Source organism: Fundulus heteroclitus, chromosome 9 (genome assembly GCF_011125445.2).
Source record: "Fundulus heteroclitus isolate FHET01 chromosome 9, MU-UCD_Fhet_4.1, whole genome shotgun sequence".
NCBI classification, from domain to species: Eukaryota; Metazoa; Chordata; class Actinopteri; order Cyprinodontiformes; family Fundulidae; genus Fundulus; species Fundulus heteroclitus.
The window spans coordinates 26,735,375-26,805,665 of record NC_046369.1 but is presented as its reverse complement, the minus strand read 5'-3'; the positions used below and the strand labels follow the sequence as shown (position 1 = coordinate 26,805,665).

General features: G+C 39.5%; 8 protein-coding genes and 1 long non-coding RNA gene across 10 annotated transcripts in view; 2 read left to right on the top strand and 7 right to left on the bottom strand.

Moving 5' to 3' along the window:
* Positions 1-4,957, bottom strand: part of hsd11b1la (hydroxysteroid (11-beta) dehydrogenase 1-like a) — a 7,012-nt gene extending 2,055 nt beyond the window's left edge. Inside the window, exons 1-2 of the mRNA XM_012880913.3 lie at positions 4,718-4,957; positions 1,600-1,730 (exon numbers count right to left, since the gene is read on the bottom strand). Of these exons, the coding sequence (XP_012736367.2) occupies positions 1,600-1,730; positions 4,718-4,802 (216 nt within the window). The 5' untranslated portion in view covers positions 4,803-4,957. The remainder of the gene's footprint in view (positions 1-1,599; positions 1,731-4,717) is intronic.
* A 200-nt stretch (positions 4,958-5,157) lies between these two features.
* Positions 5,158-8,034, top strand: micos13 (mitochondrial contact site and cristae organizing system subunit 13). The gene is made up of 4 exons (XM_012880921.3): positions 5,158-5,311; positions 5,691-5,847; positions 7,367-7,424; positions 7,567-8,034. Exons 1-4 carry the CDS (start codon positions 5,283-5,285, stop codon positions 7,662-7,664), a joined length of 342 nt encoding a protein of 113 aa, XP_012736375.1. The 5' UTR covers positions 5,158-5,282; the 3' UTR covers positions 7,665-8,034.
* Positions 8,035-8,122: 88 nt separating this feature from the next.
* Positions 8,123-15,398, bottom strand: zmp:0000000521 (spindlin-1). Its single transcript, XM_012880920.3, has 5 exons — positions 15,242-15,398; positions 14,643-14,684; positions 12,026-12,273; positions 11,701-11,934; positions 8,123-9,908 (listed from the first exon to the last, which is right to left on the bottom strand). Exons 2-5 carry the CDS (start codon positions 14,660-14,662, stop codon positions 9,703-9,705), a joined length of 708 nt encoding a protein of 235 aa, XP_012736374.1. The 5' UTR covers positions 14,663-14,684; positions 15,242-15,398; the 3' UTR covers positions 8,123-9,702.
* A 4,257-nt stretch (positions 15,399-19,655) lies between these two features.
* On the bottom strand, positions 19,656-21,994 carry LOC105938943 (mast cell protease 3). Its single transcript, XM_012880898.3, has 5 exons — positions 21,918-21,994; positions 21,653-21,806; positions 20,573-20,702; positions 20,199-20,453; positions 19,656-20,089 (listed from the first exon to the last, which is right to left on the bottom strand). The coding sequence occupies exons 1-5, from the start codon at positions 21,958-21,960 to the stop codon at positions 19,937-19,939; spliced, it is 735 nt and encodes a 244-aa protein (XP_012736352.2). The 5' UTR covers positions 21,961-21,994; the 3' UTR covers positions 19,656-19,936.
* A 6,797-nt stretch (positions 21,995-28,791) lies between these two features.
* Positions 28,792-29,968, bottom strand: LOC118564248 (mast cell protease 8-like). Its single transcript, XM_036141675.1, has 5 exons — positions 29,911-29,968; positions 29,691-29,838; positions 29,473-29,602; positions 29,066-29,320; positions 28,792-28,983 (listed from the first exon to the last, which is right to left on the bottom strand). Exons 1-5 carry the CDS (start codon positions 29,966-29,968, stop codon positions 28,792-28,794), a joined length of 783 nt encoding a protein of 260 aa, XP_035997568.1.
* Positions 29,969-33,732: 3,764 nt separating this feature from the next.
* On the top strand, positions 33,733-42,520 carry LOC118564180. The gene is made up of 3 exons (XR_004931697.1): positions 33,733-33,804; positions 33,908-34,057; positions 42,479-42,520. It is a non-coding gene; the product is annotated as an uncharacterized LOC118564180 (long non-coding RNA).
* Position 42,521: 1 nt separating this feature from the next.
* LOC118564247 (mast cell protease 1A-like) lies at positions 42,522-43,743 on the bottom strand (the record flags this gene model as incomplete). The annotated part of the gene is made up of 5 exons (XM_036141674.1): positions 43,690-43,743; positions 43,474-43,613; positions 43,253-43,385; positions 42,807-43,061; positions 42,522-42,722 (listed from the first exon to the last, which is right to left on the bottom strand). Coding segments are annotated over exons 1-5 (783 nt in total), but the record flags the coding sequence as incomplete, so codon positions are not given.
* Positions 43,744-64,033: 20,290 nt separating this feature from the next.
* Positions 64,034-67,125, bottom strand: LOC105938946 (mast cell protease 1). Of its 2 annotated transcripts, none has more exons than XM_036141357.1 (5): positions 66,945-67,125; positions 64,983-65,130; positions 64,764-64,896; positions 64,358-64,612; positions 64,034-64,273 (listed from the first exon to the last, which is right to left on the bottom strand). In XM_036141357.1, exons 2-5 carry the CDS (start codon positions 65,081-65,083, stop codon positions 64,109-64,111), a joined length of 654 nt encoding a protein of 217 aa, XP_035997250.1. In that variant the 5' UTR covers positions 65,084-65,130; positions 66,945-67,125; the 3' UTR covers positions 64,034-64,108. The 2 variants fall into 2 exon arrangements, with proteins under 2 accessions (XP_035997250.1, XP_035997249.1); XM_036141356.1 differs by lacking the exon at positions 66,945-67,125 and adding an exon at positions 65,203-65,337.
* A 2,926-nt stretch (positions 67,126-70,051) lies between these two features.
* Positions 70,052-70,291, bottom strand: part of LOC105938945 (duodenase-1-like) — a 1,261-nt gene continuing 1,021 nt past the window's right edge. Inside the window, exon 5 of the mRNA XM_036141358.1 lies at positions 70,052-70,219. Within this exon, the coding sequence (XP_035997251.1) occupies positions 70,052-70,219 (168 nt within the window). The remainder of the gene's footprint in view (positions 70,220-70,291) is intronic.

Sequence of the window (70,291 nt, the reverse complement as noted above, 5' to 3'; positions counted from 1 at the left end):
TGTAAAGATACGGGCTACAACAGAGTGAGAACGAGTAGGAGGAGAAGGGGTGGGAATGATCTCAACGAATAAGGCGCAAAGAGAGGGAGAAAAGGCTTAAGAGCAAGAGCTAATCTGCGCTGAATAAGCAAGCTATGCTGGAAAGAGAGACTTGCTTACTGATTAGATTTGTAGTTTTAGAGTGTAGACGTGGCCCTGTTCTTGAATCTATGTTAGGTCGATACGGTCACGGTGTGGCAACAGTGTGATTTGGCTCTTTGCCTTTACACCCAGTCCAAATTAAGCCTGCAACCTGTACATGCCAGCTGGCACTATACACTCACCGGCCACTTTATTAGGTACACCTGTCCAACTGCTCGTTAACACTTAATTTCTAAGCAGCCACTCACATGGCGGCAACTCAGTGCATTTAGGCATGTAGACATGGTCAAGAGAATCTCCTGCAGTTCAAACCGAGCATCAGTATGGGGAATTGAGTGACTTTGAACGTGGCATGATTGTTGGTGCCAGAAGGGCTGGTCTGAGTATTTCAGAAACTGCTAATCTACTGGGATTTTCACGCACAACCATCTCTAGGGTTTACAGAGAATGGTCCGAAAAATAAAAAACATCCAGTGAGCGGCGGTTCTGTGGGGGAAATGCCTTGTTGATGCCAGAGGTCAGAGGAGAATGGCCAGAGTGGTTCGAGCTGATAGAAGGGCAACAGTGACTCAGATAACCACCCGTTACAACCAAGGTCTGCAGAAGAGCATCTCTGAATGCACAGTACGTCGAACTTTGAGGCAGATGGGCTACAGCAGCAGAAGACCACATCGGGTGCTACTCCTTTCAGCTAAGAACAGGAAACTGAGGCTACAATTTGCACAAGCTCATCGAAATTGGACAATAGAAGATTGGAAAAACGTTGCCTGGTCTGATGAGTCTCGATTTCTGCTGCGACAGTCGGATGGTAGGGTCAGAATTTGGCGTCTACAACATGAAAGCATGGATCCATCCTGCCTTGTATCAACGGTTCAGGCTGGTGGTGGTGGTGTCATGGTGTGGGGAATATTTTCTTGGCACTCTTTGGGCCCCTTGGTACCAATTGAGCATCGTTGCAACGCCACAGCCTACCTGAGTATTGTTGCTGACCATGTCCATCCCTTTATGACCACAATGTACCCAACTTCTGATGGCTGCTTCCAGCAGGATAATGCGCCATGTCATAAAGCTGGAATCATCTCAGACTGGTTTCTTGAACATGACAATGAGTTTGCTGTACTCAAATGGCCTCCACAGTCACCAGGTCTCAATCCAATAGAGCATCTTTGGGATGTGGTGGAACGGGAGATTCGCATCATGGATGTGCAGCCGACAAATCTGCGGCAACTGTGTGATGCCATCATGTCAATATGGACCAAACTCCCTGAGGAATGCTTCCAGCACCTTGTTGAATCTATGCCACGAAGAATTGAGGCAGTTCTGAAGGCAAAAGGGGGTCCAACCAGTTACTAGCATGGGGTACCTAATAAAGTGGCCGGTGAGTGTATATTACAACCTGTTTGACACAACCGACACAGTTCCAAAAGACTGAATGAAAAAAAGTTGAGTAAAACTGACCTGCTGTAAAACCTTCTCCCTCCTTGCCGTGATAACAATCTGGGCTCCAAAGCGGGCATAATGATATGCCATTTGTTCACCAATGCCTGTACTGGCTCCTGTGACCAGCACCCTGGCACCTTTTAGAGATTCTAAGACAAAGTCAGCACATTTAATACAGCATATAATACAAATTAGAAATATGCAAACAAATGGTCATAATTTCTATTTGTTGTAAACATATAGGTCCCAACACAGATTTCCTGCAACAATGTACAGCTCACAGGGAAGGTAGTTCACTTGAGTGCATATTTCTGCCATTCATGTAAAGTTATCTGACTCTGCAACAGTATTTCGCTTGGAATACTCCGCTTATCTTTTATGGCACTCGCCATAAACGTGAACCCAATCAAAGTTCCCTCACAGGTTGTTTCACGCCGAAGGAAATCGGTGCTGCTCAAAGGACTCAGTGTACAAAAACCTCTGTCTTGACCTCGGGATTATCCGTTGCTTAAAACATTACAAACTACACCCAAAGATATGGACACTGTGCTGTTAACTGCTGATAAATCAAGTGAATCTTTGTGTGTAATCTAGAGCACAGTTTGTCCTTGTGGGCTGGATGAATGCTGTATTATCTCTCTTGTAAAGCTGTTTAGTCACTTGTGGAAAACGGATTTTCTGCAGTCATTTGCTCAGTTTGGGATTCCACTCCAGGATATCCCAAAGCAATCATGAAAAGCTAATAATAATCATTATTTTTACTCTGATTATTTTTGTTCGGGGACAAAATGGAAGGCATTTTCAGTATCTGAACATCAAAACAGTTGAATGATTGGGTTTGCGCAGTTCATATGCAAGTAGTTAAATGGAACAAATGTTGCTTTTTTTAAAACACTCATTATGTGACTGATGCTCAACATCATACAGAAGGTATCCCAACAATGACAAAGGTTTTGTGATCGAAAACCGGGTACTTGCATCCTCATCTGAGTGCAAGCGCCCTGCTCTAACCACTCGGCCACGAACCCCCCATTATCTTAAGTAACAAAAACACAGTTTAAAGATATCCCTGTAATTTGAAACAAATGTGATCTAATTCTTTTAACTCAATAAAAAAAACGCATATTTGAATTTTTATAGCAAAAATAAAGAATAAACACCTTTAGTGGTAGGTTTTAATGTGCTTCTTGTGTAGAATGTTGCTCACTTTTGCCATTCTGCCCATTATAGAATAACACAAGTAATAGTAGCCAGATTATTAGTTAGGGTATCTGCATAGGTAACCGGCCTGGAGAAGACTGCTTTACAGACACGGCAATCATTGCATGCCAAATCTACACTTTGACTTTGTAATTTGTAATTTGTAATTTCTACACTTTAAACTTTTTGACCAGATATATTACTAAAGAGCCAGAAATGTCCTTCTTGTAAGCTGGGGAAAGTAGTAGCTTTGTTTCAGCAAGCTGACTGGCAGTGCATGGAAACAAGTGGAGAAATGGTGGCGCTGAAGGGCAGAACACCCCAGAGCTTAGGCATTTCATTTATGGACTATAAATTAAAGAAACCACAAGATAGGATTTGTTGTGCAGTTCCAAAAACCTTGAAAAACCATGGTGCTGCAAACTGGACCATAAATGACTAATCTTTAAAGATTCAAACAGGATGTGTCGGATGCTTTACATCGGGGGTCTCAGACTCTAGTCTTCAAGGGCTAGTATCCAGCAGCTCTGCTTGACCTACTAATTATGAAAAAGGATGTTTTGCTAGAATATAATTTTCTGCATGACACTGTGCCCTTATAATGATACATGCTGTTATTGCTTCCACTGAAACCCTTTCTTTGTTGCTCAGCAGAGCAAAAACATCATGACAGCTGACCAAAGGCTTTATTTTTTTATTTTTTTTAAGGGCACTGTCTTATGCACTGCCCTAACTGTTCAGCGGGAACTCTCAGTTTCAACTTAACGCTTGACATTATGTAGACATGCAAAATAAAATCTGGGCAAATTTATTTGAGCACACTATTGACCTAAGTTTTGCACATATGATGCATTAAAAACTGGGTTGTAAGTACTTGAAGGTTAATTAAAATCTCAAATCCTGAAAAATATAACTACACTGACACCATGCATAAATTAGTACACAAATAGACAATGTGCCTTAAAAATGAAATCTCCAGTTTTATTGTACTAAATCCGATTAATCACCCTTCCATTCACAAAAAGAAATTACATAAAATAATTTATTTATAACTTGATCTGAATTTCAAGTGCAACTAAATATAAGCTGTGAAACATACTTATAAATCAAGATAGTAGGCGCTGCCATTGTGAATGAATGAATGAAAAATTACAGAAAATGATATTACAGTGGTATTAGACAATGAGCTTGTTATGAGTATAAATCTAAGGACATGCTTCACTGCACTTGTGTAACTTCAAACTAACTTAAAAAAAAAAAAAAAAATGTCTCAACTTAGGGTAAAAAAAAAAGTTTCATGGAGGCCCAGAGCATTGCCAAATAATAATAATAATTAAAAACTAAAATCTAGATTTAACAAAAATGTATTCTTCATAAAAAATACATGAAAAAAATACATTAATCTGGCAGCCCTATGGACATGTAATCTTCTAAAAATGGATCAATACAATATTAGTATGTAGACCTAATACTTTTTAATATTGACCTAATAACGTTTACATTTTTGTCACTCAATATCCTTTGTTACTGTTTTTTAAAGAAGGATATCCATATCTTGATCACTTGCATATAAACGCAGCATGGCACATATGAAAAATCCCTGTAGATTCTGAGACTTGCGCAATGCTTCCTTAAACACCAAAACAGCATGGTTTGCATTTTCATAGATATAGTGGGGGGGGGGGGGGAAATCTGATTTGTCATACTGCAGTTCCCAGTGTTCTATTGATATCAGTTATCAGCATATCAGTTTATTTACTTCAATATCATAAACAACAGCTAACGTGATTGGAAAACCTAATTATTAGAAGCGAGGATGTAATGCGGTCTAGGTCTAACGACTTCCATCATCAACCCTGGCAACGTCATAATACAGCTGCAGCTCAAGCTTTAATATTGCGGACATCTAGAAAAGAAGCCATAAAGTTTAACATACCTGGGTCAAAACTGGGTCCAGTCCACTTCATAGCAAAATATGCAACTAAAACACTCGCAATCAAAATTTTAACAAATGTGCCCATTTTGTCAACTTGGTGCAAGCTCAAGGCAAGTCCTTTCACCAGAGTTTATATAAACATGGCGAGACTTTCACAATATCAGTTATAGGAGGTGCAAGTTATGTAATAGTCTCCCCACACACCCCTCCGCCTTTCTCTTTCTCTCTCCATCTCGCATTAGAGTAGTTTTTTTTTCCTTTTATTCAAACCACACCCTTTCTCGTCTGGCCAAAATATTAAAAACATTTGTAACGTAATATTATTATTATTTTTTAAATGGATAATGTTGAAGTCGTGAATTTTCAAATTTGAACCAGCTAAACGAATAGTAATAAAAAAAACTGACGAATCTGCCGCTCTGAAATAGCGCTGCAACTTTATTGACAAAGCACCTAAAGACAGAGAGCAGGCAGCGCTTGCCCTTCACTGCTCCTGACTAGCTAGTGTTCTCCCGGCATTGTTTACGGAAACAGCTCGTAAAGGGAAACCATAAAGCTGTGGACGATGGCCGCAAGGATCTGGCCCCTAGTGAAGTTAGTATTTTTCTTATAACTCGAGGTTTTTCATTCAAAGCTCGGTGGTTTGATATGCTAAGTGCCCAATTAGCCAGCTAGCTCGCCGAAGCTAACAGTGAGAGTGTCAATGAGCGTTCCAGTGCTCCCTTTCCAACTCTTCGCCGTTTGAAATTGCTCATTATTTTACTGTTCTAGCAGTTTTATTCGGATATTTATATATTGGGACGTTTGATAAAACGAATACGGACTGCTAAGGTACTGCCATAGAGATAACCTTAACTGGTGCAATGTGTCAAGCATTATGTCTTGTGTTTTTTTTATTTTTTAAAGTTTGTTTCAATGTGGAAAGTTCCCATTTTTGCTCACAGTATGGCTGCCTTCATCCCTTCGTTCGCAGACTTGCCACCAAGGTGACCATTGCAGGGGGAGCGGTTTACGTCGCCTGTGACTCTGGTCTGCTGGGGAGCAGTGAGCAGGGCTCTGAGGCCCTGGAGAAGGCCAAAGCAGCTGTGCCACCCGCCTTACAAGACTGGATGAAGTACTTTGGTCTGGAGGTACTGATGCTTAAATTGCTTATTTGGCCAATGACTCTTAGTAGAGACTTGACACTGCTGGTTGTTGGTGTCAAGGTATAAAATGAAGGTTTAAAAATTCCTCCTTTTCATCAAACCTTTTCTACAGCTTAAAGTCCTTATTATTTTAATAATAATTATAATAATAAGCCAGATTTGGTGCCAGAGTGACTAAAGTTGTCTCTGACTGTATGGAGTATTGAGCAATGCAGAGCTGGCTTTCCCCAATTTGTTGCTGTACATTGCTGGTCGGCTAGCTAACTGAAGAGAGGCACGTACAGTCCAAAGAAAACCCACACCCATTATCCTAATTAAGGTAACACTTTGTCGAAGCTACATTTGGCAAGCTTAGAGTGGCATGTTAAGCACCCGACTGCATGCTTTATCTCAGTAGATTATCCTGCTAAAATCAGCTTCTTATACTCCCAGTGTTGCTCTGAAGAGCTTAATGGCAACGAGGGACACTGTTCTGTACATGAAAACTGCTGCTACTACTGCAGCTGTTTATTTTCTGAATTTGTTCTATCAAAACCAAGACAATCAGATCTACTGGTTTGTTTATATATATATATATATATATATATATATATATATATATATATATATATAAACAAGTAGTATTGAGTAATATTGTTATAAGTTCAAGTATTCAAGCAGGAGACGAGATATATGTTGGTTAAAAAAAATGCCATGAAACTAGTAATTTGATTCTATACTTCAGAATTTCATACTGTCCAAGTACGGGTGGTATATTAGTAATGTTAATGCAAAGATTTTTAGCAACTTGATCCATGTTGAATAGAGAGAGAGAGAGAGTTTTTTAAACAAATTTCATAGACTGAGAGAGAGAGGAACAAAGTATGACGACAGCCGTTTTCCTTTTTAATCAGATGGCTATTTTAGGCCTTCGTGAGAAGGATTTACCAATCATCTGCTTTTAGCTGAAGACGTATAAAAAGTAAAGGATTCAACTCTATTTCAGTGGCAAGTAGGTAGTGAATGTCAGCCACAGCAGCAGATCGTTTTAAAGGATGTACTGAACTTATTTCTAAATTTTAAAAGGTACAGAGCAAAATTTCAGAGTGTTGTAGAAAGAACAAAAACATAAGAAAATAAACCTCTTAGTAAATTTAGTAGCAGTTCTAAGTAAATCCGCTTTTGGGCAAGGTTGTCTTTTTTGAGTAGAACAGACTAATATTATCTAGATTATTTGTCAAGCTATCTGCTCAGGTCAGGTAGCTGCATTAAAGTCTTTTCTGCCTCCATAGGGCCAAAAAAAACAGCCAGGTTCCTTGCTGAAAGTTGCCTATATGTGTTTAACACAGTTGAGATCTCAGGGCAGTGCATTTATTTTTTTGTCTTGGTAACCCTAATGTTATCTTCTGAAAGATTTCTGGCAGATTTCATAATTGGGATAAATTGATTGATACACTAAAACCCACTATTTAGTGGAGCATGAAATCTGGGATCTAACATCTTTCCCCCTCTCCTCTGTCCTTAGGCTCAGCTACCAACCATGCCTAAGATTGAGTTCTCCCCGGTTAATTCATGGAACGCTGGTAAGAACTGAGCAGGATGCCACAAAGGTCACGAGTTTGAGCTTATGAGAGTGCTTGTATTATTGATGGAGTTTATTATATAGCGTTGAGTGATGTCAGTGTGATTGGTTAAAACCTTGTACCCGTTTCCCGTCTATTACAGGAGTGCGGTGGACAATTTCTAGCCTTTCAGAGGCCCCGACGAGAGCATCTGAATATACAAATCAGGGACTGCAGTACGTGAAAGACCTCATCAAGTGAACAGAACCTCCCTGCTTCACTTCACCTTGTTAATGTTTGACTTTTGCACTTGAGAACCGACAGTACTCCTCCAGAAGTAATGCCCCCACCCACCCCCACTCCCCTCCAGAAAAGAAGACATGAAAGGAAAGCGCTGACTGAAGAAGTGCTGAATTTAATTTAAAGTGGCATTTTGTGGAAGTTGTAAATAAAGCAGGGAAGTAAAAAAAAATGTTTTTAAATTGAAAATTGCACGTTAAACCGCCACTGATGCTCAGTACAGTTGTGTACCCCCTTCAATCAACCTGTTCCAAATAATGTATCAAAGAGAGTATATGATGTATATATCCAGTTTCACTATATTCTGGCAATAACACCAAATCTAAAACAATCTGCAGCTTCAGTTTCATTTGTTGAGTCCAGTCTTATTTGCAGCAGTCAGATTCCAGCGCTGTGGGGGGTAAAAGAAGAACACAACAGATGTGCAAAACTCTTTATTACAACAGAACGATGACATGAACCGTCGTTTGGATTCTGCTACAACTTCAGAACCAGAGGAGAAAACTTAAAGCAGTTATTTATGACTTGAGGTTGCACAACAAACACTACAGCACAGCCAACAGTGATGCATAGTGTGTGTTTTTTTTTTTTTTTAGTCAAATGCAACAACAGAATTGAACCTAGCAATACATGGTCATTCCCAGCCTATATGGAGACGTTTCAAAAACTCGCAGGCACTGTTCAGGGGATGCAACCAGAGTTTTGACCCAAACGCAAAGTTATCGAAAGGATACATAAAGCTCAGTTTCAAGAATTAAAAGTGGATGAAAACCTGCTCTGCAAGCATGTCTTTGAAGACTATAAGCCCCTTTTAAAAAAAAAACTAAAATCAGAGATAGATACTTATACATTGTTTTAGCCGATTACCTCAAAGAAAAAAATATAGGGAATTATACACAAATATTACAGATTAAATACTGTCATCTGAACGTATTGCAGCGTTATAGATTTTTTTCTTTCCTTCATGCGTACTGTTTCTTCAGAACATTTAGCGGAAAGTATAATACCATACTACAACCTAACCACGTAAACTTTATATGGTAAAGTGCTGCACACAACATCAACGGTGAGCTCACAACAGCAACGATAAAGCAGGTTACATTTGAAGAATACGTTTTTTACGACCAAAGAGCTAAATGTCAGGATTGCAAACTGATCCAGAGCTTTCCTCAAGCCGTTTGTCCTTTAAGCTTAACAAAATAGCATTTAGCAGTTCAGAGAGATGGTAAGTATAGTATTGCCAAATTGTGACCTGTATGAAGGCACTTTATCACTGTGCGTTTTAAATTAGACTATTTTAGCATCTCCCTTGCAACATCAAAAGTGCTTTATTAGGATTTAAAGCATATTTAAAACCTTCCTGCACAACATCAACGAAAAAAAAAAGCCTGGCTGTACTCACATAATGTAGTCTGCAGCCAGTGAATACAGCACAACTAGAAACGTTGCGATGCTAGATAAGAGTGCAATGGAGCAAGGGAATATTGGCATTTAGCAGTATATGGGACAAATAAAGGTGCCTCTGCAAGGCTGTTTCCCACTGATGTCTTCTGGTACGAACAGCAAATTAAAGCTTTGACTACAGACACTTTTTGTGTAACAAGTTTAAAAGAACGACCTGAAAAAAGTGCAACTATAAGACATCTTGCTCAGCTTTCAAAGTCAGAACCACTTGACAGAGTGATCGATGGCACCGACGTAAAGATACCTGCACAGGCGACGACAGCCCAATCCTGTACTGTCCATGGGTAAATTTATACAATAAGACAGTCACCCCTTTGAAAAAAAAAAAAAAATCGAAACAAAAAAACAACCATAGCAGCGCTACTGTTCTGCTACGCATAGAAATGAATATTGCACAGGCTTGTTAACAAATAAAGCAGGTCAGCTCTCCTCCACGCTTCATGGCTTTGAATAACTTAATGAGCAGAACAAAAGCAGATGGAAAAAAAAAAAAAAAAGAGGGGGCTTAAGACAAAAATAAAAGCGTCCACTATGTCTAGGGGGTTTTGACCAGGTCATAGACATGAATATGAAAGTCATCGTCATATTTGATATAGTACACTGAGGGCTTGGCTGGGACCTGGTAGATGACCAGGCCTGTTCTCTTCACTCCCTTGTCGGTAACGTACTCCACTTGTTTCCCCACCAGACTTTCCGTCTCTTCTCCCGGCTTTCTGTCCGCGGGCAACAGGTGCTTGTTCTCTGGAGGAGCAGAGTGAAATATTACAACGCGTGCAGTAAATGTACAGATAAGACCACAAACTTCACCTTTATAGTATTGTGACAACGTTACAAAGGTTTTCGACATACTGTTCAAAGGTGGCATTTTGTCATATCAACCCGGTCGGGTCAAAAGGCACGAGTGTCAAATGTTTTACCTCCTCCATTAATACTAAGGATTTCAAGTACCAACACACTGAGACAATTTAAGTTATCTGCATCAAACTAACAGTAAAATAACTTAGTTTTCAGTTATCCCACGGGACTTGAACTTTTTTGGTTCATAGGTTTTTATGTGGTTTAACTGTATGTTTTGATCAGGGATTCAGTTTGGTCGCATCTGATTTTTACTCAGAAGTCGTAATTTTTGGAAACTGAAACAGAAAGGTCCCCTGGACTCAGATATCCAGGAAGATGGTTTCTCATCCACCTCAAAATCCAGTTTAGCAGCCATGTGTTTAAACCTTAGGTACAGCTGCAACGGCGAGGGTCTCCAACCCAATACTATATTTAGAGGTAGCCCTCCGTTTTAACTAGATTTTTACAAAGCACATCATTAAACAATGATTGTGTCTGTGGCACAATAAAAACAAGTCCGTTCCTAGGAGAGCAAATAATAGTAATCCTGGTCATTTCTGTTTCTTAAATAAGTTTGTTTTTGTTTGTAAATCTACTGAATAAAATATGCGTATAACCACGATAATGAAAATTCCAGTCTACGTGTAAAAAGGACTTGGAAAAATGTGGGGCTAATAATGTTATCCTCCCACCTGTCCCAGAGTTGTTTCATTTTTTTTAATCAACATGCCAAAGACCCTAGAAAAATGTAAGGACTTAGGGGTTAATTCTAATACCCATGATCTTTGCAGGCTTTAATGTTATTATTGGAATTTCATGTTTTCTGTAGAATAAGCATCTGGATCCTGACTTTTCTACAGGTTAGAGTTACATATGAAATTCATGTGGTAGTCGATTGCTCCCAGGAAGAAGTGCAAAAATGTAACTGGGTGTAGGGCATCACAAGCAGGACATGATGGAATATCCAGTGGAAACACAGTTTGGAAAGGGAATAGAGCAAAAAGTCCAAGTTTTGGAATCTCCATCTATTTTTGTATTTAGATTGACACTCTTAATACAAAAATCTTTGGACCTGGACGGATGGACAGAATCCAAAAGAGAAGGGACACGCGGGTTGAATGTGAAGCAGGAGCGCGCACACAAGCTTAACCCACAGTGAATACCCTGAATGATTTCCTGCTGTATTCAGACAGTCTCATGCTATCATTTTTAAAAAAAATGTTTATCTGTATAACATGGTGGAAAGCTGGGTAAGCTCTCAGACATCCAAAGTAATATTTCTGTTATCACATGCAACCCTGTCAGGACCTTAGGGATGTAGTAAATGGGTGTAATCAGCTTTAGCGCAATAAAAAGATGAAATATCTTTCTGCATTTGATAGGGACAAACTGATAAGGTTAGCACTACATAAAAATGACCAATTCATCATTAAAGCATACAAACTCAAACTGCAAACTCATATGCTGGAAATCAACCAGGTACTCCATCAGTCTTGTTGGTTTCATCCCTTTAAACCACAAAATCTAAGAGACGTCTTCTTCTTTACTCTGCTAATGAACACTGAGACAAACTAAAGTATCTGTGACATTTGCTGAACTTGTTCCTTCTTCCCATTTCTAAAACCCTCAAGGAAAACACTTAATAAAGCTTTATCCGAGCATAAACCGGCATATTCTAGTCGCAAATTAGCAGTACCTGCTTCAGGCAGAATCCTGAGGTCTCCGTCTGCGTAGTCATCCCACAGCTGGTACATATAGAGAACTGGGTCCTTTTCATAAGTTATATAATACCAGTTTGTCATGACTGGAGCTCGGGAGAGGACCATGCCTCTCCACTCATTCTTCTCTCCATCTTCCTTTTCAAACAAATGCTCCACTGCTTTGCCGACGAGTTCCTCCGCCCCTGCTGGGATCTTCACTTTGTTGTTCACTGCAGAGGCACAAGCAGACGGGTTGCAGGAAATCAATGAAAATGCCCGAGTGGACCTCGCAAACACCAGTGGGCGTGGACGCCGACTCACCGATGTTCTCGGACAGGACTTGCAGGTTGGACACTCTCTCGTCCCTGAACAGCTCGATGCCATAGACGCAGTCGAAGCCGTCGTACTTCACCATGAAGAGGGAGGGATTCACGCTGAGCCTGTCCAGCACCGTTCCCTTCCACTTGCTTTGGTTCCCCTTCTCCCGCCAGTTATGCTGGATGCGCAGGCCCAGGATGGAGTTGGGGTCCGGGGTTACCGCGTCACTCAGCTCCCCACTGCTCCGCTTTCTGATAAACAACACGGACAGGGACAGGCAGTTTTTGACGTGCTGATCACGGTTCACAGAGGAACACGCAAGAAAAACGGGACGATCATGATCTCTAGCCGATTTATTGGTGCAGTCTAGTAGCGCTAATGGTGGGGTGCTTCTCACTGCTGTTTTACTGCGTGTAAAAATAAGAAGCATACCTCAGGTCACCTCTTAAGATTTATGAATCTGAATCTGTGTGTTACGATACACTCTCTACAGCAGGACACAACTCTTGTCAATTCCAACATCTTATCAGGCATACCATAAAAAAATCGTAAAGAGAGTAAGCAGGAAATTGCAGAATTGCTGCAAAACCATGGACAATGCAGACGCCCGTAACCGTGGCTCTACGCTCTTTCAAGACGATTGAAGGCTGCTTGTCAAGACTCGATGGGTTTCCTAAGATTGGTCAAAAAGTGTCCTATCTGTATGATTTGACTGAAGTTCCCTTTGTGCTATATGATGATGATGATGAACTTTATCATCCCAAAGGAAATTTGTCTTGGGTACAGACTCTGGCTGCTACATAGTCCAAACTATGTGTCACACTACATTCACACATAAAAACACAACTATAGAAATTCCATTATAGGAAAAAAATAATAAATAAATAAAGAAGCATCTTACATTACATTCACAATAAAAAAATGTATAAAGAGCCTTCTATAAAGAATCTGTTATAAGATAAAGGAAAACATAAAAGAAACATGTCAGTTTGGTTTAAAATTTTGGATACCATTGCCTATACCACTATTTACTGTTTGATAATGTTTATTGCTTCAAAGGAAAGCAGAAAAAATTAGTTCGTATAGCGGTTCAGTCTACAGGCAGGGACTCTAAGACGTCGACCTGAAGGAAGGAACCGATACTCTGAATAAAGAATATGAGTGGGGTCTGAGACAATTTTCTTGGCCTGTCTGGTTATTGTTTCATTGAAGATGGTCTGAAGTGAGGGGTGCTGCTTGACTCCCATCAAGTTCATAGCTCTTTGAGTAAGACAAGTAAGTTTGGCCTTCATTTGGACAGACAGGTTACCAAACCAGGCAGAAATGCCGTACCTAATGACGGTCTTAATGGAGCCCAAAGGTTAATGCCGTTGTCTCCACTGGAAATAACTGTACACCCCTGAATTGGGACAGACATTTTGAAAGATTTGTGAATTGGGCCAGCCTTCGTTGCACTGTGACGTAATCGGTCAACAAATACGTCTTGCAGCCCCTCAATTGAGACAAACCCACAGAAAACATAAACATAACATAAAAAGTAATCAACCCATCTGTTCTCTTAATAAAATCAGACTTTTGATGAGCCAGCTTTTTTATTCCATTTTGGGTTTTTTATTTTTATTTAGTTTTTGTGTAGGCCTCCTTTATGTTAATGTTTCAATGCAGAGGGACACCAGACAAATGAGTGTCTATGTATTGCTGTAACCTTTCGGTTCCATGTGACTTCATGCTGGTCTCTAATTGGGTACTTAAAAATTCCCCTCTGGGCTATGCTCACTGCGCCCATAGCAAATCAGCCCTTTCTGTCGTTCTTCATCCAATCAGATTAATTTATCATACCTGTCGATCAAAGTCACACCCTGGCAGACTAGATGCACTTGTGAAAAAAAAAAAAAAAATCACAAGGCTTTCATTGGAGGGAAAAAAAACTGATAAAAAGGTACTTAAATGGGACTGGTCAGACTTAAAAAAAAAACAAAAAAAAACCAGCGGCAAGTGATTGATTGAGTATGGATTTATGTTCAAGTGGAGTTTTATTGCTGTCTGACCCCTAATCCACCCACCCATAACTTCAGAACACAACTTCACACACAGTGTTCTTATATTGCTTTATAGATTGATTTTGAACTTTCTTCCTCTATTAGGTTCTTCATAAATAAGTAAAAACAGAAAACAATAAGTAAAATATTAAAATAGTCACAAATTTACAAAAAAAGAGGCCAAAACATTAATTAGAACAACACACACACACTATTTATATATATATATATATATATATATCTTATATATATATATATCATATAGAGATAGAGTTAGATGATATAGAGATAGATCTATATATATATATATATCGCAGATAATATATTAGTATCTATATATATCTATAGATATATTATATATAGGATATATAATATATATTTAATTAGATCTATGATATCATATCCTATATATATATATATATATATATATATATATATATATATATATATATATATATATATATATATATATATATATATATATATATATAATGTGGTGCCAATATCGTTTTACCCTTTTTTGTAAATGTGTTACTATTACAATTTTATAGTAGTTTATTCAATGTTTCACTTTGACGTACCTGCCCCTTTTCTTGGACATGCCTCCGGAAGTTCAAAGGTTCCTATTTAAAAAGACAAAATAAAAAGACAAAAAAAAGGGGAGTTTAGTTTTATGATACCGGTGAAGAACAAACAGTCAAACACAGGTGAAGAAAAAAAAATTCCATATTAAAAACTGTGAGGTGTCGCAGCTTGCTCTACTACGCAGACTGACACCTCCACCCGCCAATGAGCAGGTAACATGGAGCAACTTCCTGAGCATGTACTCGGGCGACATAGCTATGGAGGTCACGTCTAAAGATGAGTTACATCGTACGTCAGTATTACATGCCTGCGGGTGCGATATGTTTACATCAACAGCTCACACATCGACATATAAATGTGACGGGGGACGTCAGAAAGCATATGTAAACACACTTGTAGCAGCCCTCGCTTCCCTCCTCAACTAAACGCCGCAACCTCTGTGCGGCCGCTCGTTATCAATGCAGATGTTACTGAAGGTAAGCGGAGGCGTCCAGTCAGCCATATCTACCGGTCTCACTGACAAGCTAACCAGCAGTAGCAGCGAATGGGTGTTAATTACGGCCGGTAGTCTACGTGTGGAACACAGTTTAATTACCTTTAAGCAGATTTCATGTCAGTACTGTTCGGTTGGTATGGCGGATAAATCTTGCCACACGCCAACCCGCTCGGGGAGATCTTGCGAAACCTATGGAAAAATTGGAGCTAGCTCTGGCTGGTTGATCGCGGGGGGGAGGAGACTCTAGTTCCCAGCAAGCCTGGGGTTACCATGACGGCAGGGAAGAACGTAAGCAAGCGCGTGGGGAATTGTGGGTATTGATGTTTCTTTCAACGCAGACGCGCAGACCGATAGGACAAGAAGTTTATAAGCACACTTTTGTCAGCATTGCAGCGAAATTTCGTATTTTCCCAGACTAAAAAATAAGAATGAGTCAAAACGAAATAATAATAATGTAAGCAAAAATAATTCATGTACATTAAACAACAAAAAATAAGAATAAATCAGTTTAAGAGTTGTTAAAGAATTATGGACGAGTAAGTGAGAAAGTTAACAATGTAGAAAGTTCTGAACAGAGAGCTGTTTCACAAAAGCAGAATTTATGAATCCAGACTGGGAGGGAAAGCTAGACTTGACCCAGTGTGCAACTTTGTCAAGTCAGGTTTAAGTAATTCAGGTAAATGCACCCCCGCAGCTTTCTTCAAGAGACAATGAAGTGGATCACAGATTCAATCATGCAACAGTGGATGAGCTGCGTGCACCATACTTCTTTCCAAACGAGGAACATCTTTTGATGGAGGCTTATGAGAAATTGAAGCACATCATGCTCTATATAATAATATAATATGATTGAACTTGACTTTGTAAAGTGCCTTGAGATGACATGTTTCATGATTTGGCGCTATATAAATAAAATTGAATTGAATTTAATTGAATTATAAAGAAACACTGCCATTCTTATAAAGGAAGACACATGTTTGGGGCTACTTCTATGGCAAACATCTGTTACACCACTTTCTGTGACCTATCAGATTGCGTGACTGGATACCAATATGTATCAGTGGTATTTTAATGAAGGCAGATTAAAGAAAACACCAAAACACACAGATAAGAAAACGGAATGACTGACAAAACCCACTGGTTTCTGATCAGCGTGGCCACTGAACAGATCAGGCACCATGATTGACTAAGCCTGGCTGTTGGAGCAGGCTAGCTGCACAGCATAAATCACCATGGTAACTTATGTGCTACTACTTTTGTGAAACCGAGTCAAGGCTTAATTCAGCTAACATTCCTGGAAAATTGCAGCTTAATCCGCTAAGTTGGGTTTGTGAAACAGCCCTCAGTAAAAGATGGCCGTAAACAGGCCACTGCACATGAATAAATAGCATATAAATGTGGCAGAGAGTAAAGTGTAAAGAGTATTTGGTAGAAATTAATTGCACATATTCTCATCATGTAGTATATTACAATTATAAGAGAGGGCTTTGAATGCATGTCTGGAGGCATACTGCATGTACAAGTGGGAGATAAATAATGCGTTTGTTTTTGTGTAGCATCGGAGTCTGCACAGTTTTGGGTAAAGATGAGTCTTTAAAAGAAATTTTCAATCATTCGTATTACTGGCCACCAATAGACTGAATGATTATTAGATTAATTGTGTTTATCACTTTTCTGGATCCTCAGTTTGGCCTCAAACCAAAGCATGGCACTGACTTGTGCATATATGCACTTGATGTAGTGAATTTAAAAACTCGTCTATCTCCGTGTGTGTTATTGATGCTTCTAAAGGTTTTGAATGAGTGAACCACAGGAAACCTTTTGATAAATTCAAGAGACTGGGAGTTCCTATGTTGATGTATTGTGACGCTTCTCTCTCGGGTATGCTCAGCATATTTTCGCCCCCTTTGGCATTAGCAATGGTGTTAGACAAGGTGGGATTTTATCTCCAGTTTTATTTCATTTAGGCAATGTGTTGATGATCTGTTCATACAGCTAAGAGCCTTTTATGGTGGATGTCTGCTAGGTGAAACATTGATAAATCATTTTATGTACGCAGACGACCGGGTGGTCTTCGTCCAAGTAGTGTTGGTTTGCTCAAACTCTTTTATATCTGTAGGCTACTGAATATGGTGCGGCATATCAAATAAAGTACAATGCTGTGAAAAGGGCTATGTTGATATATAGAACATGTGTTTAAAATGTCCAACAATGTTCTGGAGGTTTTATCACTGATCAAATCAATGGTGATCATGATGATGATCATGATATATACACCGTTATATACCGCCCCCTTGTGGGCATTTTACAAGCTGTGTAGCATGAAGAAGCTGCATGTTGGAATCAAGGATGAAATGGAAATCCTTTGTGGGCTGCCCAGAGGGGGGAAGTGCCAGTAAGATGTTTGTAGCGGTGGGTGCTTGCACCTTTAAAGCACTTTTAAGATCGTTAATGTTCACGTTTAGAGAACGTCTGGATGATTATGGTAACAGCATCACTTTAGCACTCACAGATTTGACATTAAGTAGTTGTCTTTACTAATCCATTCTGAGGAGGTACTGTTTGATGTGTCGGTGTATACATTGATTTCTTTTAAGTAATTCTGAATTGTATAGATATCTTTATATTTCTTGTTATGATTTGTATGTTGTTGTTTATATGCAACCATGGAAGTGATCTCTGTTACTAATATAATCCATTCAAATTCATAATTCAAAATGGTTTACGTTGAACATAGGGCGAAAAAATTTGAAATGGTTTTGAAATAAGAAATGCAACAATTAATATAATTATAGAGATGTTTCACAAAAAGAGTTCTACATTTTTTCACTTGGATCAGACCTAAATCTATGGAGGGATATTTCCAGCAGAGGACAGCAGAGGGCTGATCAATTTCTTTTTTCCTGCATGTTTTTTTTTAAATCTAGCATATGTGAGCACTTTTGATCCATCTTACCTTGCACATCTAAAACACTTCCCAGGCTTTCTTTTTTTTTTTTTTTTGCAAAACGTTTGTTTTTATAACTTTTAAGCCAATATCAGATATGAATTAGTAAAAAGCTAAATTAAATAAAATGCATAGGAAAAGGGCAGACTTACCTTCACTTAATTATGTCACATTCAAGAAATAACTTTATATCGTGAGCTACCACTGTCCAAAGCATATCACATAGATATTAGCTGTCAACTGGATTTATCGGATCTCTACAGAACTATCGATTCCCCAAAAATTTGTATTTAAGAAATTATCTTTGTATTGAAAATTAATGAACATGTTGGACTCGATCACTTCCTGCAGGTTCCTGGTTTCCTTGATCAAGTGCCATTGCTGTCAAAGAGTAAATGTTTCTGTGTAAGGATCTACATGTAGGTGCAATGCCGATTTGTACCACAATCGGTTGAATCTCTATGAATTAAAATATTATTCAAAGTTAATGTATTCCAGTAACTTTCACTAAGTGGAACAAATTATATAGATTAATTACACAGACTGGTGCTTTCAAGGCTTTACTTCAAGTAAATATTATGATTTTTTTTGCTCGTACAGCTGTTGAAAACCAAGAATTTAAGATTAGAATATTACATATTAGACCAATTGAAAAAACTGTTTTAATACAGAAAAGTGGAATTGCGTTTAATACCTGGTTACAGTTTGCTGTTTTTAAAAGGTAGTTTTAGTCTGAGAAAGTGCACTTATTGGAATTCATACTTCAATTTCCTGACATATACTTATATGTAACGATAACCATGCTCACACTATAATGGTTTAAAAGGTTCCCATATGCCATAAAACTAAATATTATTAATTCAAGACTACCACAAATCTAAGATGAATTCAAAATGAATCATTCACCAACACAAAATATGATTAACTATAACACATTTTCTTTGCACTGGTCTGTATTTAGATATATGTTTTATAGTGAAATGGTAAATGGCTTATACTTGTATAGCACTTTAATTAGTCCAACAACCCCAAAGTGCTTTATACTACAGTCAGTCATTCACCCATTCACGCACACATTCACACCCTGACGGTGGTGAGCTATGTTAGTAGCCACAGCTGTCCTGGGGCAGACTGACAGAGGCGAGGCTGCCAAACATCGGCACCACCGGGCCCTCTGACCCCTACCAGCAGGCAATTTGGCCATTTGCGAGGGCCTTGCTCAAGGACCCAGAGGGTTTGCGGGATTCAAACCTGGGGAACCAATTGCAGGATGAACTGCTTAACTCCAGCGCAACTGTGGCCCAAAATCTCCATATAATCACCATGGTTTCTTTTTTCCTAAAAAGCAACAGGTATTAAATAGTTACACTTGTATCCCAAAATATAGCAAAAGAGGACATTTTTTTTAAAGTATATATGATATATTTTCACCTCTAGCATTTCTTCAAATCTAAACACGTTTCCTTTCTTCCCTATAGTACCGTTATAATAGTGTATGTCTTAGAAAAAAAAAACACCATTTGAACATATTTAGCTAGTATTTGACCCTTTAAAAAAGCTGCACAATAGCTTTGCAAAACTTAGTTATTTAATGATGTCCACTCCTGTAATGAAATAAATTACAACCCTATCCATTATCAACCTTTGCCGTTTATTAAAACTTTATTTGTTCAAAATTGTCCCCCATTGCAATTTAAGTAACAGATATTTCAAGTAACTACCAAAGTTAGTAAAAACTTTACAGTTGAACAGCATTTTAATTCCCAACACGTCGTTTTGCTTGAAATGTAGAACAGTTGTATTTTATCTTTTGGAGGTGGAAAAAGTATCAAGTAAAGATATTAAGCCTAATTTTCTTTTAGCACTTTGTTTATCCATGATCTGAAGAAGGCAACACGCGTGTAAACATCAGGAGTTGCTGGGTCTCCACAATGACGTCCAGAGAAGGAGACGACACCTGCTGAGGCTCCATCACACACCAGCGGACCTCCTGAATCCCCCTGCCAGAGAGCAATGCAAAGAATATTAATATCTAGTGGATTATTTAAAAGTTGTACCATTGTGTCTTTTGTTTCTTCTGAATATGTCTTGTTTTTTGACTGGCCTTACCGAGCAGAAGCCCTGTAATTTCCGTACCCCTGTAGCACAAACCATCGATCTGGCTATGGGGACATTTTCCCATTCTTTCCGACATGTACGCAGTGGCAGAATTGTGACATTAACTTCCTGAAGCCTGTTTGCCAACGTCTTGTTGTCCCCAATGTCTCCCCAGCCCGCTGTAATACAGCTACTTCCATTTCTCAAGCGGCCAGACTTCAAAGAAATCAATTGGACTTCCTTTGTAAGTTTTGCCTTGCTGCTAAGCTGAGGAGACAATAATCATAAAAAGAAACAATAATAGTGTTAAAGGCTGTGCTCATTCAAGGATTTATAAAAAGAAAGAGGGATTTTCAGATATTAAAGTCAGATATATTTCACCTAACCTTTAACAGCATGATATCGTTTGCTAAGTCAATGTAGTCTGGATGGGGAAATGCTCTGAGAACATCCAAGCGCTGCTTTGCTGGCTCATTAGCCTCCAGTGTATCTGCTCCAAGCACAACAGTGTACGGTCTAGAAATCACATAATTACACATGATTCACTTATTGATGAGATCATTTCTTTCTTAAAAGTCAGTGTAAATACCACATGATTACTGATATGATTACTGAATGATGACTTTCTGTGCATAAAAGCAGCATAAAATTATTATTATTTTTTTATTTATTTGCTGCAGCACCAAATGGTGTATTTCAGGAAAAAAAGACGACACTCTGTGAAGAAAATCTGAAGAAACATCTCAAGACATCTGTCAGGTGGATAAACCTCGGCACAAATAGGTCTTTCTCGGACAATGACCCTGAGCATTTCACTTGTTTAGTTACAAAGTGGCCTGAAATAAAGGAGAGCAGAGTCAATGTTTGGAGTAGTCATCCCAAATCCTTGATCTCTCTGCCACAGAAAATGGGTGGGCAGAACTGAAAGGAATGCAAACTAAAGGTTTCCAAATAGGTTTAACCTAGATGATACAGTTTAAAGGTATTTATACCAAATTGTAATCAAATCCACAGCAACATCTTGCTTTAAAGATAGTAAAAATGAAATCTCACTATTCTTGCATCTAGGAGATACACATATGATTCTGCTTATCCTAGCTGACCTAAACATATAAAACCTTTTGATTCAATTAATGTCAGTAAGAATAAAAAATAAAAAATAAATTATTTGAATAAAAAGTATGCTATCAGTGCTAAACTGTATTGTTTGTTTTTATGTATATATTTGGAGGAAATTATTTATTTTTCAGCATGAAAGCAACAGTTGGACATCATAATTTGACATAAGATAAATTAAATGCCAACAGTAGTATATACTTCAAAAAATGGTCAACGTGGTTTGTTTATTTTCTATCCAGAATCTTTTTTCCCGAACAAATTCTTGAAAGCAATGATTATGTATATTTTCCTTCCACCTCAGAATCATTTAAAATGCCTTGAATTCATAGCTAATGAGCAAAACTCACGCTGATATGTCGCAATGTGCTGCTGTGAGCACAAAGTCCTCTCTTATGAGCACTCCGCCACAGAAATGTTGACCTTGGATTTGCAGTGAGGCCATGTATGGCCGCGAATGGGGGACAGTATCTCTGCCTCCAACAATCCGAGAGCTCTCAGCTCCTGAAATAATAATAATAAAAAAATACCATAGTTCTGCTGTAAATCAGTATTTTTCTCCCCCGCTGTTGGTTGTTTGGCTGTAAAACTAGCAGAAAAGGTATCGCAGCTTACCTTGGAAAGCACAGAGCAGTAGAAAAATGAACCTGAAGGCCATGGTTTGCTGTGAACCCACACATGCCTTTCTTGGCTTTATAACATATAAGAAATGGAAAAAAAAGAAAAGAAAACCACCTTCCTTATTTGGGTTCTTCATTGCCTAAGTCTATTTGCCAACAAGCGGGAAAGGTTAGGTTGTTCGTATGACAAAACGCATCTTACAAGATTGTGGAAGCAGATTTCAAAATAGGATTTGAAAACTGAAGTAAAGTCAAGTCAAGTTTATTTGTATAGCACATTTCAGCAAGGCAGTTAAAAGTGCTTTACATCAATAAAACATAAAACCATCATAAACACATCAGAACGGTCACTAGTTATGAGCCAGTAACAAACACTAAGTTATATCGGTGAAAACATCGATACACATCAAATATGTCGGTCAATGGTCCTGTTATTATGGATCGAAAGCAACTCTAAACAGGTGGGTTTTCAGTTTTGATATAAAGGAACTCTGTGGTTTGGCTGATTTGCAGTTTTCTGGAAGTTTGTTCCATATTTGTGGAGCATACGAACTAAATGCTGCTTCTGCGTGTTTGGTTCTGGTTCTGGGTATGCGGAGTAGACCGGAGCCAGAAGATCTGAGTGGTCTGGAGGGTTGATACAGCAACAACAGGTCTTTAGTGTATTTTGGTGCTAATTAGTTCAGTGATCTATTAACAAACAGAAGTATTTTAAAGTCTATTCTCTGAGCTACAGGGAGTCAGCGTAAGGACTTCAGACCTGGGGTGATGTACTCTACCTTCTTAGGGTCTGATCTTCAAAGTTTCCAAATAAGGACAGCTAAATTGTGTGGATATAATAAAAAACTGTACAAGGAATATAAGGATGTGGGTGTGTTGCTAGTTACTTTAGAACTGGGGTAATATGCTCTATCTCCCTGGTTTTAGTGAGAAAGTGAGCAGCAGCATTCTGGATCAGCTGCAGTTGTCTGATTTACTTTTTTTGGCAGACATGTGAAGCCACCGTTGCGGTAATCAATGTCACTAAAGATAAACGCATGCATGAGTTTCTCTAGATCTGATTGGGACATCATTCCTTTAATCGTGGAAATGTTCTTCATGTGATAGAAGACTGACTTTGTAACTGTCTTTATGTGTCCTTGAAGGTTCAGGTCTGAGTCCATCACTACACCCAGATTTCAGGGCCTGATCACTAGTTTGTAGTTGTAATAAATGGAGCCTAGGCAGAAGTTCAATTGAAGAAACTGAATTACTTACCTCCATCCAATCAGAGGCTCATCCGCCTCCATCGCAAGCCAATCAGCTTTGAACCGCTCCTCCACGATTCCCAATCAGCATCCAGAGTTCATCTTAAAAGGTCTTCAAATCCACGTCTCAGCCTTCTACCCGGCAAGCGCAAGCAGTGGTTGTGCAATGTCTGATTTGGACTCTGATGACTTGATTCAACCCACCTCCATCCCCTTCTCCACCATTGTAGCCAAGCTCCATCTGGCTTTCCCATGGTGCTCCTTCAACCTCGTCCCTATCAGAGTATAATTCCCCCCGGACTCTTAAGGAATTCCCTGTCACATCTCAATTAGTCCGGCAGAGGACCGCCATGTTGAGCCTGGTTCTGCCAGAGGTTTCTTCCCAAAGGGGAGTTTTTCCTCTCCACTGTCACTTCATGCTTGCTCATCATGGACAGGTTCATGCAAACCTGTGTTAATTCAAGCTGGACATCTATCTTTCCGGGTCCCTGAGTGAAGCACTGGTATCAGCTCTCGCCGTCTACTGGACCTCACCAATGCAGCTCAAGCAGATCGTCTCACCAACCAGCAGCCTTTGGACTGAACCAACTTCATCTATTTCCACTCCACCACCAGTTTCAGGCCTGGGGGGAAACATCCCTGTTCTCATACACCTGCTTTATGCATATTAAGTTTAATTCAGCGTTAATGTTTCCTGCCGAGGTCTGAGCGCCAAAGTCTTAAAATATTGTATCAATAAAATTATTCTAATCATCTTTTCTTTCCGTGTGAGTTTTTCAGATTGAACTGAAGTTGTGTGCTGACTGTAGTTTGTTAATTTCAGGTCCAAAGATAACTTCAGTTTTGTACTTGGAGAGAACCCACTTATGCACATGCAACATTCAAAGTCCATGCAGAAGGATAACAGGGTCACTGTGCTACTTTGCAGACCCTATTAGCTTATCTTTTGAAAATGGTTAGACAGTGGTTAGACATCTCAAAGACTTCCTGTTTTTTAGATGTTGTTGCATCACTATTTGATGAAAACAACTTTGTGGGTAAATAATGTGGCTTGATGCAATATGTGTTTTGCAGTCCACTTCTCAACTACCCAAAATAAGCATTTATCCTGCAGCAGAACCGCAAAGTGCTTTCATTAATGCAGTTGTTTTCACTGTTAAAGCAATATTTAATACTTTCAGAACACTTTGCAAAAAATGAAAAGCTCATTAGCAGAACATTTGCATTAAGCTAGGTTGAAACATTGCAAATAATGTTTTACATTATCAGACACATTTGCACCATGCATAGGGTAAATGAGGTTTTGTATTTTTTTTAGTAAGAGATGAGTGAGATAAAGCTGCATGTTCAAGTCAACATTTTAAATCTGTTTGGTGCTCTGACTGCTGTAGTTATGCCAAACATATTTGCATTTACCAAGGCAGGGTTTATACCTCTAAATCCTCCCTTGATGCTCAAAGACATCATAATTTATTGTATTCCATTAAGGCAGGGGTCACCAACATGGTACCCGTGGGCACCAAGTAGCCCCTGAGGACCATTTGTGGCACCCAAAAGCCTGATCTAAAAAACAAAAAAGCACAATCCACCAATGAGCTGCATCTACAGCTTATTTTAATCTATTACTCTTCCTGTTTATTCAAACTTGCATTTATATTGATTTCGAAATTACAATATCTATAACAAACCATAAAAAGTGTGTTTATTTTACATAACGTTTCCTGCCACCCTGGTGCTTCAAGTAAGGCCTCTGCTAGCTAATGAGTTTCCTGCCATCTCTATGCCTCAAGTAGGCCTCTGCCAGCTGCTGGATTTTCCTGCCACCCCTGTGCTTCAAGTCAGCTCACTACTTTGTTGCCTGGATCTCCTGCTTCCCCCGTACTCCAGCAGCCCTGCTCTTCCTAGATCTGTCTCGCTCTGCTTCTCGGGATTTACTACAGCCCTACATCTCCATGAGCTCTCTCGTGTCCGTCAGCTCCTGCTCTCATCAACACCCCAGTTCCTGTCCAGTCCTACCTCTCTAGTTTTCTCATCCACTACTCATCTTTCTTTCAATAAACTCTCAGTAAATAGCTCCGGGTGTGTGGTGTGCATTCTGGGTCCATCCAAAGACAAATTCCTGACAATGAATGCTTTCTCAAAGTATCCTTGCCATATTTATACTGACAAAACATTTCCTTCAAGGTGCCTGTCTGTCATGAGGTTCGTCATCAACATTGACACTGTGATCTTGATGATTCCAGAACAGCTTCAGCACCAGCGCTACATCTGCATCTACCGCTTCAGCCAGGATCACTTGGAGCTCCTGTTTAATTCAATCAGGGCGTCAGGTTCAAATTATATATATTTTTGTGGTTTGTCTTTATATGTGCTCATTATCCAGATAACTTTAAATGTAAATGTGGTTGTGTGTCTTTTAGGAGGCTAGAATAATAACTCCTCAGCCAACCAGTTCTAGACCGGTTTCTGCCATTTGGTGTGGTGTAGTGTGACTCAGAACACATTAGGAAATGTGGCTACACAGAACGAAGCTGTGTCCCCATCTGTATTCATAATGTCCTCTTCTGCAGAAGCAGAAGAAACCAAAGAGCTTCCTTCCCCTTTTGCCAACATTCCTGTTGTAGTTTGTGACTACAACTATTTACCAACCCGCTTTGGTGGTCTTGTGGACAACGCGCTAGTGTACATGTCAGGGTTTGTTGCTGGCCAAATACCTAAAAAGCTGTCCTGTGAGGTGTGCCGTGGTAGTTTGGTGGCTGATGCTAAACCTACGTCATTTGATCAGAGCTATTACTTGCTCACTCTAAAAAACAAAGGGGTACTGATGATCCCCTCTGAAGGCACTGCAAAGGTAGTGACATCAGGTGAGCGTTTTGTTCGCCAGAAAATGTCCGGACACACTGTCAAGGTGGCTTTGATCTGTCAGTATGTCGGAGGTTGGTTCCCAAGATGTTTCTTTTTGATGGTCACATTCAATAAACTCAGTTTAGCATTGACAATTACCATTTTTTGTTGATCACACTTGTTGTGTCTGCCTTCTGTAAACTAAGGCTGCAGCATGTTGCCAAACTGTACACGCTGAGTGGCAGCAGATAAAGCTGTGCAAGAGCATTCTATTTCAAGGTTTTTAGCTTGCACCTACATCTACAGACTGAACATTGATCAACATGTGTTGATCAATGTTCAATATGAGAACAAAGTTGGAACATTAGGACAATAGACATACAGTCGTTTGCAGAACCAATTTCCCAATCCTGGCAATATTTCACAACGGAGTATGAGGGCCAGGCTATAGATTCTTTTATTTTAAATTACGAGAATAAAATCATAATATTAGAATAATAAAGCCAAAAGAATACAAAAAATGAGGTTAATATTACTAATATATAGTATATTACAAGGTTAAAGTCTCTAATACTGAATAAGTGTCTATGAGTCCATCAGCAGACTCACCCCATCCAACATGGCGGAAGCTGTGCCTTATCCCAAGTATAAGGCCAGCCCATCCAATGAGACGTCTACATATGTTTCTCTATGTATGCCTCACTGGGTCTGTTCAGACATAGACATAAATCATCTGCTCTGAAACTTCAAACTGGGCCTTTGGCATCTGTAATTACACAAGAGGAACCCTGGGCAATAGAGAAAAAATAATAATGGTCAGGAGACTAAGATGACAAACCCGCTGCTGTGAAAAAAAACACAAAGGTAGATAAGCAGGAGTGTTGCAGAAGGTTGGTAGTTTAATGACGCAGTGTAACGCCTGCATGTGTCAAATGCTGCAGCAGGGGGAAAATGTCTGACCACAGAAAGGCTCGATGAAACTCAGCCATAGTGACAAATATTAATAAACAGATCAATATTAATCCAAGGTCTTGTTGTCTGAATTTTAATCTAATTATTCAGATTATTCCTTAATTGTTAGCTGTTATACTTGTTTTAATTAGTCAAAAAAAAAAGATCCTGCTGCCTTTATGTTGTAGAACTTCTGCTTGCAAACCAACCAAATTCCCCCCATTTTAAAAACTATTAACTGTTTAATAAAAGTTCTCCACAAAAAAAACGTGTTCCTGTGTGTCTGGATTCGTGATTTGATGGCTATTTCTAGGTGGCATTGTATTTAGAAATGGAAATAATGGTTTTGACAGGCTGCTGCCATTTATTGGAATGATGCAGAACTTTGTTGTGTTTGTGGCTTCAAACACATAGGTGATAGGTCCTGATTATTTTTTTCTTCTGTTAATTCAAATAACAGAGCCGATCTTCTCTCCTTCTCGGCATGTATCTTCTCCATAGTGATTAAACTTGCCATTGCTAGCCAGTGCTAGTCCCAGTTGTGCCTGCCTTTGGGACAAATAATGACTGCTATTATTTACATCTTGATGAATCACACTTCCTGTTATATAAACATATTTGCGTCCACCTTTGCTATAATTTGACAGCTTTGCACTGAAATGCCCCATTTTTTCATTGAAGCAACTATAACTGGTCAGCTGGTGCTACTTTGAGCTTTAGATCTCATTGTGCATGTTCGTAAATTGCGCTGTGCATCTTATTGCTCATGCTGTCTGGTTTTGGAGGCACAAGCATTTGATAAATCTGACCCAGAGACAGTTAGCGTGAGGGTGAGAGAGCTGATAGACAGGAGAGGAAAAAGGATTAATGCTTTGTTTGCACAATTTCATATTTTGTAAAGCTTTGTATACATGTGTTATTGTTTATAAATAAAACAGTTTCAGGTTTCTTAATGCATATTGATTTATTTCAGAAAAACAACAAAAAAAGATTGTGTTGCCTTTACGTTGTGGGACTTCTGCTTGCAAACCAATCAAATTCCCCCCATTTTAAAGACTGGTAATTATTCTGTTTAATAAAGGTTCTCCATAAAAATCCTGTTCCTGTGTGTCTGGATTGATAATTTGATGGCTATTTCCGGGTGGCATTGCATTCAGAAAAGGAAATAATGACTTCTACAGGCTGCCGCCGTTTACTGGAATTATACAGAACTTTGTCATCTTATTGGTCATAGGTCCTGATTATTTTCTTTGTTGTCTGTTAATTCAAATAACAGAGAAGATTTTCTCTCCTTCCCCTTGCCTGTATCTTCTCCATAGTGATTAAACCTGCCATTGCTAGCCAGTGCTAATCCAAGTTGTGCATGCCTTTGGGACTCTCAAAATAATGACTGCAATTATTTACAGCCTATATTTTTTCTATAATTTGACCACTTGGACAGAAATGCCCAATTAATTCAATGAAGCAACTATAATTGGTCAGCTGGTGCTACTTTGACCTTTAGATCTCATTGTACATGTTCGTAAATTGTGCTGTGCATCTTATTGCTCATGCTGTCTAGATTTGGAGGGACAAGCATTTGATAAATCTGACCCAGAGACAGCGTGAGGGTGAGAGAGCTGATGGACAGAAGGGGAAAACAGGATTAATTTTTTTGTTTGCACAACTACATATTTTGTAAAGCTTTGTGTACATGTGTTTATGTTTAAAATAAAATACAGCTTTAGGTTTTTTTAATGCATAATGATTTATTTCAAAATTCTTTTGCAGAACATAAGCTGACAGAGTGAGTGAAAGAAAATAAACATCTTCCTGATGGGGAAGAACTTATGTAACACGTTTGCACTCTACTTTCTTAGCTTTCAGAATGTTGTTGATCCATGGAACATATTTGGAGACGTCTGTGTAGATGTTGGGTACATCTGGGTAATTGCATATGGAGTTATTGTTTATCATTCTGTTGAATGACACAACACCAACAGCTATCCCGTCGCATACCAGAGGACCACCGGAATCTCCCTTTACAGAACAGAAATCTTAGTAAGTTATGTTTACATTGACCACATGATGTTTAGAAAATATACAAAGCAATACAACTTACTTGACAAAATCCTTTGTTCATAGGATATCCACCAGCACAGATCACATTGGGAGGTACCTTAATCTCCCACTTCTTCTGACAGAGTTCAGGATTTATGATTGACACATTCACCACTCTCAGATCGTTAACAAAACGGTCTTTCCCAGTTCCACCCCATCCAGCCACAGAGCAGATCTGATTTTCTCTCAGCTTTGTTTCAGGTGATGCAAGTGGAATTGTTTTCAGTCCATTGCCAAGGGGAGCTTTCCCAGACAACTGAAGATGGAAAAAAAATTACAAATGCTAATCTCTCTTTTTTTAAATTAATGGCAACACTGCCTTCAGTACAGATTAAAACAATGTAACTCAAATAAATAGACGTGCACCCAATATCAGATTACATATTACTTGTATTAATATATACTTACTTTAAGGAGCATGAGGTCATCACCATGTTCAACAGATGTATAATTTGGGAATGTGCACTTGCTTTCAATTTTCATTGTCATGTTCTCAGTCCGTAGATTTTGGGATCCCAGAAGAACACGATCAGGTTTTCTGAAGCAATACATTATGAAATAGTTAAAAGAGGATATTTTTACAGTCATTAGTCAGAATCAGATATGAAATAAGAACATGGACTAACCCTTCAGTACAATGTGCAGCTGTGACTACATAGTCCTCGCTGACCAGAAATCCTCCACACACATGACGCCAAAAGTTTTGCACTGAGACCATGTACAACATCGAGTTGTTTGGGGCTTTTTCTCCATGTATGATGTCACTTCCATGGACTGGAAATATAGTGAAAGGTAAAAATTAATATAGTCAGCCAGTTAGAAAGTAACAATCTAATAAATTCTTACCAGTTTGTCCAAGACACACCAAAACGTTGAAAAGCACAAATTGGCCTAGACCATGCATGATGCCAGGGAATCAGGCTTGTGTTCACAGGAGTGTTCATCTGGGCCTTTTATACAGCTGGTTGGTCACAGTCAGTTGTTATCTACAGCAATCTATATTTTTAAACCCACATCCGTCAAGTTAACTTGTTTTCAATCTCTATCATTATCTTTAATCCCTCACCGCTGTAATTTATAGTCATTTCTTTATCTAAGAGTTTCTCATGGCATGACGGCTGTTAACATGTTCTAAATGCTTTTTCATTCGAGTTAAGAATCAGGTAAAATTATGCATGTTTGTGGAGCACAGCTTAATGTAAAAAGATCAGATGTAAAATTTCACAATCTTATAGAGAAGATATTGAGAAATATCTGTGTAACCACTGGGTACAACTTGGCAGTTTAAAGTTGTTTAATGACACAAAACTAGCATCTATCCTGCTGCACCTTAGATGAACACCACACGGTGAAGCTAATTAATCTAGGTTGTTAGCAATAGTCGCTATGAATGAGATGTCCTCTGTTTTTGTCTGTTAATTGTTTCAGATCATCAAACAAATGTTGTTTTTGCACCAAGATCACCCGAGTAAACAAAACAAATTATTTCATTATTTCATTTATTAAGGGGAAAAAAGCTTTCAAAACCAACTGGGACCTAACTGGTTACCCCTTGTTGAATTAAATATTTTTGCTTTCAATTTCACAAGGGACCCAGAGGTCATAGATTATCTTCAACAAAACATTTGAATAGAACCTGTTTGATAGGATGAAGGTGGCTAACATTACACATAAATTAAAATATTCAAGAACAGATAAAAAAAGAAAGTTGTTAAAAATTATCCATCTGAAAAGGGTGAAAATATATTTCTTAAGGCTTTGGGACATCAGAAAATCACCGTTATCCACAAATGGAGAAAACCTGCAACAGTGATGAACAGGAGTGGCAGGTCGACCAAAATCACTCCAACTGCACATAAATCATCTTCATCTAGGATGTCACAAATAACCCAGAACAACATCTATAGCACTGCAGGCATTTACTGCCAGAGTTAGATCACTGTAATAAAAAACGAAAACAACCTTAAATGGCCTAAGCATTCTGTGACATTTAGTATAAAATTAACAACAACAGTCAAGCTCTAAAACTGATTTGTGTCATCAGGAGCCAAATATTAACTCTGCTCTCCATTATTAAAATCTTGAGGAAGGAAGTATTAGTGTCTGCAATATTTCTTATCACAACATACTTGGCAGACACTGTGCAGTAGGGACAAATGTGCAACATAAGGAACAAATATTGTAAAGTTATTAGTTGTTAAAAACAGCATGATAAAAAATTAACCAGTGTACCTGAGTGAGGACATTTTAGGAAATGTGTATGTTTATTTATATATGAAAGACATCAGAATAATTATGTAAAAATTAAAATAATGAAAAATATAGTGCAAAAAATAGAGATGAAACACATTTGAGTTTGTTGAAAGAAGACAAAGCGTCAAGAAAAACGTAGTTAATCGCCTGATTTGAATACAATTTGCCATATTGTCATGAACAGAAACAGAGGACCAAGAATTCAGCCAGACAAAATCAGGTTTCGTAAAATACAGTTTATTTTGGAAGTAAACTGCAGAATGCGGGCACAGAGCCCAAACCGGTCCAAATCAGAATTCAAATAAGGGGGGTCAAGGCACAGATACAAGTCCGGTATCAGGCAGGCCAACAGGTTCCAACAAGGACAAGGCAGGCTCAGAGAATCCAGAGACAGAAAACAGGTCAGATAACAGGTGTGTCAGGTGGTAATCAGACCAGCACTCGTGCCGAGACTATGAAAATATTTTTAAAGAACTGAAAACCACAGAACAATGAATCAATAAAGTAGTTTGATACTAGAGCATGTGTTGCTGTAAAGGAGGTCTGAGGACATCTATGTGGATGGGATGAGAATTATGACTGGAAGCAGACCCTGAATATGACATGAGCTTTATCTGCAGGATGGCTGGACCAATCATTAGACATGAGGCGAGGAGGTCTGTTACCTGTGGTGTTGTGCCTTCGGCCAAATGGAATAAAATCAACTGAAACAAGTGAAATTACTCACAAGTTATCACTTGTGAGTAATTTAACATCCTTATAAATGCAGCTGTTCGGTTTCTGGCCTCAGAGGTTTGTTAGACAACATTAGAGGACAACCAGCATCATGAAGACCAAGGAACCCAGTGTATGGGTCAGGGAGAAAGACGTGGATCAGTTTAAACCAGAGTTAGGTTCTACAACAATCTCTCGAGCTTTGAACGTCTCCCAGAGCTCTGTTCAGTCCATCACCTGAACATGGAGAGAGGATGGCCCGCCTGACATGGAGGTCTACCTTGACTGACAGGCTGGGCAAAGAGAACATTAATCAGAGAAGCAGCCAAGAGAAAACTATGGTAACTCTGGAGAAGCTGCTGAGATCCACTACTCAGGTGGGAAGATCTGTTGCCAGGGTGGCTATTAGTTGAATAACCGACAATTTTTTGCAAGTGATACACGAAAAACAAACAAACACAATGTTAAAAGAAAGTCATAAGAAATTCTGTTTGCAGTTTGTCGGTGGTTCTGAGACCAAAACTGAATATTTAGGCTTACATGCAAAATTTGTCACTACTCACAATACCCAGGGTGCAACATGCTGGTGCAATCATGCTCCATGGGGATTTTGTTCAGCTGTGATATTATGGGAGGATGGATGGAGCTAAATCCAGGACAATCCTTGGAAAGCCCTGTTAGAGGCTGCAGAAGACTTGTGCTGGAGGTTCACCTTCCAGCATTGCAGCCAACCCAGACACACAGAGCTGCAGTCAAATGGCTGAGATGAATACCTGTTCAGTGTGAGTGGCCAAGTTAAAGTCCAGACCTAAATCCACCATATATTATGTTCACAGATGGTCCTTATGGGTGGAGATGCATCCCACAAGACTGAAAAGTTGTATTGGTCTATAATATGAAATCCTAATGAAATACGAGGTTGAAATGAAACAAATGTGAAGGATTTGAGGAGGATGAAAACCTTTGCAAGGCACCGAAGAGTGATAGTCTCATTGATTTTAAAGAAGAGCTACACTTCTTTTGACTTCTGCTGTGTGACTTTCTCCCTTGGTGGTTCAGAGGCACAACAGCTGGAGGTTAGCTTTAACCTTTCACTCCATATCAGTTCTTATGTAACATAAACTGAAGCATGCAAAACAAATCTAGATTACAGCTTCCAAATGTCTTCTTGAAGATTGTCTTCCATTCAACCTTTCAATGTAAAGTCTAATGTATATAATGCATTTCTTAGCCAGCCATTCAAACAAACCCTTCTCACTGATGGATATAAAGTTACCAGCACTTACAAATCTTCTCATTGAAATGCATTCTTAGATAAAACTAAATGGACTGGTAAATGGAGCTGTTTTTATACTTAGATTTAGTAGTTAGATGACTACAGATGGCTATTCACTGACTTTGACTTTATTAAGGGCCAGCTGTGAAAATGGGTTTAATACATGTGAACACCGCACTTTTCAAATTTTTATTTGTAATAAATGTTAAAAATCATGGATCATTTTCCATCCAACTACAACAGCAGTAAAATATGCATATGTTAAAGCAAATGCTTATGCTTCTGGTACTGTGGTTTAAAAATATTATTGTATGCTTCAAAAAACGAGGTATCCCTTTTCCTTTGAGGAAGTGTTCGTCTGGTAAGTGTCAGCTGTGGCAGCCAGAATGTTTGGGCTGTGGACAGTCTAGGACTTGTTTACAACAGGGGAAGTGTATTTGTCAGAACTGGGCTGAGTGACACGATTCCTGTTGGGACAGACTGGGACCTTGTACCAGGTACTTCTTTCTCTGACTGCTCTCTGTAGCGGCCGGCTGAACATTGTCTGTCCAATGTATGTCTAGGTGTGCAAGTGGTTATATTGTGTGTGTTTGTCTACAGGGCTCGCTGTCAGTCAGATGGTCGTCAGCTGTCAGACTGTGTGGGTTCGGTGTGCTAATGGAGAACTGGCTCGGCGTTATGGCATTTCTGCTCGCAACCCTGCTGGAGATTACTGGTAGAAGATTCCTGGAAACACTAACTGGTTTACTGGTGAGGCATAGTTGATACCAATTTTCTCTTTAGAATATTGTGTTCACTCCCATTATTTGTGTAGCCTAACCTTAATAAGTCCAAACCTAACTTAAACTAATAAATCAAATATACTTAACCCAAACCCTGGACCTAACTCACTGTTTTGCCCCATAAGCTTTAGCCAAATAATTACCAAGATATAGCCTTGACAAGGTAAGTACCAGAAAAGGCCCTAAATAGAAACCAGAGTTCAGGTATGGAAATATATCTGTTAAACTTTCTTTTAACAAATGCAGTTCTATGAGTCTATCGTCTGTTGGCTGAAAGCCCCCTATATATTAAATCAAAGATTAATTTTGCATTAATGGATGTCTTAATCACACTTTTCTGTCCTGTACACCAATCTGAAATATTTGTAATGATCTGACTTCCTCATGAATACCTCGTCACACCGGTCTTCCCATGGCACCGTAAACTCACCCAAATCCACTGAAATATACACCATTCAGTTTTATTTAACCCAAGGAGCGTCGAACCTCAAGTTTTTTCGTGAGTTTGAGCCTTTATGCTATAAATTTGTGCAACAAAATACAATAACGTAACAAATATTCCTCTGTTTTTGTCAAATGTAGATGCAAGTACACATCGGTCTGTGCACCGAGGCGCATGAAATGCATGTTAGTCATCTATTGAGCTCTTTCATTTTCACTGGAAAATAAGGCGAGGTCAGATCAGCAGTTTACTTCCCAACAACACAGGTGTTTCGATTTCTAAGGAGGAGACAAACGCACACGTCTATAAATAGCTGCATAAAGTTGCTCATAATTGTGGAACGGTTGGCGCTGCTGGATGACATCCCCGATGGAAGAATGTAGAGAGAGTGTGTGTTCAGATATCCTAATAACCTGCTTGAACATGATGATGGGTGGCTGATTAACTGGTTCAGAATGCCCAGGGCAGTTATTGTTGAACTGGCCCCAGCGTTACTAGCGAACAGGGAAATTAGCAGGAACCGTGTGCTGCTGGTGCTCTTTCAAGATCTAACTCTGCTGCAGATTGTGCCATCGGAGCTACTGGGCAGAGAAATCAGACTGACGGGTTGTAGTGGAGTTACATACAATTCCACTAAACCATGGCTTTCATATACAGCGAGGAGCTGATTTCCAAATGTAATCAGAGCTTTCATGTTGCTATTGTGCTGCGTTTAGGTGCCTCAATCATAAAGATATAGAACCAGCTGGTTTCCGTCTAGCAGTGGGAGTAGGGTGTTGGATTGGGGTGAGTGGATTGTTGTATCACTTGAATTCAGGTTCCAAAAAAGTTAAAAAACAAAACCTGGATGACCTGGATGACTGAGAATCTTCACCAGCATATTGAATTCAGGTGGGCATACTCATTTTGGTCAAATGTTAATGTTGGTGGGGAGTTTTCAGGGGCATTTTTAGGATCTTGTAACATTGAGTGCTTCAGCCCAGCGCCCATATTCCTCCTCTTCCCACTTTAAAAAGAGCCCTTCACAGTATGTATTTTTGCATTTTCCTCACTGTTTATCCCTCATGCATAGTACAGCACTGAAACAAAAATGGTTTCTGCCCATCTCACTGCCTTAACCCGATATCACAAGAATACATTATGCTGGGACCAGACAATCGGTTCAAAAATGTTGCTTTTTATAAAACCATTTAGAAACCAGTGAGGCACGGAGCATAAAAAGGACCGTGCCTGTCCTCATAGAATCTGGGGTTACAATACATGAATAAAAGTGTTATTTCCTGAAGCTTTAGTGTTTATGTTGTCCTGCACATCTAAAACGCTGAAAGACATTCTCTGTAGTCCCAAACTGAGTTTGTTTAAACCTGAGAAAATGTCGGATTGTTAAGCCAGCTGGCTGAGCCACGCCTTATCTTCAAAAGTCTTGTAAGAACAGGTGGACCTCTCTGTGAAGTTCACAAAGCCTGGTGAGTACCATCCCCCTTGTAAGTGTCTTTATCTCCATGTTGAACATGTTCACTGCACATTTCATCATAGGCCTATATCAAATTTAACCAAAAGGCAGTTATCAGAGGTGCACCCAAATGATGAGGAATCAATTAGTTTGTGTGTGAATTAAATTTAGGGATTTATCTTAGTGTGGTAGTTCCAGAAAAAAAATATAAAACATGTACATTTAATTAATTTTTTAATAGGGAAATTGTGAAGTCAAGAATCAAGACTATTTTATAGTCACCGTGTGTTACCGTGGTGAAATTGTTTTGAGACAGACACCAGCTCACGATGCACACAAACAATATATACCACCATTTTTTTGTATTTACTATAGAGATGAAGTCAGTCAGTTGGCTACGCTGGCCAAACACACTTCCTGAGAAGTCCAACTGTGCAAAATAGTCTTTGGGGTCTGATAAGACTCGTGCCAAGTTCCAAAAGTCGGTCCTTTTTAAATTATATGACTTACTGTGTTGCTGTGGCATCTCTGCATTTGGGGCTAGTGGAGCCTGGCCCCACCAGATGTCGCTGTGGAGCTATATGTTCACAACGATCAGTGGGGCAGGATCGTTCTTTACAGAGTAATATTGTAAAAAAGACAAATTCCCTTACTGATAAATTTCTGTTCCAAACATTTGTGTCTATATATCTAAGTCTGCCAAAAAACTGACAAGCTCAGTAGGTTAAATCCTCTTGGGGTGCCTTGACATTGGGGCCTGCCCACTAATGTTTGTTTAAATAATGAACATCTGAAATAGCAGTGCGCATGTCCCACACGCTCTCAGTAGACAGCCGTGAGGCACAAATGCTCTGGTCCCAAGCTCAAAATCCTGAAGTTGCACACGTTACTTTATGTTCTGCCGGACAGTGTGCAGCCATATGGTGATGGTTGTTCTTACTGGCTCAGTGAAGGATCTGTCAGGGTTTAGTTTTTGATCTAGCTTTTTTTACTGTTAGTTTTCAGTTGCTCTCCTCCTCCTCTCACTCAGCTTACCCTCCACTCCCTCTGCAGTCAGTCACACCTGTTGGTCATTAATTAGTCAGACTCACTTCACCTGCCAGCCTCCTTACATTAGTCTCCCTCAGTCTTCACTTCCCTGCCTGTCCGTCATCAGACTCCACTCTCTCCTCGCCTGCCAACCTGGTTTGCTCCTGTTTTCTTCTGGATTTTCCCTGTCTCACTTCCGAGTCTCAAGTTAAGTCTCTGTCTGCTACTGGATTAATCTGCCACCTCTCTGTTCCAAGCCTCTGCTAAGCTGTTGGATTCACCTGACTCATCTGTACCGCTAGCCGCTGGGTTCCTGCCTCCTCTGTGCTCCAGTGGTCCTGTCAGTAAGAACTTTCTCCAGGCCGTCAGCTCTTGCTCACATCTACACCTCTGTTCCAGTCCAGTCCTGCCTCTCTGGTTTCATCTGTCATTACCCATCTTCCTTTAAATAACCTCTCAGTAGTGATGGTGAGATGAAGCCTCATGAGGCATTGAACCACTTGAGCCAACTGGTTCGAGAAAGGGTTCATTTCTTGATGCTTCATGTGCACACGACACCACCTACTGGCCAGATGTATAATCACAGCCAGCTGTATCTTAAAGGAGAAGTCCAGTCAAAATCAGAATTCAAACTGCTGAAAGTACTTTAAATATAAAACTACTACATACTGTGATATAAATTATACGTTTTTTTTAATTAAGAATAATTCTCATTTAATCACGCGTGTGTGTGTGTGTGTGTGTGTGTGTGTGTGTGTGTGTGTGTGTGTGTGTGTGTGTGTGTGCGCGCTCCGCCGCAGCACGGCCTTACCAGCGCTGCAGCGGAGCGCACACAACCACACACACAGTGGAGGAGAGATCGCGCTGAAGTGACTTAAGTTATATATTTGCCCTCTAGTAAACTCGGCAGGTGGTCATTATTGTATAAATATTAAAATATAAAGTTCCAGCACATGCTGGGCGGAGGGATACCACATCACATGTGGTATCCCTCCGCCCGTCTGGTCGGTAACCATCCCCGTAAATTCTAAATAAAAAATTTAAAATTTAAAAATAACTTACCGAAAATCCTCGCCCTCATGTCATGTTCAAAACATTCTTCTTCAAAATGGTCTCTGCATATGACGTGTTTTCTCTCTGGCCAGAAGTTAGATGGCAAATCCGCTCTCTTCAAGTTGGCAATCCAGCAACGAGCCCGGTGGCTCATGAATCGGAAAGTTGAAATAAGCAATGTTTTTTCGACTTTTACCAGTTGTGTTGGAACATCCGATGGCCATGCACGTGGGCATTGTTGCTTCAGCAATAGCTCTTGGGAATGTCAGTGGTGAAGTCCTCTGGAAATCCGAAAAAAATATTGATGATCGCAGCTATGTAGAACGGCTCCTATTGACTTTGCATGGAAAGCGGAGAGAAATGTTGTCGCTGCTTCCGCTTTTCCACGTAGCAGGATGTGATGTCAGACGGCCATTACTGCCCAAATATGGGCAGTAATGTCAGCCCCCATACACAGTGATCCAGATGACAATTTATGTTTTTATTTTCTTATTGATTAAAGATAAGTTCATTAAATAACCACGAACGTATTAGTTTTAGTTATAGCTAATGATACCCTGATTTTTCCTTGTTGACCGGACTTCCCCTTTAACACATGTGATGCATTGAATTTTTGTCTATTATGGCTCTTGGGAATGACTTCACGAAAGGTGTAAGACTAAATAATTTGTCTACATAAATTTTGTATACACATGTGTGTATAATAAAACATTGTTTGAATGTATTCTCTGTGTGTAATTATTCCCAAAATAGTAGTGGCGTGATGTGGCATGGTGTGTAATAATGTTTTTCTGTGACTCTAGAAAAATGGCATGGGCTTAATCAGGCAGAGGACAATGAAAGTGCTTGTGGAACTAGGGAGGAGGTGATTTCATGCATTTTTATTAAGAAACAACAATTTCTCCACAGTTTTTGGTTTCAAATGATTTCTCTTTTTTGATACTACTTCTCCAACCTTTGAAAAGACACGCTCACATGGCACAGATGATGCCAGGGTGCATAAATAAATAAGTGCAAGTATGTACAGATTGGGGTACTGTGACCGATGATTAGCCCAGTACTATACGGTCCCACATTTTCCCCTCAGCAGCAACACTGAAGCGCACAGAGGTTCCCGCTGCGTCTTTACGCACGATCCAGCTGCTGATGTGTCCTCTCTTTTCAGCTCAATGCAATTCTAGACAGTAACAGTTTATAACCTATATCACCTTTCAAAGCAACAAGTTTCTCATCTCAGTCGACCAGACAAATCTCTATTGCTCTCCTCAGTGCGCTCTGGCCGGTGAGGTGGGAGGATTTTACCCGATGGTGCGCTGCGTACGAGGGATAAACAGGGGGAAATGCATAAATAAAAACTGTAAAGGGCTCCTATACAGTGATCATAGGAGCTGACCGGTCTGAGATCAGCCTCCTGATGTTACAAGTTCTTTAAAATGAAAGCGCGCACCCAAATTACAAGTAACGTAATTTTGCGCACCTGAATTAAAGCGCAAGGCAGCAGCGCACCGAAGCGCCACGGTTCTGTTTTGTTTAAAACAAAAGATTATGAAACAGCCATAACTCTCCTAGTGACTTTAATTGGCACACTTTGCTACGGGTGTGAGGACATTAAACGTAGTGATTCACGTTTTGAATGGTGAACGGTGATAAAGGCACCTGGTTCGAGGGAAAGGAGGGGGGGAGAGGAGCAAGCGCTGAGGCACAGAAATACGGTGCATGTAGTTAAAAAAAGCAGAATTAATAAAAACAACTTATAAACAGAAGTTGCATTTTAAACTGCATCTGGGGAGCAGAACTGTCTTATGATCCAGAGTGCAGCCATCACTGGTTCTGAATGAAGGCTTTATCTGGCAGCAGCTCTCTGACCACCCCCCCTCCCCTGCTGCGTACGAAGTACAGGACCTCACCGCTGGTTAAGACTAAAATTATTCATAACTCTGATCGCTCTTCCTGCTGCTCTGTTAACACGAACTGCAGCAGGAATTACTGATGGCCACAAGCTGTGAAAGAAGCTGAAACATCTCAGCAGAAGGCGGAGTTTTTATCGTCCGCTGCCCAGATGGGCGTTGGGATTTTTATGTGTGAAAAATGCTATGTTTGCGTGTGACCGTGTGAAGTCAGTGAAAGGCGTGTGTCACACGGTCAATGCGTGATAGTTGAGAGCACTAATCTCCTATCTTTCTATCTCTCTCCTAAACTCTCCAAACACCAAACTGTCTCAAACTAAATAACCACTATCCAAACTCTGCTATCCAAACTATCAAAACTCTATCCACTCTCTCAACTGACCGCAACTCGCCTACAACAACCCACATTTTGAATGGAGCCTGTGGGGTTTCTAAAGCTGTCAACCCCCGCACCAAACTCTGAACCACTTCCCGAAGCAGTCACGTGGTACAGCCCGGCAGCGAGGCTTCAGACGTCATCGTTTTCGGGTCCTCCCCTAAACGAAGCAAGCCTCACGCGCTTCACGGAAACGCCCCCTCCATTACTCGACACACGCCTCAAAGCCTCGGCACATCACATAACATCACTACCTCTCAGTCTCAGCTCCATGTGTGTGGTGTTTTCCTGAGTTAATCGAAGACAAATCATGACAGGATCAATGTGAATCTCTTCTGGTCAAACCATGAACAATATGAGTGAACCTTAGTTTGTAATTCTATGTATAAAAATTAAATGACATGTATCTTATAAACTGGCTTTTCTACCATTGTTGGTTTATGCTAACTTTCCTGTTTAATTTAAAATTAATCAAAAACAGGTTATAAGCATCACAACAAAAGGTTGCTGCTAATAGGTGTTGTTGTTTTGCCCCACTTAACTTATTATGCAGCAGGTTTGAGATGACAAACCTGCTGCTGTAAAAGAACACAAAGGTAGAAGAGCAGGAGGGAAAACAAGTCAGTGGTTTAATGACGCAGTGTAACGCCTGCATGTGTCAAGTGCTGCAGCGGAGGGGAAAATGTCTGACCACAGAAAGGCTTGATAAAACTCAGCCATAGTGACAAATATTAATAAACAGATCAATAATAATCCGAGTTGTTGTTGCTTGGATTTGAAACTGATTATTCCTTAATTGTTAGCTGTAACACTTTTTTAATTAGTCAGAAAAACAACAAAAAAGATTGTGTTGCCTTTACGTTGTAGAACTTCTTCTTGCAAACCAACCATATTCCCCCCATTTTAAAAACTATTAATTGTCATATTCTGTTTAATAAATGTGCTCCATAAAAAAACTTGTTCCTGTGTGTCTGGATTGATGATTTGATGACTATTTCTAGGTGACATTGCATTCAAAAAAAAAAAAAAATGTCTGACAGGCTGCTGCCGTTTACTGGAATGATGCAGAACTTTGTTGTTTTTGTAGCTCCAAGTCATCTTGTAGGTGATAGGTCCTTATTATTTTTTTGTCTCTAAATTTAAATAACAGAAAATCTTCTCTTCTTCCCTCAGCTTATATGTTCTACATTAAACCTGCCATTGCTTGCCTGTGCTAATCCAAGTTGTGCCTGACTTTTGGACTCCCAAAAATAATGACAAATAATGACTGCAATTATTTACAGCTTTAGTGAATCAAACTTCCTGTTAAATAAACATATTTGCATCCACTTTTTCTATAATTTGACAACTTTGCACTGAGAGGCCCCATTTATTCATTGGAACAAATATAACTGGTCAGCTGGTGCTACTTAGAGCTTTAGATCTCATTGTACATGTTCGTAAATTGTGGTGTGCATCTTATTGCTCATGCTGTCTGGTTTTGGAGGCACAAGTATTTCATAAATCTGACCTGATGCAAGCCTAGGCAGGACCATAAAGTAGGGTGGGTTTTGGGAGGGTTGTAATAATAATGAGAAAAATGTAAAACTACTTTCACTCCTGCTGACAACAAATATTTGGTTCCAGAATCAGAAATACTTTAATAATCCCAGAGGTGCTTTCAGGTTTAATAGCCAGCTTTAAAAGAACTAGGTAGTTTCAGTCACATCCAGGGTGTTTGGTTGTTCTCCATGCCCCTACCTCATCTAAATCCATATTTAAATATGCAGATACTAAAACATGTGGAAACAGCTGTGCTTTGTGCATCCGTAATGGGCATAGATGGTCACAGTAAAAGGACCATCTTGTCATTTCTTATAAAATTATCTGTGATTAAAATTTAAATACAAGTCTAAATAACCCTGATGTCAGGTAATGAATACATAAACTGATGGCCACTCAAGTGTACTCTAGTACTAAATCACACTTATCACAATTTTTGGATTTGTAGCTGGTATGTTGAAGATTAAGGCTTTATTTTCACAACTTCAAATTTGTGGAATTTTGTGTACATGTGTTTATGTCGATAAATAAAATAGAGCTTCATGTTTTTTTCATGCATATTGATTTATTTCACAATTCTTTTGCAGAACATAAGCTGACAGAGGCAGTGCAAGAAGATGAACATCTTCTTGCACTGCCTGATGGGAAAGAACTTCTTGAACAAGTCTGCACACATCTCTTAGTTCCAGGGATCGTGTCAATCCATGGAACATATTTGGAGATGTCTGTGTAGACGTTGGGTACATCTGGGTAATTACAGTTGGAGTGTTTGTTGAATGACACAACACCAACAGCTATCCCGTCGCATACCAGAGGACAACCGGAATCACCCTTTAAAGAACAGAAATTTTACTAAGTTTTATATTTACACTCAGCACATGGCGTTAAGAAAATATACAAAGCAATGCAACTTACTTGACAAAATCCTTTGTTGGTACCATATCCACCAGCACAGATCACCTTGGAAGGAAAGTTTTCCCCCCAGATCGCCTGACAGAGTTTAGGATTTATGATTGACACATTCACCACTCTCAGATCATTAACAAAACGGTCTTTCCCAGTTCCACCCCATCCAGCCACAGAGCAGATCTGATTTTCTCTCAGCTTTGTTTTAGGTGATCGAAGTGGAATTGCTTTCAGTCTGTTGCCAAGGGGAGCTTTCCCAGACAACTGAAGATGGAAAAAAATGACAAATGCTAATCCCTCTTTTTTAAATTATTTAACTATCATTGTCTAGAAACACGTTTTATTTAAACAAAAAGCCAACACTGTCTTCAGTATAGATTAAAACACCGTAACTCCCATAAAAAGAGGTGCACCAAATATCAGATTATATATTACTTGTATTAATATATACTTACTTTAAGGAGCATGAGGTCATCACCAAGTCCAGGAGATTGATAAGCTGGGAATGTGTACATTCTTTCTATTTTCATTGTCATAATGTTCTCACTTTGTAGATTTTGGGATCCCAGAAGAACACGATAAGGTTTGCTGAAGCAATACATTATGAAATAGTTAAAAGAGGATACTTTTACAGTCATCAGTCAGAAATAGACATGAATTAAGAACATGGACTAACTCTTTATAACAGTGTGCAGCTGTGACTACAAAGTCCTCGCTGATCAGAAATCCTCCACACACATGCTGATCCCAAAAGTTTTGCACTGAGACCATGTACAACATTGAGTTGTCTGGAGCTATTTCTCCATGCATGATGGACTAGAAATATAATGATAGGTAAAAATTAGTACAGTCAGCCAGTTAGAAAGTGACAATTTTAGGACTTCTTACCAGCTTGTCCAAGACACATCAGAACATTGAAAAGCACAAATTGGCCTAGACCATGCATGATGCCAGGAAATCAAGCTTGTGTTCACAGGAGTGTTCATCTGGGCCTTTTATACAGCTGGTGTGTCACAGTCAGTTGTTGTCTACAGCAATCTATATTTTTAAACCCACATCCGTCGAGTTAACTGGTTTTCAATCTTTATCATTATCTTTAATCCCTCACACTTATTCTTCAGATAAGAGTTTCTCATGGCACGAAGGCTGTAAACATGTTCTAAATGCTTTTAATTCAAGTTTTTAAAGAGAAATAATAATCAGGTAAATTTTAGCATGTTTTTTGAGCACAGCTTAATTTGAGAAGTTCACAAGTAACATTTCTTTGGTTTCACAATCTCATAGAAGATATTGAGAAATATCTGTGTAGCCACTGGGAACAACCTGGCAGTTTAAAGCTGATTAATGACACAAAACTAGCATCTATCCTGCTGCACCTCAGATGAACGCCACACTGTGAAGCTAATTAATCAAAGTTGTTAGCAATAGTCGCTGTGAATGAGAAGTCCTCTGCCTTTGTCAGTTAAATGTTTCAGTTCATCAAATAAAAGTTATTTTTGCACAAAGATCATCTGAGTAAAAGAAAAATAGCTTAATCCAAATAAATGTTTCATTTCATAGGGGAAAAAAAGCTTTCCAAACCAACTAGGACCTATGTGATTACCCCTTGTTGAATTAAATGTAATTCACCATATTTTTGCTTTCAATTTCACAAAGGACCCAGAGGTCATAAATTATCTTCAAGAAAATATTCAAATAGAACCTGTGTGACAAGAAGGTGGCTAACATTTCTCTAAAAACAGAACATTACACACCAATTAACATTTTCAAGAACACATAAAAAAATCAAAGTTGTTAACATTTATCTATCTAAAAAGGGTGAAAATGTCATTTTTAATGCTTTGGGACATCAGAAAATCACTATTATCCACAAATGGAGAAAACCTGGAACAGTGATGAACAGGAGTGGCAGGTCGACCAAAATCACTCCAACTGCACATAAATCATCTTCATCTAGGAGGTCACAAATAACCCAGAGCAACATCTATAGCACCGCAGGCCTTATTTGCCTGAGTTGGACCACTGTAATAAAAAAGGAAACCGACCACAAATGGCCTAAGCATTCTGTGACATTTAGTATAAAATTAACATTTTAGAAAAAGATCCTCAAACCAACAGTCAAATGCTAAACCTGACTTACGTCTTCAGTACCCAAATTTCAACTCTGCTTTCTAGAGAAAAATCCTGAAGAAGGAAGTCTTATCACAGCATGCTGGCAGACACTGTGCAGTAGGGACAAATGTGCAACACAAGAAAACAATATTGTATTAGTTGTTAAAAATAGCATGATAAAAAAATTTAACCTGTGGAACTGAGTAAGGAGATTTTAGGACATTTGTATGTATATTTCTATGAATTTTTTTTGTTGTTTTTGCAAAAATTAAAAATATAGTGCAAAACATAGATTTGAAACACATTTGAGTTTCTTTAAAAAAGACAAAGCTGCAAGAAAAACTTAGTTAACCACCTGGTTTGAATTCAGTTTACCATATTTGGAAATAACTCAAGACCACAGATCAATAAATTAATAAAGCAGATTGATACTAGAGCATGTGTTGCAGTAGAGGAGGTCTGAGGACATCTATGCTGATGAGATGAGAATTATGACTGGAAGAAGGAGATCCTGGATATGACATGAGCTTAATCTGCAGGATGGCTGGATTAATCATTAAAGATGAGGCGAAGAGCTCTGCTGTCTGTGATTGATTCGGCTAATCAGTCGTAACAGTGGTGTTGTCTCTTCAGCCAAGTGGAATAAAATCTGACTGTTTCTGATGCATTAAGAGGCTGCAGGCACCAAGGGACTGACCCTCACAGCAGGGGGAGCACTGCTATGAACTCAGCCTCTCCCCCTTCATCTCTCTCTTTTCCCGTGGGCCGTGAAGACTAGCCTTCCAGTGTAAAAGCTTTTACACTGGGGAGACAAGCCACCATGGGCCCGCATGGGGTTCAGAGACCCACAAACATATGTAAGCTGGACCGAGCTATGTAAAGTCTGTTTTCTGTGAAATCAACATCAAAATCATAGCAGAAGAAAACTTTCCTCAGCTTTTGTGGGAGAAAAGATGATCTGGAAGTCACCCTTTGCAAGCTGTGCAGAGGCCCTAGCAGGAAGCCTAATGCTGCGTTCAGACCTAACAGTTTTTGAGCATCAATGGCATCAGGTTTACATGCAAAATTTAGGGTAGACGCGCCTCAACGTGCTTTGAGACATTTTGCAGCAAGAGTTGGAAAATCACAACTTTTGCAGCGTGACGCGAGGAATCAATCAATCAGAGAGAGTCCACTATGTGATGTAGTGGAGGATTTACTCAGAGGAAAAATATTTTTACTTCTTATCGGTGGTAAATTTTAACATAGATAGATGATAGATGTAGATAGATGTATACTTTATTAATTAAATACACTACAAACAATAACAATCATCTGAACAGAACAAACAAATATTTCTCGGTAAAAGCTATCCATAATAGAACATTGACACTATTCCAGCACGGGAAAAAAGCAAATCAGACCAGCAGATAAGAAAAGAGCATCAGAAGCATGACAAGATACTTTAATATGCCTGCTTTATTTAACACGCTGATTGATGAAGGAACAAATTAGTTTAAAATCTGTTAAGTCTGCAAGCAGGGATTCAAACCATTTGCCAGGTGGTAACTGCTTGTATTGTGAGTTGAGGATGTGGGCGGTGTAACGCTTTGGGTTGGGTGGAAGGGAGGAGAGGAGGCACAGGCTCCTCGAGACGGTCAGAAACTCACGACCACACTGGCACTGGAAAATCCACAATGCTGTCCTCTTCAGCCCGGTTGAACGGCTGCTATGTTATCAGTCCAAACAACCTAAAACGTCACCAAAACTGAGAGTGCTAACATGACCGTCTCCGTTTTAATGTCTACATATATCTCCCACGCTCTACAGAGAGAAACCAGTGGCGCATACATATAACGTCATTAGTGAGACTATAGTATCTTAAAGAGACACTACACAATTACGGTTGTTACATATTCCCCCCTGGTACAAAAAAAAGGCTGCCCACAGCCGAACACAGCAAAAGTACAGTCGATACTCTACAACTACGACCAGTACAACTCCCAACAAAAAAATTCTTGCTATTTCTGGTTTTATACCCACAGTTCTTTAATTTCTTTAGATATTTTTTAGGCTTTTTAGAAATAAAAAATATCGTTTTAAAAATGTTTTCAATAAGATATGATGGTGTAGTGTATAAATATTTTTGAATGTTGAAGAAATGCTAAAGAACTGTGCGTGTGATGACGTCACGAGTATGCTTCTGTTCCAATACACAGAGAAATGTGCTGCGTGCTCGCGTTCTTACCAAGTCCGATTATCAGGGTTCAGTTCTGCACCCTGGACAGTTCCAGCACCTTCCTTCCTCCAGCCAGTCCTGACTCCACTCTGCCTAATCACCTACAACTGTCTGCCAGTAATCATCCTGGACTGTTTAGCCTCCCTATATAAACTCCCTCTGTCAGTTCCTGACTGCCGATTTTTTGTCTATTATGACTCTTGGGAATGACTTCACAAAAGGTGTAGGATGAAATCATTTGTCTACTTAAATTATGCACACACACATGTGTATAATAAAATATTGTTTGAATGTATTTTCTGTGTGTAATTATTCCCAAAATAGTAGTGTCATGTGATATGGCATGCTGTGTAATAATCAGACCTCGCTACTTTGATCAAAAGTTAAGAGTGAGATTATGCTAATGTTGGGGGCAGGGGGAGGGGGGGATTATGGTCAACATTTTCCCCTCAGCAGCAACACTGAAGCACACAGAGGTTCACGCTGCGTCTTTACGCACGATCCAGCTGCTGATGTGTCCTCTCTTTTCAGCTCAATGCACTTCTAGACTGTTACAGTTTATAACATTCTCATCACCTTTCACGACAGGTTTCTCAGTCAGTCGCCGCACTGACCAGACAAATTTCTATTGCTCTCGTCGGTGCACTGTGGGCGGTGCGGTGGGCAGATTTTACCCCCGTTGGTGCGCTGCGTGCGACGGATAAACAGTGGGGAAAATGCATAACTAAATACTGTAAAGGGCTTCTATAAAGGGAACAGGGGTACTGACAGATCTAAGATGAAGCCCCTGATGTTACAAGTTCTTTAAAATTACCCTTATAAGTGCGCACCTGAATTAAAGCGTGAGGCAGCACGCCCACCGAAGCGCCACTGATTCTATGTTGTTAAAAACAAAAGAGCATGAAACACAGCTACTAACTCACCTATTGACTTTAACTGGCACACTACCGATGTGAGGACATTAAACGTAGTGATTCATGTTTTGAATGGTGAACGGTGATATAAGCACCTGCTCCGAGGGAAAGAAGGGGGGGGGGAGGAGCAAGCGTTGAGGCACAGAAATACGGTGCATGTAGTTAAAAAATGCAGAATTAATAAAAACGACACTTATAAACAGACTAAGTGCTGTTTTAAACTGCATCTGGTTAGCAGAACTGTTTTATGATCCAGCGTGCAGCCATAACTGGTTCTGAATGAACCGGTCATCTGACAAAATCTGAGCCACTTCCCGAAGCAGTCACATGGTACAGCCGGGCAGCGAGGCTTCGGACGTCATCGTTTTCGGCTCCTCCCCTAAATGAAGCAAGCTTCGATACGCGCTTTACGGAAACGCCTCCTCCATTACTGGACACACGCCTCGAAGCCTCGGCACATCACGTAACATCACTACTTCACACTTATGCTACAGTCTGGTACAGTCTCCTGGTCCACTTACCGTTATTCATCATCTTCAATAAAGACACGTTAAACGTGGCTCTGTGTGTGGCTGAATTCGGGTTCAACTCCACAAAACCCTGACACCGATCTTTCTGTGTTCTTGCCAAGACCGGATTTTACGAGAACGCGAGTCCGTACTCGAGAAACGGCCTCATATTTAACAGTGAGCATCGACACTTCCGCCTTTTTCTTCTTCTTCTTTTCTTCTACTGTTGACATTTGGCTTCCGGTTAGACCAGTCCGAGTAGCGCCATCTCTCTACGGGGCTGAGTCCGACGTGTGGTTTTTGAACGCACAGTGTGAGCAGTCAGGTCGCATCAGAGAGTCGGTCCACACAGTGTAAGAACAGATATCGTGAGGTGTGAACTTTTAAACCTGCTTCGACGTACAGTTTGAGCTGTATATGAGTAGCACGATTGAAAATATCGTACAGTGTATGCCCAGATTTAGGGTCCTTGGGAATTATAATTAATAAGTAATACCTATTAATGTATCGTATGATTATCACATCTGTATATTCAATATTTTTTTACATGTTCTATGTGTATTTTTTCTAAATACAATTTTATATGGCAGGCTCTGTATGTTTTTCTGTCACTTTAATGAAATAGCATAGGCTTAAGCAGACACTTGTGGAACTTAGAAGAGGGCACTGGATGCTTGTGCAACTTGGAAAAGGATCTGCAAAGCAAGAGATTTAATTCAGATTGAGGATATTTTGATGTTTCATGTGATCCAGAGTTCAGGGACCTTTTGAAAGGTGAATATTTTTTCATGAAATAAAACAGAAATTTAATTACTTGTTGGTTTTAGTTGACATTTTAGTGATGTTGAAGCTCAAAGGGGATTTTTTTTCATTGGAGTTTATGACTAAAAGACTCCGAACTCCATTTGGACACGGGTGGCTCATCCCTCCAATGCTGCTGTTGAGGAACAGCGTGCAAAAGAGAGCGATGAGGAGGGAGCTTAGCTTTGCTGCGGTGCCACCTGCTGTGGGGTACAGTTCCTTGATGTCTGTAAAAGTCTCACATTTCTCTGCGGCATACAATTTACTTTGTGATTTCATATTCCACTTGGCTGAAAGCACAAAACCAGGGTACTGTAATTCTAAAATGTCGCATGGTTGTTTCTGCTTTCAACACTTTATTGTGGGAGCTATATGACATTCTCCAGCAGAATGTTTGTGGTCATGTTATTTTTGTCTTTCAGGCTTTCACAGGTGGCATCACGTCAATTGATGGCAGAGAGGGTAATTTTATTTTTAAGAGCTTAAACACCACTGGGGGTCTATCTGTAAACAAGTCTAGTGCCAGCACCTCTAGGTTGCACTAGTGGGGAAGTCAGGCTGAGGTTTTTATAAAAATTTTACTTTAATTTCAACATCTAAAATCTAGATTATTTTCTTTACCACATGAGCCACAAAATTAACATAAACAACCATCTGCAAGTTTCCTACTCTTATCTGAAACTGTGAATGTCTTTTATGATTCTGAGAAAAACATTTCTGAAACCTTCAAACAGAAACTTAGATAGCTCAATCTCAATGTCCCTTAACATTTCAGAATACCTTTTAGGTATATATTAGTAATAATTTTAACTTCTTGATAGTTGTCTATTTTTTTTAAATGTGTCACAGGATGCCTTCCTATATCACTGAAACTCTGTTAAAATTACAAATTTTCCATTTTGTTTTCACTCTTGGCTGCATTGATCGTTTTCAGCAATTTGTGAGACTAATTTGTTTATTTCTGCACTTTTGTTCTTTTTGTTGTGAATTTGCAGCAGGTAAACCTGAATGACTTCTCGCCAACTATGCTCACCAATGGGTGACAGCATTGCAAGGAGAAAACAGGCCCAGCAGTCAACCTAGCAGCTTGTCATAATGAATGACAGCAGAGAAAATGTCACCTGAGTTACAGATAAAGGTTTGTGACCAGAGGGTTTTAAAGTAAACAGGACAAGCCCCCTTAGTTAACCTCTAGCTACATTTGCCTTGATAGTTGAAAATAATTCACAAAATCACCTGATTACATCTCATGTCTTTAGCTTATTTATACTGAATGACGATGAATAAATGTGTAAAACGTAACATCTACATGGTGCAATTCTGATTATTCTGGTGCAGTTATGATTGATGCAGGTGAACCCGGTATTCAGCCGAACACTGAATTACGTTTTAAGAAGGTTTATTGTGAGGATGAGTAGTGGCAGCTGAGGCAGGCAAGCAGAATCAGACTTGACAGACAAGTAATTGCTGACGGTGCAGGCAGGGAGGAGCAGGAGACCAGACGATGCAGGTACGGTGAATGGCAGAACCAAACTGAACAAACGTTGCAGGCAGTGACAGGCTAAACCAATGATGAAGGCAGGAACAGACCAGAACAGGTGATGTGGACCAAGGAACCACCAGAACAGGCAGAGTGAGTGGCTGGAACTTAGTGGGAAACAGGCAGACTTGTGCAGCACACAGGCAACTTTTATTGGATGCGTCCAGCTGACTGAGCACACAGATACTGGTAGAGATAGGACACATTACAAAAGACGAGATGAGACGTTCTGGCAGGGATCTTCTTCTTTTCTATTATGGCGGATCACAAGCAACTTTAAGGTGCATACCGCCAGGCGCCACCTACTGTACATGAGTGTGTAGTAGCGTTACTTCACATCTATTAGATTCTATTTTTTAATTTTGTATTCTTAAGATAAATAAACAATGCTTTCCTTAATTTGTGAATATCTGTTATGTTTCCTTCATTTCCTAATTTCTGGCAGGGAGGAGTTGGCTGAGGCAGGTTTATGCAGGTGAACAGGTGAGCCGTATTGACTGTAATTAGTAGCAGCAGGTGGAGCTGATCTAGAGCCAAGTGGTGGCTGGAGGGAGACTGAGCTGATTGGATGATGGCTTAGAGGTGAAGGCTGATTAAGAAAAGTCCAGACAAGACCAAAGCAAACTATTAAAAGAGCTGTTAATAAAATAGAAAAATGGTCATATGAATGGGGATTTAAATTGTCGGTAAGTAAATCCTGTTATATGATTTTTACTAATAAAAGGAATATTGATATAGGAGAGATAAAGTTATATGATCAACCTATAAAAAGAGTAGATGAATTCAAATATTTAGGATTATGGCTAGATAGTTCATATACATGGAAAATGCATATTAAGCAGCTAGAAACAAAATGTAAGAAAGTAATAAATCTCATGAAAGCAGTGGCTGGGAATGATTGGGGGGCTGATAAGCAGTCATTATTGAATATATATAGAGCTCTTATGAGATCAGCTATAGATTATGGTTGTATAGTATGTGAAGCAGCAGCAAAAACATCATTACAAATGACAGATAAATTACAATATAGGGCATTAAGAATAGCTACTGGAGCAACTAAGACTACTCCTATTAACGCTCTTTTAGTAGAGGCTGGAGAAACTCCGTTAGAAATAAGACGGGTCAGAATATCACTCTCATATTGGATCAGAGTTAAAAGCAGTAGTGAAGGAAATCCAGCAAAAAGCATAATAAAGAATTGTTGGGAATATTCTAAATTCACAAGAAAGGGATTTGGATGAAATGTGAATGAATGGGCAAAAATGTATGAGCTGGAGGATAAGACATTCTCACAAAATAATCCAATTAGTGCTGTGCCACCATGGTTGTTTCCAGAAACAAAAGTTGACTTAAAAATACATGAAATGAAAAGAGAATGGAAACATAATGAAGTTGGGGTTAAATCTAGCATATATATTAGACAATCGTTTTATAGTTTTTTAAAAATATACACAGACGGGTCAAAAAATTCAAAGGGAAATGTGGGTATAGGGATATTTATCCCAGAGTTTAATATATGTATATGTGAAAGATTAACAGACCTTTTATCTATATACACAGCAGAAATGGTTGCAATTATTTTTAGTTTACAGTGGGTGGAGGAGGTTAGACCGGATAGGGTGGTAATTTGTACAGATTCAAAAGCTGCAATAGAAAGCATTCATTCAGGAGGAAATAGTAGGAAAGACCTGGTAATAGAAATTTATCAGAGTTTATATAGGTTATATAGGTATGGAATAGAGGTTCAGTTCTGTTGGGTACCAGCACATGAAGGGGTGAAAGGAAATGAAACAGCAGATAAGATAGCAAAAAAGGCTTTAGGAAAGCAGAATAAAGATCAGATTTCATTTGGGAAAGGGGAAGGTAAATCAATAATTAAAAAGAAAGAAACAGAAATATGGCAAAAAATATGGGATGAAGATGAGAAAGGAAGAAGATTATATAGGGTTCAAAAATCTGTAATATGTAAAAATTATGGAAAAAGAAGCAGAAGGGAAGAGATAATTTTTACTAGACTAAGAACTGGACACACATACTTGAATGAGTTTTTGTATATAATAGGGAAGAGAAATAATGATATATGTGAGGGTTGTGCAGAAAAAGAAAATGTGGATCATGTTTTGATGAATTGTATTAAATATGCAATGGAAAGAGAGAGGATGAGGAAAGTAATTATGGAAACAGGGAGAGATTGGAGTATTAAAGGAATTTCAGGGACAGATGGTGATAGGGAAGAAAATATGGAAATTAATAAAGCATTGTTTTTATTTTTACATAACACAAAATTAAAAAATAGAATATAGTAGGTGGAACCATAGAGCTACACACTCATGTACAGTAGGTGGCGGTATGCACCTATAAGTTGTTTGCAATCCGCCAATAAAAGGAAAAGAAGAAGAAGAAGAAGAAGAAGACCAAAGCAAACAAACAGAAACCTAAATCATGACAAGATGAACAACTGAGTGCCAAATTTATCTCCTTGTTAACCAATAGTTTGGAGATAAATTCAGTTTAAAAAATTTTTTTTTCTGTCTGATAGCTGTCATTTCACCCGTCTGTGTTTTGATTCATATTTCTATGGTGAGTAATAATGGAAGTGATGCCTACTCACAAAAATGAGTACACCCCTCACATCTTGTCAAGGCTAACATTGAAGCTAGGACACTGATATTATGTAAAGCTGTCACTTAGGGGTGTGCTAACTTTTGTTGCTAGCAGTTAAGGCATTAACAGTTGTGCATTGAGTTGTTTCAAGGGGACAGAAAATTACAAGCTGTACGCTGACTATTTTAAATTATATAAAAATTAAATATCTTCAATGTTGTCCCATGAAAATATATGACATTCACAATACAATATTTACATTTCTGGCTCACTCCAGTAGTTCTTGATTTTCTTGGTACATTTTACTTGAATTAATCTTCAAATATCTTTGCGCTTTTACCTTTAGGAGTGAATTAATGTATGAGGTTGGTCAGGACAAGAGCCTTCAAAGCTACTGTAGACCGCTTCACTCTAACATTTTAAAGCCGGGCATTATACCCCAGTATGTCTGTTTTTAGGCCCTGAGTTAGAGTGAAAAAGAAATGCCTGACCAACATTATTACTTTCTGGTATTTCTACTTAAAAATAAAAACGGCTCTTCGGTTTCCAAAACACAGATAACTCATGTACGTCTCCCACCCTGTGATCAGACCATCCCCAGTGTGCCAAATGTGACAGATTCTGTGGATTATTTCCCTCTGCATTTATAGAAACACTTGGAATAAGGTTTAAATTTCTGAAACTCTATAAAAAAGTGACAAGAATGGATTTTAAACTTAGTATTTAACAATAGGTAAGTAATTTCTGCAATGTGATCAGAATACTTTAGTGAGGGTCAACAGATGGATACTGGAGCATGTGTCGCTGTAAAGGGGGTCTGAGGACAGCTGTGGTGATGAGATGAGAATTATGACTGAAAAAAAAGGAGATTCTGGATATGTGTTGTGGGAAATAAAGATAACTAATTCTCCAGTTACTTATTGAATTAATAGAAATGATGATTCAGTCAAGTTCCAGCACTTTATTGAGGACGAGAGCAGGGAAAAAGTAATCACACCCCTGGCTAGGCCGCAGCCTGCCTTCTTGACTGCTCTCAGCTCTGGTCTCCTCCGAATCTCTGCCTACCTCCTTCTCACATTCTGCTATATTGGCTGACCAGAGCAGACGTAACACAAACATCTCAAATCCAAACATTTACAGTCTCACACAGAAATACCCAAGCATTGACCTTGTTTTAACCAGGGTAGCGTGCGGCCATCTTCTCCCTGAGTAAAGCTGCTTACATGTTTCCAAGAAGATAGGTCAGGGGTGATTTTGCTTTAATAAATTCATTAACAATATGACATGAGCTTCATCTGCAGGATGGCTGGACTAAGCATTAGAGATGAGGTGAGGAGCTCTTTTGTTTGTAGGGAGCTCAAAGTAGAGGCTCTGCTCCTTTGCATAGAAACGCTCTCATAGAAGCGCTGCTCTTTGGAGGTTTTCCAGCATGTCCCACTAGGAGGAGTTTCCGGAACAGAACATGAGCTCACACCTGTGACTATATATATGCCTTTTGGCCTGGGAGATCACCTTGGTTTCTGAAGAGTGATCTGGACATTGTCACTGGGCAGATGGATGTTTCGATTTCAATTCAATTCAATTAAATTTTATTTATATAGCGCCAAATCATGAAACATGTCATCTCAAGGCACTTTACAAAATCAAGTTCAATCATATTATACAGATTGGGTCAGATTATACAGATTGGTCAAAAATGTCCTATATAAGGAAACCAGTTGATTGCATCAAAGTCCCGACAAGCAGCATTCACTCCTGGGGAAGCGTAGAGCCACAGGGAGAGTCGTCTGCATTGTACATGGCTTTGCTGTAATCCCTCATACTGAGCAAGCATGAAGCGACAGTGGGAAGAAAAACTCCCCATTAACGGGAAGGAAAATCTCCGGCAGAACCGGGCTCAGTATGAACGGTCATCTGCCTCGACCGACTGGGGGTTACAGAAGACAGAGCAGAGACACAACAAGAGAGACAAAAAAGCACAGAAGCACACATTGATAGTAATCTGTTCTACATTAGATGGTAGTAGCGGGTGAGCCGTCTTCTCTGGATGATGTCACAGTTAACAGAACGCCAGACCAGGTGTACCTACTATGAAGAAAAAGAGAGAGAGCAAAAAGTTAAAAGCTGAAATGACGATAGTCATTTCAATGTAATACAATGCAAAACTGGAGAACAGTAGACTGAAGAACAGTAGAAATCAGTAGAGTGAGAAAATTAGACCCTGATGTCCTCCAGCAGCCTAGGCCTATCACAGCACAACTATAGAGATAGCTCAGGGTAACATGAGCCACTCTAACTATAAGCTTTGTCAAAAAGGAAAGTTTTAAGATTAGTCTTAAAAATAGACGGGGTGTCTGCCTCACGGACCAAAACTGGGAGTTGGTTCCACAGGAGAGGAGCCTGATAGCTAAAGGATCTGCCTCCCATTCTACTTTTAGAGACTCTAGGAACCACCAGCAGACCTGCAGTCTGAGAGCGAAGTGCTCTGTTAGGAACATACGGGGTAATCAGAGCTCTGATATATGATGGAGCTTGATTATTAAGGGCTTTATACGTTAGGAGAATTTTAAATTCTATTATTGATTTAACAGGAAGCCAATGAAGGGAAGCTAAATTTGGAGAAATATGATCCCTCTTGTTGATTTTCATCAGAACTCTTGCTGCAGCATTTTGGATCAGCTGAAGACTTCGAACTGCATTTTGTGGACTTCCTGATAGTAAAGAATTACAATAGTCCAGCCTTGAAGTAACAAATGCATGGACTAGTTTTTCAGTATCACCCCTGGACAGAATGTTTCTAATTTTGGCGATATTCCAGAGGTGAAAAAAGGAAACTCTGGAAACCTGTTTAATATGGGACTTAAATGACATGTCTTGGTCGAAAACAACACCAAGATTTTTAACTTTATTACCAGAGGCCAAGTTAATGCCATCCAGATTAAGTGATTGATTAAGAACTTTATTTTTTGAAGACTCTGGCCCAAAAATTACAACTTTTGTCTTGTCAGAATTTAAATGCAGGAAATTTAAAGTCATCCAGCTATTGATGTCATCAAGACATGACTGCAGTCGAAGTAACTGATTGGATTCATCAGGATTTATGGATAAATATAGCTGAGTGTCATCAGCATAACAGTGGAAATTAATCCCATGCTGTCTGATAATTTTGCCAATCGGAAGCATATATATAGTAAATAGAATTGGTCCAAGGACTGAACCCTGTGGTACTCCACAAGTGTCCCTAGAGTTTGAGGAATATTTATTATTAACATGGACAAACTGGAATCTGTCCGACAGATAAGATTTAAACCAGCCTAATGCTTTTCCCTTAATCCCTACAGTATGCTCAAGTCTTTGTAGGAGAATATTGTGATCAACTGTATCAAATGCAGCACTGAGATCTAACAGGACATGTATAGACACAAGTCCATTATCTGAGGCCATGAGAATATCATTGGTGACCTTCACCAGAGCTGTTTCAGTGCTATGATGAGCTCTAAAGCCTGACTGAAACTCCTCAAGTAGGTCATTACTTTGTAAATGTTCACATAGTTGATTAGCAACTACTTTCTCAAGAATTTTAGATAGGAAAAGAAGATTAGATATAGGTCTGTAATTTACTAACTCATCTTGATCAAGAGATGGTTTCTTAAGTAAAGGTTTAATAACAGCTACTTTAAAAGCCTGTGGTACATATCCATTTACCAAGGATAGATTAATCATGTCTAAAATAGGACCACTGATCAGAGGGAATACCTCCTTAAACAACTTGGTTGGGGTTGGGTCTAACATACAGGTAGAAGGGTTAGATGAAGCTAAAATTTTAGATAGCTCAGAAAGCTCTACTGCTTTTAAACAGTTCAGACACTGCGCAGGTTCTAAGGATTCCTTCAATGCTGCCTCACTTACTGAGGACGAGGTAATCATGTTTGGGAGGATGCCAATTATTTTATTTTTAATGGAATCAATTTTATTTATGAAGAATCCCATAAAATCATTACTGCTAAGAGCTAAGGGAATGGATGGATCAACAGAGCTGTGGCTCTGGGTAAGTTTGGCAACTGTACTGAAGAGAAATCTAGGATTATTCTTATTCTCCTCAATTAATGATGAAAAATATGCTACTCTAACTCTGCGAAGGGTCTTGTTATACAACAATAGACTGTCCCTCCAGATTAGGTAGGATTCCTCTTGGTGTGTAGAGCGCCATTTTCTCTCCAATTTCCTAACATTGTGCTTCAAGGAACGCAGCTCTGAATTAAACCAAGGATCCAGCTTCCTGTGAATAATCACCTTCTTTTTCAAGGGAGCTACATTGTCTAATGCAGAACGCAATGACAAAGTCATACCGTTTACAAAGACATCTATTTGTGAATTGGAAGAAACAACATTGCTGCCATCTACAGGGCATTTCTGCAATACGGAGGATATTAAAAAGGGGACAGACTCTTTAAGTTTTGATACAGCATTATCCGATAAAGATCTACTATAATGGAACCCTCTTTTGGGGGTGGAGAACTCAGTTAGATTAAACTCAAATGTTATTAAAAAATGATCAGATAGGACAGGGTTGTGAGGAAATACTGTTAATTATTCACAATCAATGCCATATGTCAGCACAAGCTCTAAAGTATGGAGCCAAGAGTGCGTCGGTTTATGCACATTTTGAGCAAAACCAATTGAATCTAGGATAGTTTTAAAGGCTACACTAAGGTTTTCACATTCTGTGTCAACATGGATGTTAAAATCACCCACTATGATAACCTTATCAGTATTTAACACCAAATCAGATAAGAAATCTGACAACTCATCCAAAAACTGAGTGTAAGGGCCTGGTGGACGATACAAAACAACAAACAGAAGATGTTTTATTGCTTTGCAGTTTGGATGAGGGAAACTGAGGGTTAAATGTTCAAAAGAACTGTAGTTATTAATTGGCCTGGGACTAATTAATAAATCAGACTGAAAGATGGTTGCCACTCCTCCTCCTCTTCCCACAGATCTGGGAATGTGGAAATTTGAATAATTGGAGGGAGTCGACTCATTTATACTAACGTAGTCCTCTTGTAGCCAGGTTTCTGTGAGACAAAACAAATCAATCTGTTTATCAGAAATCAATTTGTTAACTAATAAAGTCTTTGGAGGGAGAGACCTTATATTTAATAGACCACATTTAATTGTTTTATTTTTAGGTTCAAGGTGAACCGTATTGATTTTTATTAGGTTTTTATGATTTGTTCCTTTTAGATACAACAAGTTTTGCCGTGGGAAAGACACTGTCTCAATAGGATAATGTATGGGTAACAGTACAGAAGCTGCAGAGAGGTGTGTTAAACTACGGCTCTGCTTCCTGGTCTGGACCCTGGGTTGTCAGCATTTAGGAGGACTAATAAATCTGGCCAGATTTCTAGAAAGAAGAGCAGCACCATCCAAAGTAGGATGGATGCCGTCTCTCCGGATCAGACCAGGTTTTCCCCAGAAAGATTTCATTGCTGGATCTGGCACCATGGTGGATAGGTTAGGCAGAATAAAATGGATGGAATAATTTTAGTAATCCTAACTGGCTTTAAAAGAGAAAGATTAATCTTATTTAAAGGGAGAAAATATTTGTATGCATTACATACATTATACGTAAGGCAAGTCAAGGCAAGTTCATTGTACAGCACATTTCAGTGTCAAGACAATTCAAAGTGCTGTACATGAATTTAACATGAAAAAAGGAAAACACAGAAAAGCACCTTGTAGCAGCATAAAAAAGTGTCAGCTAAAGAAATGTAAAACTACAAAGTTAAACTAATGATGTTTTAGTCAACTGTTTTAAATAGAACAATCAAAAAAAGTGTAAATAAATGGGTTTTAAAGGAGCAATAAGTACTGATGATACCAAGTGTTTCAAATCAGAACAACACATTCACAACTGACAACAGCCTATTATGCTGTTTCCTCAACAGTGCGTTGCTACTGTGAAACCGCACAAAATTTTTACCCACACAGGACAGGTATATAATATTGTATTATGTTCTGTTTCTGGTCCACTTCTCTTACTAGCTTCCATGTTTGCAGGCTGCTGCTCTTTTGCCAAGATAAAATACCAAACGCTGTGCTCCTTTTTGGGAACCCTGGGAACTTCAACACGATTGGCTCAGGAACCAGGAAGTAGACACGGGCCTTATTATGGAGTTAGTTTCCTGACAAAACGTTGTACACAAAAAAGTGCAAAACGGTCTCTGCTCACACAAAACAGCCTCTCCTCGAGTACGAAACATTTCCACACCTCTGCGGCAAATTTCTGCCAAAAGTCACGTGATGCATTAAGAGTTGTTGTTCAGACTTCCCGACAGTAGGGGGCGCACTCGAAAAAACTGAAACGCGCCGGTTTTGGCTGAGGAAGACAGACGTGATATTGCCACTGAGCTATATAATACACTGGAGTGCTAATCGCCCGCTGTTAGAACGAGTCGCTTTGAAGCCACCAGCCGTTCCCGGTGAAAAGTTAGTAGCTAACTATGCAGATAGAACATGTAAGATTTCAGTTAAAGGCACTTTTTAGTTTTATCTTTGATTTAAAAATGCTGTGTTACAGACATTTGAAAATGTATTTATTGTATTAAAAAATGTATTTAAACCATGATCTGATCTTTAACTCTCCTTTCAGAATTGAACTTCTTTGAAGAGACGTGAGGTGTGCAGGAACTAACATATACTACACTGTGCTGCACTCAGGAGCGGACAACAGTTTGCTCGACCTATCAAACATGTTAAATAACTTCTGTTGTCACTATTTATTTGTCCCAAGACTACAAGCAAGTTTTGACAACATCAGCAGTGGCTGGGATAAACTTTCACTCGCAACTGAAGGGACTCTAACAGTTATGGGAGATGGGAAGCATCCAGCATGCCATGGTAGAACCAGAAATCACAAAGGTAAGATTTTTTTGTGCTTGCTATTATAAAGTTTTTCACATTGTCTATATTTCAAACCAGATAGGAATTTATCTGACCACTCCAATACAACAAAACATTGAGTACATCAGAGAGGTGTCGTTGAAACTGGTTTCTTTGAAATGTGTTTATTCTGGTCCTTCAACATAATTAACGGATTTTGGAGTCTTTTTTCAATCCTTAGCTCCATGAATTGAGTTATATTCAGCAAGTTGTAGCAACATAATTATGGCCTCTTTTTTATTCTCTATATATCTCTATCTTTCTTGCTTATAATGCACCGAAGCAGTTCCGCACCATCTAATTTTTAATGGAGAAAAACTTGACTAAGACATAGTTGATGGAGATGGCCGATTGTTTATAGGGAATTTAACTTCCATTCCGGTTGACAAATGAGAATATTTTTGGTTAATTTTGCTGTGGAATTCTTATTTCAGAATCAGAATTAAGTTTAATCGCCAGGTAGGTTTGCACATACAAGGAATTTGACTTGGTGTTGATGGTGCAGACAAAAATAAGAATACAATAAAATAAAATTGAATAAAATGGATATATATACAGAAGCAATATAAATGCAGTAAACTGAGAGTTAATGTAACGCAGAAGCTTGTAAGTCCTGAACGGGGGAGAGAGACAGTGTCACAGGTGGCCCTTGGCCTTGTTGATAAGGCTGGTAGCAGATGGGAAAAAACTGTTCTTGTGGCGTGAGGTTTTGGTCCTGATGGACCGCAGCCTCCTGCCAGAGGGAAATGTCTGAAATAGTCTCTGACTGGGGTGCGAGGGATCAGCCACAATCTTCCCTGCACGCCTCAGAGTCCTGGAGTCGTACAGGTCCTGGAGAGATGGAAGATTGCAGCCAATCACCTTCTCTGCAGACCTGATGACACGCTGCAGTATGCCCTTGTCCATAGTGGTGGCACCAGCGTACCAGATGGTGATGGAGGAGCTAAGGATGGACTCAATGATGGAGGAGTAGAACTGCACCATCATTGTCCTTGGCAGGTTGAATTTCTTCAGCTGCCGCAGGAAGTACATCCTTTGCTGGGCTTTCTTGGTGAGGGAGTTGATGTTCAGCTCCCCCTTTAGGTCCTGGGAGATGATAGTTCCCAGGAAGCGGAAAGACTCCACAGTGTCAATGGTGGAGTCACAGAAGGTAATGGGGGTAGCGGGGGCTGAGTTCTTCCTGAAGTCCACAACCATCTCCACTGTTTTTACAGCGTTGAGCTCTAAGTTGTTCTCCCTGCACCAGGTCACCAGATGGTCAGCCTCCCACCTGTAGGCGGACTCGTCACCATCAGAGATGAGTCCGATGAGAGTGGTGTCATCCGCGAACTTCAGGAGCTTGACAGACTGATGACTGGAGGTGCAGCTGTTGGTGTACAGGGAGAAGAGCAGAGGAGAAAGAACACAGCCCTGAGGGGAACCAATGTTGATGAGCTGTGAGTCAGAGTCATGTTTTCCTATCTTCACGTGCTGCTTCCTGTCAGACAGGAAGTCTGTGATCCACCTGCAGGTGGAGTCGGGCACATTCAGCTGGGAGAGCTTCTCCTGAAGCAGAGCTGGGATGATTGTATTAAAGGCAGAGCTGAAATCCACAAGCAGGATCCTGGCGTAGGTTCCTGCAGAGTCCAGGTGCTGGAGGATGTGGTGAAGGGCTAAATTGACAGCGTCGTCTGCAGACCTGTTGGCTCTGTAAGCAAACTGTAGGGGGTCCAGGAGGGGGTCAGTGATTTCTTTAAGGTGTGAAAGCACAAGGCGCTCAAAGGACTTCATATCACAGAGGTCAGAGCGACGGGTCTAAAGTCATTAAGTCCTGTGGTCCTTGGCTTCTTGGGAACAGGAATGATGGTGGATGATTTGAAGCAGGCTGGCACGTGGTATGTCGCCAGTGAGTTGTTAAAAATGTCTGTGAACACTGGAGACAGCTGATCACCACAGTGCTTCATGCTGGATGGAGACACAGAGTCTCGTCCAGCAGCTCTCCGGTGGTTCTGTTTTCTGTTTATTGCTCCTTTAACCTTGATTTAAATGAAATTAGGATTTTTGTATTTTTACAGTCTTTTAGGAGTTTGTTCCAGATAAGTGGAGCAGAAGGACTCAATGATGCTTCTCCATTTTTGGTTCTGGTTCTGGATATGCAGAGTAGACCTGAGTGGTCTAGGTGGTAGACACACTGACACTCAAGGGTGAAAGTAAGCCAGCACGATCTGGGACTGTGTACGTAAAACAGAGGCGGTAAGCAGTACTGGTAAGGTGGAAGAGTGGCTGCCTGCTTTGAAGCACAATATATCATGGGTTAAAGCAAAAATAATCAGTTTGACTGGAAATTTTTTCTAGTCAGCCCATATATTCCCGGGCTGTGGACATCATGCCACATCAGTTACCTCACCTGCTTATTTTACAAAGTCAACATTAACCAAATCTGGTACTTTTAAAATATCCATTGACAATTCCTGTATCTCTCCACCTTTCAGCTTCAGAGCCTTGGTGTCATCCTGGATAGCCTCCTATCCTCTCCTTCACTTTCCACATCCATAACATCACCTGGTTAACTTTCATCTCGGCAGCATCAAGCATATGTATGTTTGTGTGTGTGTGTGTGTGTGTGTGTGTGTGTATGTATATATGCATGTATATTTATATATATATGTTTATTTATTTATATATGTATGTATGTATATCCATCCATCCATCCTTCGTCTTTCGTTTATCCGGGGTCGGGTCTCAGGGGTAGCAGCTTCAGTAAGGAGGCCCAGACGTCACTCTCCCCAGCCACTTGGGCCAGCCATTAAAGTTTCATCAATTTTATTAAAAATACTTTGGGTTCCCTGGCGTACCACCAGGGGGGACTCGTGTACCACCAGTGGTGCGTGTACCACAGTCTGAGAATGACTGGTCTATGCCTCACTGGGTTCTTTCAGACAATAACAGAAACATCTGTTCTGAAAACAACTTCAAACTCAGCATTTGGCATCCCGTAATTACTCAAGAGGAACCCTGAGCTATAGATAAGTAATAATGTCTGGTCAGGAGGCTGAGATGATAAACCTGCTGCTGTAAAAGAACTCAAAGGTAGAAGAGCAGGAGCGTTGCAGGAGGGGAAACAAGTCAGTGGTTTAATGACGCAGTGTAACGCCTGCATGTGTCAAGTGCTGCAGCAGAGGGAAAATGTCTGACCGCAGAAAGGCTTGATAAAACTCAGCCAGAGAGACAAATATTAATAAAAATATCAATAATAATCGAAGGTGTTGTTGCCTGAATTTGAAACTGATTGTTCAGATTATCTCTTTATTGTTAGCTGTAATGCTTTTTTAATTAGTCAGAAAAACAACAAAAAAAGATTGTGTTGCCTTTACGTTGTAGAACTTCTGTTTGCAAACCAACCAAATTCCCCCTTATCATCTTATTGGTGTATATATGCTGTCTGGTTTTGGACGCACAAGCCTTTGATGAATCTGACCCAGAGACAGTTAGCATGAGGGTGAGAAGGAACAAAGGATTAATGCTTTGTTTGCACAATTTCATATTCTGCAAAACTTTGTGTACATGTGTTTTTGTTTATAAATTAAATAGAGCTTCAGGGTTTTTAATGCATATTGATTTATTTCAAAATTCTTTTGCAAAACATAAGCTGACAGAGTCAGTGAAAGAAAATAAACATCTTCCTGAGTTTACACACATTTCTTAGCTTTTAGAATCTTGTTGATCCATGGAACATATTTGGAGACCTCTATGTACACGTTGGGTACATCTGGGTAATTACAGTTGAAGGCTCTGTTGAATGACACGACACCAACAGCTTTCCCGTCGCATACCAGAGGACCACCGGAATCACCCTTTAAAGAACAGAAATCTTACTAAGTTTTATGTTTACATTGACCACATGATGTTTAGAAAATATACAAAGCAATACAACTTACTTGACAAAATCCTTTGTCTGTACCATATCCACCAGCACAGATCACCTTGCAAGGAAAGTTTTCCCCCCAGATCGCCTGACAGAGTTCAGGATTTATGATTGACACATTCACCACTCTCAGATCATTAACAAAACGGTCTTTCCCAGTTCCACCCCATCCAGCCACAGAGCAGATCTGATTTTCTCTCAGCTTTGTTTTAGGTGATGCAAGTGGAATTGTTTTCAGTCCGTTGTTTCGGGGAGCTTTCCCAGACAACTGAAGACGGAAAAAAATGGCAAATGCTAATCTCTCTTTTTTTAAATTAAAGCCAGCACTGCCTTCAGTACAGATTAAAACAATGTAACTCAAATAAATAGACGTGCACCAAATATCAGATTACATATTACTTGTAATAATATATACTTACTTTAAGGAGCATGAGGTCATCACCAAGTCCAACAGATTCATAATTTGGGAATATGCACTTGCTTTCAATTTTCATTGTCATAATGTTCTCACTCTGCAGATTTTGGGATCCCAGAAGAACACGATCAGGTTCCCTGAAGCAATACATTATGAAATGGTTAAGAGGACATTTTTACAGTCATCAGTCAGAAACAGACATGAAATAAGAACATGGACTAACTCTTTATAACAGTGTGCAGCTGTGACTACATAGTCCTCGCTGACCAGAAATCCTCCACACACATGACCCCAAAAGTTTTGCACTGAGACCATGTACAACATCGAGTTGTCTGGAGCTATTTCTCCATGTATGATGTCACTTCCATGAACTGGAAATATAGTGAAAGGTAAAAATTAGTATAGTCAGCCAGTTAGAAAGTAACAATCTTATAAATTCTTACCAGGTTGTCCAAGACACACCAGAACGTTGAAAAGCACAAATTGGCCTAGACCATGCATGATGCCAGGAAATCAAGCTTGTGTTCACAGGAGTGTTCATTTGGGCCTTTTATACAGCTGGTTGGTCACAGTCAGTTGTTATCTACAGCAATCTATATTTTTAAACCCACATCCGTCAAGTTAACTTGTTTTCAATATCTATCATTAGCTTTTAAACCCTCACCGGTGTGAGTAATTTATAGTAATGTCTTTACCTTCTCATGGTGCTGTTAACATGTTCTAAACGCTTTTTTCAGTTGAGTTTTTAAAGACAAATAAGAATCAGGTAAAATTTTGAATGTTTGTGGAGCACAGCTTAATGTGAAAAGTTCACAAGTAACATTTCACAATCTTATAGAGAAGATATTGAGAAATATCTGTGTAGCCACTGGGTACAACTTGGCAGTTTAAAGCTGATTAATGACACAAAACTAAAATCTATCCTGCTGCACCTTAGATGAATGCCACACTGTGAAGCTAATTAATCTAAGTTGTTAGCAATAGTCGCTATGAATAAGATGTCCTCTGTTATTGTCTGTTAATTGTTTCAGATCATCAAACAAATGTTGTTTTTGCACACAGATCACCTGAGTAAACAAAAAAAAAAATGTTTTCATTATTTCATTTCTTCGAGAAAAAAAGCTTTCCAAAGCCAACTGGGACCTATCTGGTTACCCCTTGTTGAATTAAACATTTTTGCTTTCAGTTTTACAAGGGACCCAGAGGTCAAAGATAATCTTCAAGAAAACATTTAAATAGAACCTGTGTGACAAGATGAAGGTGGCTAACATTTCTTTGAAAGCAAAACATTACACACCAATTAAAATATTGAAGAACAGATAAAAGAAAGTTGTTAATATTTATCCATCTGCAAAAGGGTGAAAATGTATTTCTTAAAGCTTTGGGACATCAGAGAATCACTATCTTCCACAAATGGAGAAAACCTGCAACAGTGATGAACAGGAGTGGCAGGTCGACCAAAATCACTCCAACTGCACATAAATCATCGTCATCTAGGAGGTCACAAATAACCCAGAACAACATATATAGCACTGCAGGCATTTACTGCCAGAGTTAGATCACTGTAATAAAAAAGGAAACCGACCATAAATGGCCTAAGCATTCTGTGACATTTAGTATAAAATTAACAACAACAGTCAAGCTCTAAAACTGATTTGTGTCGTCAGGAGCCAAATATTAACTCTGCTCTCCATTATTAAAATCCTGAGGAAGGAAGTATTAGTGTCTGCAATATTTCTTATCACAACATACTTGGCAGACACTGTGCAGTAAGGCCAAATGTGCAACATAAGGAACAAATATTGTAAAGTTATTAGTTGTTAAAAAGAGCATGATAAAAAATTAACCAGTGTACCTGAGTGAGGACATTTTAGGAAATGTGTATGTTTATTTATATATGAAAGACATCAGAATAATGATGTAAACATTAAAATAATGAAAAATATAGTGCAAAAATAGAGATGAAACACATTTGAGAGAAAGCGTCAAGAAAAACTTAGTTAATCGCCTGATTTGAATTCAATTTGCCATATTTGTCACAAACAGAAACTAAGAACCAAGAATTCAGCCAGACAAAATCAGGTTTCGTAAAAGATTACGTTTATCTTGGAAGTAAACTGCAGAATGCGGGCACAGAGCCAAAACCGGGCAGACAGAGTTTTGCAGGAAGATAAAAGGGGATTACCAGAGTCCCAAAACCAGGGGCAAGTCCAGAGTCAGAGCCGGGTGATCAGAAGTGTCAAGGCACAGATACAAGTCCAGTAACAGGCAGGCAAACAGGTCCGACAAGGACAAGGCAGGCACAGAGAATCAGCAGACAAAACTGGGTCAGATCATGGACAGGCAGGTAGACAGAAAATTATGGATTAGACTCACCAGAGGCTCAAAATAATCTTTCACTAGTGTCTGGTCTGAGTAGTAAACGGAGCAGGTGGATCTGATGAGCGTAGATGAGAACAGGGCGTAGCTTCTCGGGTGTGTCAGGTGGTAATCAGACCAGCACAAATGCCGAGATTATGACAATAATCCCAACTATTGGATTATACTGGGGATATAGTGGAGCATTTGGGGCTCCACTAGCCCCAAATGCAGAGATGTCACAGCAACACAGTAAGTCATATCATTTAAAAAGGACTGACTTTTGCAACTTGGTACGAGTCTTATCAGACCCTAAAGACTATTTTGCACAGTTAGGCTTATTGAAGACCACAGATCAATGGATTAATAAAGTAGATTAATACTAAAGTATGTGTTGCAATAAAGGAGGTCTGAGAACATCTATGTGGATGAGATGAGAATTATGACTGGAAGAAGGAGATCCTGAATATGACATGAGCTTTATCTGCAGGATGGCTGGACCAATCATTAGACATGAGGTGAGGAGGTCTGTTACCTGTGGTGTTGTGCCTTCAGCCAAGTGGAATAAAATTGGACCGTTTCTGATGCATTAAGAGGCTGCAGGCACCAAGGGACTGCCCCTCACAGCAGGGTGGGTGGGTGGGTGGGTGGGGGGGGGGGGGGCACCGCTATGAACTCAGCCTCTCCCCCTTCATCTCTCTCTTTTCCCATTGGCCGTGAAGGCTTCTACAATGGGGAGACAAGCCACCATGGGCCCGCATGGGGTTCAGAGACCCACAAACAAATGCAATCGGGACCCAGTTCGGTAAAATCTGATCCATAATAGAACATTGACACACACACCAATCTAGCATGTGAACTAGCAAATCAGACCAGCAGATAAGACCAGAGCATCAGAAGCATGACAAGATACTATACACCTGCTTTATTTAACAATCTGATTGATGAATGAATGAATTAGTTTTAAATCTCTTAAGTCTGCAAGCAGGGATTTGCCAGGTGGTAACAGCTCGTATTGTGAGTTGAGGATGTGGGCGGGATCAGACAGTACCTTCCAAGCAAGTTTGAGGACCGACTGTTCATAGATGTACTGCAAGGAGGAGTTATCAGTCCTTCCTATCACCTTCATTGCAGTTTGTACTTACCATGCCACTAAGTTTAGATTTTAGTTGCACAAAGAGGTTGCCTTACCACGTTGACATTCCAAACCTAATGATGCTTTCCAATATGGCCTGATAGAATTAAAAACATGAGTTTCTGGTTAACCCCAAAGACTAGTTTATTTAAGAAATACAGTCTCTGCTGTAGATGGGAACATAACATATTGACATGAATTTTCCACTTGAACAAGTTATCTAAGTCAGCAGTTCCCAAACGTTTTTAGCCACACACACCCTTCTGTGTCCCAACCAGGTTGATGCACCCCCAATCCCTCATACCTTAAAATTGTTTTTAAAAAAATGCAACAAGCTTTTTTTATAGCCATATTAAAGGTGGCATATCATGCTCAAATGACCAGAACACACACAACAAATTTGCGGTTGCAGTTACAGTAACACAAGCATCATAACAAAGGTAATGGAAATAAAATTAAAACAAAATTTGAATTAGATTGTAGTAAAGTTACACATTGCATTGGTGGCTCAGCCTGGAGCCAGAGAAAGAAGGAGACACTTAGAAGGGTCAAACCTCCACAACCTGATATGTCTCTGAAGCAGTGACCATCCAGTTGGATTCACGGACTAAATTCTGATAACCCACCTGTGTGTGTGTGTTCTCACTTTATTTATTTCATGTACCAGCTTCTAAATCTGAGTCTGACTCTCAAATTACGCCGCAAAATAGAAACATGAAGAGGTCTAATTTGATTTGTGTCCGAGAAAGAGAGAGAGAAAGAGATAATAATAATATATATATATATATATATATATATATATATATATATATATATATATATATATAAAACATAGACATACAATGTTTGTCACAACATGGGAAAGCTTTGCTGGATCTCTGGTGCAGCTTTCCTTGCTTCAGACAATCGTGGAAGGAGAAAGCTGCTTCAGTCTCTGGCTTATCCTTTACAACAAAACACAAAGAGAAAGATCAATCACATCTTGTTTATCTGCTTTGTTATTGATTACATAGGAGGTAGATTTTACTTAGCCGTGTTTCCAATTTGAAGAAATTTTTTTTACCTGAAAAATAGACATTCATTAATTTGCTTGCCAAAGCTGGTAACTGCATGCCAGCGAATAAAAGAGGGATGTGCTGAGTTGGAATGGGGCTTTGTAGGAGCACTGTAGCTTGAATATTGGGGGAGTTCAAGTTACAATGCTCTGCCTTCAGGGCTGTGTTCTGAACGAAGGGGGGGGGGGGGGTCTTATAGTCTGACACGCATGTAACTGTGTATCATCCATCCAATGTGCGTCATCATCTGAGTCTGTGAGGCACAACACCCTCAATGCCCCTCCTTGATTTTAGAATTTATCTAAATGTGCAGATATTAAAACATGTGGCAACAACTGTGCTTTGTTGTGTAAAAGATGGCAGAGAACAAAGAATCGCTCAGCAGCTTAAACGGAGATAAAAGGTCCGAGTAAAAGGAACATCCTATGATTTTTCACAAAACTCTCCTTGATCTAAATTTAAATATAATTACAAATATGCCTGATGGCAGATGATAAAAAACCTGACGCACTCTTGAGTGTACCATAATTTACACTTATTTAAATTTGTGGATTTATACCCAATATGTTCATCAAGATTATGGCTCTATTTGCATACTAACCTATTGTGGAGTTTTGTGTACTGTAAAAATAGCTTCTGTCTTTTTATGCATTGTACTTTATTTTACAATTCTTTCGCAAAACATCAGCTGACAGAGGAAATGAAAAAAGATCTTCATGATTCCAAAGACCTTCTGTAACAAGTTTACGACACACATTTCTTAGCTTTCATAATCTTGTCAATCCATTCAATATATTTGGAGACGTCTGTATAGACATTGGGTACATCTGGGTAATTGCAGTTGGCGTATTTGTTGAATGACACGACACCAAAAGCGATCCCGTTGCATACCAGAGGACCACCGGAGTCACCCTTTAAAGTACAGAAATCTTACTAAGTTTTATGTTTACATTGACCACATGATGTTTAGAAAATATACGAAGC

Coding starts and splice junctions, on each gene's coding strand:
- LOC105938943 (XM_012880898.3), bottom strand. CDS start 21,960: ATGGCCTTCAGGTTCATTTTTCTACTGCTCTGTGCTTTCCAAG. Junction 21,807..21,917: donor ACTGCTCTGTGCTTTCCAAG/GTAAGCTGCGAT, acceptor TTATTATTTCAG/GAGCTGAGAGCTCTCGGATT. Junction 20,090..20,198: donor AATTACAGGGCTTCTGCTCG/GTAAGGCCAGTC, acceptor GCTCTCTGGCAG/GGGGATTCAGGAGGTCCGCT.
- zmp:0000000521 (XM_012880920.3), bottom strand. CDS start 14,662: ATGTCCAAGAAAAGGGGCAG. Junction 12,274..14,642: donor ATGTCCAAGAAAAGGGGCAG/GTACGTCAAAGT, acceptor GTTGTTTATCAG/AAAGCGGAGCAGTGGGGAGC. Junction 9,909..11,700: donor CAGGATTCTGCCTGAAGCAG/GTACTGCTAATT, acceptor CTGCTCCTCCAG/AGAACAAGCACCTGTTGCCC.
- LOC105938946 (XM_036141356.1), bottom strand. CDS start 65,260: ATGCATGGTCTAGGCCAATTTGTGCTTTTCAACGTTCTGGTGTGTCTT. Junction 64,897..64,982: donor GCTGCACACTGTTATAAAGA/GTTAGTCCATGT, acceptor GTATTGCTTCAG/GGAACCTGATCGTGTTCTTC. Junction 64,613..64,763: donor ATGACCTCATGCTCCTTAAA/GTAAGTATATAT, acceptor TTCCGTCTTCAG/TTGTCTGGGAAAGCTCCCCG.
- LOC118564248 (XM_036141675.1), bottom strand. CDS start 29,968: ATGCATGGTCTAGGCCAATTTGTGCTTTTCAACGTTTTGGTGTGTCTT. Junction 29,839..29,910: donor GGTGTGTCTTGGACAAACTG/GTAAGAATTTAT, acceptor CTATATTTCCAG/TCCATGGAAGTGACATCATA. Junction 29,603..29,690: donor GCTGCACATTGTACTGAAGG/GTTAGTCCATGT, acceptor GTATTGCTTCAG/AAAACCTGATCGTGTTCTTC.
- micos13 (XM_012880921.3), top strand. CDS start 5,283: ATGGCCGCAAGGATCTGGCCCCTAGTGAA. Junction 5,848..7,366: donor TGAAGTACTTTGGTCTGGAG/GTACTGATGCTT, acceptor CTCTGTCCTTAG/GCTCAGCTACCAACCATGCC. Junction 7,425..7,566: donor GGTTAATTCATGGAACGCTG/GTAAGAACTGAG, acceptor CGTCTATTACAG/GAGTGCGGTGGACAATTTCT.